The 72,089-nt window shown below is 43.7% G+C and overlaps 1 protein-coding gene across 2 annotated transcripts; it reads left to right on the top strand.

Annotated features, from left to right (window-relative positions):
- The first annotated feature begins 21,085 nt into the window (after positions 1–21,085).
- On the top strand, positions 21,086–70,433 carry LOC147452393 (protein SAWADEE HOMEODOMAIN HOMOLOG 2-like). Of its 2 annotated transcripts, XM_086518108.1 has the most exons (10): positions 21,091–21,246; positions 22,928–23,013; positions 23,129–23,174; positions 23,348–23,471; positions 23,546–23,584; positions 23,673–23,730; positions 24,723–24,771; positions 67,935–68,078; positions 68,174–68,293; positions 69,953–70,433. In XM_086518108.1, exons 1-10 carry the CDS (start codon positions 21,193–21,195, stop codon positions 70,058–70,060), a joined length of 828 nt encoding a protein of 275 aa, XP_086374234.1. In that variant the 5' UTR covers positions 21,091–21,192; the 3' UTR covers positions 70,061–70,433. The 2 variants fall into 2 exon arrangements, with proteins under 2 accessions (XP_086374235.1, XP_086374234.1); XM_086518109.1 differs by lacking the exon at positions 68,174–68,293 and having other exon boundaries at positions 21,086–21,246.
- The last annotated feature ends 1,656 nt before the right edge of the window (positions 70,434–72,089 follow it).

The raw sequence follows: 72,089 nt of genomic DNA, 5'->3' as shown, positions 1-72,089 counted from the left end.
CCTTACCTTTGGCTTCGCAATCAATTTTGCAATCTCCATTTGATAGCACATGTATATCTCCCTCCTTCTTAACTCTTTCTCTAATTGCATCTTCACAATCTCTTTCATCTCCCAAGACTTTGTAGCTTCCACATCTCGCATTGTATTTCAAATGTCCTTCATGCCATCCCCAAATGTTGTAGACAAACACATTTAATTTCTTTCACCTTTTGGCCCTCACACTTGGCTTTGAACAACCTCATCATGGGGTTCACTAGTACTACCATCCTCCTCCATAGTATTTGAAATTTTTGTGATGCCAAGTGTTGGCAAAACATTGCCCACTCCACCCAGTATCCCCACACAATGAGGTGTGGATGAACATAAGGCATCCAACACCTCAAAGTACTCACATGATGATTTAACTCCACCCATTTTATTTCCTCTTGATTGTATTTATTATGGTACTTGATCATTAGTATAGCTCCCATTAGCCTCCTTAAAAAGTTGATCTCTACGTTCATCCCAATCCTTGGTTCTAAAATTTCCCTTGTTTAAATGAGACCACTACTATTCAAAATGTTTTACAAGAGCATAAGTGGAAAATTCATTCCACGAGTCCTTCAAGACATTGAACGCTCTTCTCGCACCCTTTTCATTACTAGAGTTGAGTGATGAATTATGAGATTTATTAGGGTAGTAACGGCCAAGTGGTCGGTCAGACAACCACTAACCCATCTATTGACTCTATTCTTCCTTATCTATAGAACAAGGAGTCAATGAGACATTGCTTGCCATTGGACTTCACCCACATCCTATGTCTCCCTCGTCTCATCTCCTTTTTTGTGCATGCTCTCACACCATGCACTCACAATTAGTATCAAAGTTTAGTTCAATGCGAGGAGCTCATTGTAGAGAGCTCTCACTTTGTGGCATGTGAGAATTGGTGCACCGGCAAGTAGATGAACATTCTGGAGCTCACCATTGGAGCTTGGTATAGGTGAGATCACTTAGATCTAGAATAGATTGGAGTAAAAAACCATTAGATGGGCTTCATTTCAGCACAATGTGTATAGGAGTAGGTGTGACCTTGCATTGGGAGCACAAAATTATTTAGGAGTGCTTGTATGGATAGATTTGCAAGAAAAATTTATGGCTTGGTATGCATATTTGTTTTTCCCTTTATGTGTAGCTCATCTCGAGTCAATTCCCACAATTCTTGATCGTTGTTTTCTGCTCTACAACTTTGTACTTGAATGTTTTTTCAAATTCTTGACTAATTTTGAGATAGAATGTTCAGATTGCCTACAGGCCATAGGTTAACAACATCCAAACTTTGCAGCCTGATTTTAGTTTCCTCAAATTATATTTTAAAGGACATGTTCCACAAAAAAATATATATATATTTCTTGAGATTTACAACTTTGTAGAAGAATTACTTTGCAAATTCCTCATGGTTTGAAAGATATGATGATCTAGTTATAGGTTGGTTTAGTTTCACTACATATACGCGACCATTGTCATCCGGTTTGGCATCAACAGTGACACATTTTTTTCCCAAAGGATTGCACCCTGCAAAGGTGGAGAAGACTCGACACACATGCACAAGTGTACATATACAATCACTCAAGTAGGAGCATACTTCTTGCACACTCACAGAGCGGTTTTTAGCCATATGTGCTATACATGGGTTAGAGATTGATCCCTATAACTTGTATGCATAGTGCTAGAGCAATGGTAGCACCAAGGGGGCAAGGCTCTAGACTAGGCATGCAGTTCAAGGGACTTCTATAACCAAAGGGCTATATAAGTGTAGGTTGGGAGGAGAAGTACATGTCCTAGTTCCCTCGACCTTTCATTCATATCAAAGTAATCTATTTTTCTCTCTCACCTTGAGGAAGGAGGAAGGAGACGGAGGAGTGGCATGGGCAAGATGCATGAGGCATGCAAGGGAAAGGAGGTCATGGAGAGCCTTGCACAAGTGCTGCATGGCATGTATGCTCTCTTTCTTGATCTCATGAAGCTCTTCATGGAAGGTTTGATGAAAGGAAGACGTGCAGGAAACACCTCTTACACACCCACAAGCTCAAGGAGTGACCTGCCTCAAATCACACAGTGGTGGGCTTTTCCAGCGTGCAAGGCAGATGGTTGCAAAAAACGGTTCTTTGGTTTAATTCATGAAGGCCCACAAAGGGCACATGATCTCTCTTCCTCTCTTGCACATGTCAATGCTACCCATCATGCATAGGTGGCCTCGAGCTTGTGCTCAAGATGCCACCAAGCCCTCAATTTTGTGGCCTTTGGGGTGTCCAAGTGCTATTGGATCCGACATTTCTCCCGTCTACAACAAGAAAATTTATTTTTTGTGACATGCATGACTGAAACAAGGAGCAAGAATCTAGACGATGTTAATGATGAAAAGAGCCCCCTAGAGTTTATGAAGGGAGAACCTAGCAAAGAAGATCGAGAGTAGCTGGCAAACAAGGTACAAACATTTCTAGTTTTCTATTTATTCTCTGATTTTGTGAGCTTTGCAAAGAATTCCAAAGCAAAGATGATGATCTCAATGATGTTGGGCCAAACCATCATGTTCATGAGGGTATGTGTTCTGCAAAGAGACAAATCTAGCATCACCATTTACACTTCCAAAGCTCCCTCGAGGAGAGCATTTGGGCAATGAAGCATGGCTTTTATTACCATAATCTTTGAAAATCCAAGATGTTCAATAAGGGGCAATGCAATGAGGCATGCACCCTCAGGTAGGGCGAGACACACACAGCCTTTGAGCAAGTTCATTCGGCAATTGCCACAATAATGAAGGTCATGACAACAAGGATTGTATTCAATTATTTTACCTACTTCAAAATTCTATAAGTCAAGCTGACACAAGGGTGCATCTATGTAATGAAAATTTGAGTACGACAAGGCTTAGTTTCATGCACGATGAGTTTTATTTTTGAGATGTCGCTATCTAAAGCAAGGCTTCCTATTTTATACTCACATTGCTGGCAAGCACAATCAAGTGGGTCGATGCACTTTTACAATGGCCAAGGGTAAATGTGGTGTCTATAGCAACTCACAATTATCTATCTTTTTATGATAGATGAGTATGCTACTTACCGAGGCTTTAGGTACGTAATTATGGCCTTTGCATTAGGGAAGAAAAAAGAACCATTCACCTTGGAGGATGGTTATCTTCCAAATGGCAATAGGCTATGTGTTACTCACCTATACAATAAGAAAGTCATGTATGAATCCTATGCTTCTCATTATGCGGGGCAAAGAAGGATTCCATAATCTACTCTTTGAGGAGTAGAAATGTATTTATGTTGGCCTACCATGAAAAGTAAACATACCATGAAGATATTTCAAAATGCATGGTATGCCAAAAGTCAAAATTTGACCGAGGGAAGCAACTTGGATTGTTTCAATCGACATGTTTAGCAAGAAAACACACTCTATGCCTGTCAAAAAGACTATCAATGCACATCAAACGGCAACCCTCTTCAGATCTCAAATTTTCAAGTATCATGGCTTGCCATTATCCATAGTGTCAAACAAAGATCCTAGAATGACCAATAATTTCTAGAAGGGTCTCTTTGGAATTAGATTAAATTTCTCTTTTGGCCTATCATCCACAAACGGATGACCAAAGTGAAATAACTAATCTAATGATTTTTTATCTACTAAAAGCCTATGCCATGGAAGTAGATCAATGTTCTCCATGAGAGAAGTACCTACCTCTTATAGAGTATGCGTACAATGACATTGTACATACTAAAAGCCTATGCCATGGAAGTAGATCAATGTTCTCCATGAGAGAAGTACCTACCTCTTATAGAGTATGCGTACAATGACATTGTACATACTTCTATGGGGAAAGCACCTTTCGAGGTTAAAGAGGGAAGATCCAAAAGTCCCTTACTACTTACAGTACATGGGAAGATCTTTGCTACTGATGAATATAGCCGAGGCTCACAAGAATCTTTTCCAAAGATTAAAGAGGTTATATCCATCTCAAAGCAAAGGCAAAAAGGGTTGTTGTTAATAAGCACAAAAGAGCCTTAATCTTTAAAGGAAATTATTGGGTAAAGTTTCTCAAGGCTCATCTAAGGCATACTACGGGCAAGAATCCTACGGGGCCTCTAAGAGTATTATGCTAAACTAGCGAAAAGATACTATGGTCCTTTTTAAATTCTTAAGCCAATCAATGAGATGGCTTATCAATTAAATTTTCTCGACCATTGGCTCATGCACAATGTTTTCCATGAGAGCCTATGTACGTCTTACAAAGGAGCACCACTAAAAGAAGCAATAGTTGCAGACCCTCCAAAAATCGAAGATCAAGAAAAACCCGAGTCCACCTACGACATGAAGACAAGGTATTAAAAAACAGTAAGATTATCCAACGATATCTTATTAAGTTTAAGGATTATCCTTTTAAAGATGCTAGATGGATACAAGGAACCTAGCTTAAGGATAATATGAACCTTGTCAATGCATACAATGCTATAGTAGAGTAAGCAAATGAAAACGAATTTTAAATGAACAACTTATAAGACTCATTCTCTGTCTTTTATTGTGCACAAAATTTAAGAAGTATGCATTCTTAGGATCATGTTTGTGGTGATGACATCTCCCAAACACCAAATAGAAATTGTCACTCTACTTTGGAAGTATGAAATGGACTAAAGAGAAGACATGATTGCGGCAACTAAGTCTCCCGAGCACCAAATGGATTAGTCATCCATTCTAGAATGACGTTGTAGGGTAAAAAGGGATCCTCTACCCGCTAAGAAACGGACTAATGACTAGGCTTTATCTTCTCTACCTCATAGTCGAGGACGACTATGATTTCAAGAGAGAGGTAATGTCGTAAAATCTAATATCTAGCTAACCCAAATGATTTTCTCATATTAAACTGATCATTTAATGTGGGAGAATAAACGAGAACAAGGGTTAGAATAGAGACATGTGCTTTTAGACATATCTCAACAAGGGACCAAGGGATCATTTAATGTGGGAGAATAAACGAGAACAAGGGTTAGAATAGAGACATGTGCTTTTATACCTATCTCAACAAGGGACCAAAAGGAGAGATGGTTGCATCTCAATAGGGGTCCAAAAGGAGATGTTCTACCAAAGAGCAATGTGTAAATAGTGCTTCTATGCCTATCTCAGCAGGGGACCAAAAGGAGAGATGGTTGCATCTCAATAGAAGTCCAAAAGGAGATGGTCTACCAAAGAGCAATGTGTAATAAGTGCTTCTAGATTTATCTCATCAGGGGACCAAGAGGAGAGATGGTTACATCTCAATAGGGGTCCAAAAGGAGATAGTCTAATGGAGCTTAAAGACCTTAGGGTTAGCTTCATTAAAGACCTTCAAAGGTTAGTGTTAAAAGTCCTTAGACCTTAGGCAAGCTAGGGTTGTGCTTGAGGTGGGAACCCGGCCTAAGCTTGAGGTGCTTGTAATGCTTGGTGACTAAGGTGCTTGAGGTGCTTATCATGCTTGATGAGTAAGGTGCTTGTCGTGCTTGCTGACTAAGGTGCTTGAGGTGCTTGTCATGCTTGATGAGAAGGTGCTTGAAAAGCTTCCCATCCATGCATGGGAGGTAAGGTGCTTGAGTAAAAAAGAGACCCTACAAAGGAGGGGGAAAGCCCCAAAGTTAGGGGAGTCCTTGACTTAACCTCTCACTCACCCAAAGCGCACCACCTTTCTCAAGGAGCACATGGACACATGTTAGGCTCTCCCTATGCTTAGCCACATGGTGTGCTTGAATCCTATTGGTTGGGGGCTAAAGAGGGGTCCAATGAGCTTCTAGTTCAATTCAACAAATATCTAGATATTTTCAAGCTCTCTCTCTCAAAGAGGTAAGGAGGACACTTGTCATAATGCTACCCATGTTTCTTGAAATGCATTGTGCATGTGATTGGCTAGGCTTAGAAGGGTCCAACGAGCTTCAAGCTTGAGCTACAAGGAGGGGTCGCCCAAGGCAAGCAAGGGGTGTGCTTGTGGGTATACACCCTCTCACACACTCATTTTTCACAAATTCTCACTTGGTAAAAGTGGAAGAACTCCATCTCCTTCTCCAAGCTTGTTGAGAAGTTGAGAGCCTACACAAACACTCTTGGCTATGGAATGCAAATCGAACCAAGATCCATGCTTCAATGCTTAAGCTTGCCATCTTCTCCACCTTCATTACTATGCTATTATGTATGCTAGCAAGAAGAGTAATGATAAGTGAGGAACTATTTATTTCTCCTATGGAATGTTTCTTCTTCCTCTTCCGTACCCTCATTCCCCGCTAGCTCTCTCCACCTTCGAAGGTGTTTGAGGCCTTGGGACTGAGGCTTGGGATAGTTAATGCTTTCTACAAAGTTCATGTTATGCTCATGATGCATGAAGCTTTCCATATTCATTGCATCACCTAGGTCATAGGAACACAAAGATTGTATTGTACCAAGTCTCTCTTGATGGGCGAAACTATAATACAAGTGCCTAATGGAGGGGGGATCGGCTCCGCATGAATCCGGTCCTCAACTATTGTCATGTTCTCTAACTCTCTCTCTCTTGCAAAAGTATTGTTCATGCCAAGTTAACTAAGTACCATGTTTATGTTGCTACCATCAATAAAGTTCACCCACTATGCTCACAAAGTAATCTCACAAAAGTGCTTTATCTAATTTCCTAATTCCACTACTCTCAAAGTTCATAGGCCATTTACATTACATGAACTCACCCCCTCTGTCTGAGCAAATACATTTGACGTGCAAGTCCTTCTCCTTTTCAACCATCCTCTTCCAATTTTGAATGAAATTGAAAGCCTCTGACTTGAGCTTTAAGAACGAAGCCCAAGTGTACCTACTAAAATTATCCACAAGCACAAGGAAAATTTGTGAGCCGAAAAACGAAGGAGTGCTCATCAGGCCACATAGGTCAATGTGGACAAGTGAAAGTGGTGTTGAAGCTATGTTGGATTCCTGCTTCAGAAAGGCAGCCCTATGTTGCTTGCCCATCTGGCAAGCCTCGCATACACTTGATGAGGAGCGTATAGCTGGTAAACCATCCACCATAGAGGTCCTAGTAGCATGTTGAAGCTGCTGAAAACATAGATGTCCAAATCGTGCATACCATAGAGAAGAAGACTCCGTGGTTCGAGACAGAAGAGCAGTTATAGAGAACCATCGTGCTCACCGCGTGCAAGGATATTACGTTTTGTATAATTAGAAATGGTCATTGTGCCACTCTCAAAGTTTATGTCAACTCCCTGAGAGTCCAAACTTGACACCGAGAGAAGGTTGAAGGCCATGTCCAAAATGTAAAGCACCTCCACTAAATTAAACTTCGGGTTTGAGGTAGAACATGCTACAGACGGGAGCGTAGAGAGCCCTGCAAAATACTCAAAATAGCGCATAGCAAGACATAAACGAATAAATCTACGTACTTGTCGACTCGCACAAATCCATAATCGAGCATAGTACTAACAGAGAGAGACAGAGAGCGAAAGAACACGTGCAGACGCACCTCCTAGAGCAGAGTGCTACGCGAGCACGGTGAGAGAGAAAGGAGGAGAGAAGAGAAGAAAACACAAGAACTGGGTGCAATCTCCCCCCGTGCAAGAGTGACCATTTCCCTCTTGCACGTATTTGTTTTATAGATTTCTTGAATGGTCAAATGTGAGTACAAACTGGCCGGCCGGACATAAATGGCCGAAGCTCATAATGAGCACTTGAATAATAAAACGTACATGAAATATATTTTCGAATGCGTAGGCCTAGCTTGCCCAAGCCTTTTCCACCTGTCAGCTGCAATAAATCATAAAATATCAATTCTATAACATACCTCTCCGTTGAAAAGCAACTGTCCTCAGTTTGCGAAGATAAAAATCTGCAAACAATACTTGTCCAAAAACAGTGATTAGTATGTTGTGTCAAAAAAATCACATAATGTATGAAACCAAACAACATTAGCTTATGCCTGCCGTCATCCACATACTACCTATTCTAGTGTCCCATACCACTAGAATAAGCAGTATATGTCATACCTTGGTGAATGAGGATATCATTGGTCACACTCATCATCAATCTCATAATGTCAAGTCTCATCACATACACACTGTCGTGATAAAATAATCATCAGATACCAAATCCCAATCCAATATCAATTCCACAATATAAGTTCAAATCCAAATCACTTTCATTATGTACCCGGGTAACAAATCATACCAGTTGCACTGGTGGCCTGCCACTGCAGCATGATTTTGTGAATGGTGTTGCCTAAATTGGCGAATCTACACCAATAAGACGTGCTGCCTAAATCGGTGAATCTACACCAATAAGACGTGCTGCCTAAATCGGCGAATCTGCACTAATGCTGCCTAAACCGGCGAATCTGCATTTGATAGTGTTAAAAAAAAGCAGGAGTTTGCAATTTGTGGTTGTGTTGCCTAAATCGGCGGATCTGCACCAAGATGAGTATCTACACACTACCTAACTCGGCGAATCTGTGTGTTTGTGACCAATGGACTAGGCTAGGGATAAAATATAACGTTTATCACATGTGTGAGACCAATTTGGAGCATGTTTGAGTAGGAGGGTACTTACAAACTGTCGTTCACTGTTCCAAAGCACCTTAGCTCACATGAGTAGATGCATAGCTTATTGACAAACCATCTCAATAAAATTTCCTTTCAATACAATCAGAAGCCATGACCTTAGTAGTTTGAGAATTCAGCTTAGAACACAATGCAGAGAAATGAAATAAGGAAAGAGGAATGACGTATTTGATGGATATACCAGGAGGATATACTTTTGTTGTTTTTTGTTTTTTTTTTAAATGTATCTACCATTGTGTGTGGGGGAGGGACAGGCACAAGTAAGGAAAAACTGCAATTGTCAAACTTAACTAAAGTATAGTCAATAAATTCAAAATGTGTCAATTTTGTGTTAAGAATTGGCCATGAAATAAAAGAGGGTGCCATCCTAATTAAGGTTGGGTAATTAAACAGTGACTTAACATCTAAAGTGGTACAAATGTATATAGAAAACTCAAAACTATTACACACGGGAGAGTGTCTATATCAAAATTAGAAATGGTCATAGACACCTACAAACATATCTTTTTGAAGGTATGGATGAGTTGCAAATCACTAGAATGAAAATATGCATCTTGTTAATACAAAAAGCACATGATAATGGGAGTTATGAAAGTTAGTCATTACACAAAGTAATATTTCTCAATAGTAAGTGCTTATATTGTTATGCAAGTTCGTGCTTATAAGTGCGTCCATGAATGAATTCCTTGGATATCCATGCCCTTTAAATGTAGACACAATACACTAAAAGGGCGAATTTCAAACAACTGGTTTTATTTTCACAGCACCAAAATGATACGAAATTTGAAGTATTGCAAAAGAATTTATAAATAGATAGTGCCACCTCACTTAAAAACAAAAACAGGTGGTTTGTTTATGTATTGTCCACGACAGTACTACAACTACTCAATGAAAAGAATCAATGGCAATATGTTATCAGTCGATGTGCATTGGTTATGTCGAAATTAAACAACAACTAAGAGAAAAAAATAAGTAAAATAATCCCTACGAATAGAAACTTAAATTTCCTACAACCGAGAATTAATGAGGTAGAAGATGGCCCTAAGCTAAGATTGGTAGTGCGTGTTCTGGTTATCCGGTTGTGGATAGTGTAGTTTGGGCACGTTTGCCATGCTTCTTTAGTATGAAAGTTCAGCTGGAATAAATAGACAATTCCTATGCACCCATTAGTTGTGCAAGGGATGCACTAATGTGCATGAGGTATTTGATATGATTCTAACTCTCAATATTACTGACGAAATAGTGAATTTCTAATCGTATGCATGGTAATATGGATGTCCATTACCAGAGTTTAGCTTGCAATACTACTTATGCATGACACATGGAGAGTTTGTGGTTTGTGGAGGATTACCAAAAAATAACGAAACCTTGAATATGGTGAAGTTTATAAGGATCAATCACATATGTATGAAAACTTAAGGGTAATAATAAGATGCAGATGTAGGAGAACTCAATAAATTAATATCGACGAAAAAAAATAATGCAAGAGATCTATAAGATCAATAATTATTATATATATATATATATATATATTTGTGATCAAGCATTCCGTAGTGTTCCAAGCAGCAATCGCATCTAGCCTTGTGAGCCCATAGGAAACGACACAAGTGGACAAAGCATCGATAGCAGCATAAGACACTGCTAGGACTGGAAATTACAAGTATTATTGACCATTGAGACCAGACTGACACAATCCTTGATGATCTAGTCTAATGCCTAGGTATTAAAATAAAATGAAGGAAGGTGAAAGATTGAAATTAAAAGACTAAGAATGTCAGATGACAATCATCGTTGTCATCAATTCCCGTGGATGCCCGGCATCTGAGAAAGTATTGCGGTGGTTGACGAAGAGAGTCCTCAATGTCCACCGCTGTAAGAAGTCATAGGGGGAGGGCGAAGAGAGAGAGAGAAATGAAATGAAATGTTATATTACCCATCTTCCAAAGGGCTATGGGACCAAATTGATACAATCTTTGTGAATCTTATACAATGTCTGGGTGTAAAATTAAAACGAAGTATAGTGAAGCACTAAACAAAAAACAAAAAAAACTAAAACTAAAAAGGTAGAACTGTCAGAGTAAAATAATCATCATCATTGTCGTGCCGAGGATGCCCGGTAGTAGGCGTTGTAGGAGACAGTATTGCACACGTTGCTGAGGATCTTCATCAATGTCCGTTGTTGCAAGTAGTCGAGGGTCGATCATTGTTGTGTGGGAGTCAGATTGTGTTGTGAGCACTCATGGAAAGTGTCGCTATGTGTGGATCCTCTCATCCCCTCTCAGGCAACACACGCTTGGAGATTGTGGATTTGGGAGGGCAGGCTGATCTTGCAGCTTTACTGGGATCCAGGAGAGGGGAAGTGGCCCCATCATGAGCTTGGAGGTGCACCAATTACCTTCTTTGAGTACTATGTCAAATTTGGACGATGGCAGACACACCAACTGGTTACATATTGCAGTACGCTCATCATATGCTTGCCATATTGGATTTGCAGATTGCATGTAGGTTTTGTTCTTCCTGTGGCAGGTCCATTTGATCTAAAGTGTAGCTCTTTTAGTGAGAAACGCTCCTTATCGAGCACTCAACCACCAACCTCATTAGTGAGCAGGGACGTTATCTGCAGGTCAACCAACTTTATCCCTTGCTGCCTCCCACGTTCTACAAGGCTCGAATGCACTTGCTGGCCGTTGAGAGCCTACTGCTGCTTTCGAATGCTGTTGCATGCACTTGTGTCATTGCAGATGCTTGGTGGCGTCCAAAACTGCCACCTCAGAGCCATCACGTGATCGGACAGAACCTGCACATGGCGGACTGTTTGTGATGGTTGCGGCCAACTGAGTGAGAGCACAAGGTTGGAGATCTCTGGTTAATGTGTGCGAGAGACTGAGTAGGAGGTAACATGATGGCTGGTGGGCATCAACCATGAGAGGCCGCTAACGATGACAGGCGTAAATTCTGAAGGTCGAAAACTGCGTGAGAAAGAAGGGACGATAGAGAAACAAAGAGAGACAAAGGTGGGTGAGAACACAAGGGAACTGCAGTTTTTGTACGACATGACTAGGTGGAGGGGGTGGTTGCCAGTCGCTCAGTGCTATGGGTAGTAAAAGAGTGCGCCTCATGCATGGCAAGGCAAGGAAAGACACAGGATCTCTTGGCGCTGCCATGCAAGAGGGAGAGGTAGAGAGTGAGATGACGGCTACAATAGTAAGTGAGGTTTTGAGGGAACTAGAGGCTAAAAATCGTCTGTGCGTGCATGCAGTCGTTTGGCCAAAGAAAGAGAATAGTGGTTGGCATGATATATATATATATATATATATATATATATATATATATATATATATATATATATATATATATATATATATATATATATATATATATATATATATATATATATAGAGAGAGAGAGAGAGAGAGATAGCAAAAGTTGGTTGGCAGGGTGTGGTTGCGTAGAGAGATAGAGGCAAAAAAAAAAACAAAACAAAACAGTTGGTTGCATGCCGGCTTTGTTGGCGTAAGCTGGTGTGCGTCATGAATTATTACCACTTTCTTTGCTGCTAATATATCTGCCGCCGCTGCTTTGTTAAAGTGGTGATGAGGCTAATTTGACCTCCATGAAGTAGTTGGCAGTGCAGCCCCATGGTTGTCAATAGTGCATCCCGGCAAGCCATGGAGGTTTGGAGCTTGAGGACGGTGTTGTCATCGCTATAGATGATCTATTGCTTGCTGTCGTGTTTGCTCAAAGACCCTCACAATAGCTTGCTGTTGTGTTTGCTAACGAGGACTGGCGCATGCGTGTCCCTCTGAGGCAGTAACACGGCACGCTTCTGATGTTGGTTTCGACATATCTACTTGGCCGATTGTCGGTAGGTGACAACTTTGTCATCGTGCGCTTGAGTTCATTCTCAGATGGTGTAGCAAGCCATCATTATTATCCTTTTTGTTTAATAACAAAAAAAATGAGGGTTGGTTCTCGCTAGGCCTCATGAATAAAGACAGCTTTTCAGCTCAAGATTGGGTGGGTTAGGCCTTTTGAGTTCTTAGGGGAGTCTTTCTAAATATTTCAAATCTCCTCTTACACTATAGGCGCTCTCTTCGGTGTTTCTTCCCACTATCAGAGAAAGGCAAAGAAGGATCCTAATTAAATTGTCCTTCATAAGACTTCATTAATCCGTAGATTAAGATAATCTTGGTGAACTAAACTACATAATGATCGAACTAAGTAGAATGAAACGAACAGTGCATTTGACCAACACAAAGTAATCGTTAACAGAATTACAAAATTAAAAAAAAAACTTAGCTCTGGGATACAATCGCCATTATGATTCTCTTTGTCAATGTGAAGTCCATATTGCCAAGAGCGTTTTCTATGCTCTGATACCACTGCTATAGACGGGAGCGTAGAGAGCCCTGCAAATTACTCAAAATAGCTCATAGCAAGACATAAACGAATAAATCTACGTACTTGTCGACTCGCACAAATCCATAATCGAGCACAGTACGAACAGAGAGCAAAAGAACACGTGCAGGCGCACCTCCTAGAGCGGAGTGCTACACGAGCACGGTGAGAGAGAAAGGAGGAGAGAAGAGAAGAAGACACAAGCACTGGGTGCAATCTCCCCCCGTGCAAGAGTGACCATTTCCCTCTTGCACGTATTTGTTTTATAGATTTCTTGAATGGTCAAGTGTGAGTACAAACTGGCCGGCCGGACATAAATGGCCGAAGCTCATAATGAGCACTTGAATAATAAAATGTACATGAAATATATTTTCGAATGCGTAGGCCTAGCTTGCCCAAGCCTTTTCCACCTGTCAGCTGCAATAAATCATAAAATATCAATTCTATAATAGAACAAAAGAGGGTAATCTAGCATGTGCCAGACACTGGAATCTCATGGTTGTCACCATAGTGACGGTCTACCCGTGAGTCTCCCTAAGAGAGCTAAACCAAGACTGTTGGGGAGTCGTGTGAGTGGTGGCTCCACTGTCAACAACCCAAGTACCTGAGTGCAATGTAGCAAGAGAGTGGTCCATCGTTGCAACAAGATCGGTCCTTGCCGTATAAGACCTAGGAGACTGAGATGTCGGATCCACTGCCCTACCTCCCTATATATAGGCCGGCTCCTAGCCCTAGCCATAGTTTGGATCCCTAATCCACACTGATCCAGTTCGAGCCCCTGGCTTAGGTCCCTGACCCCCTAATCGAGCCTTGCTCCTTAGGATCCTTGTCTCGACATTACTCCCCCCTTGAAGAAGCGTTTTCGTTCTCATAAATAAGAGTGGTGATACATTTAATGTGTTCCGCAGTGGCATCCTTCATGGATCCAGCTGCTCATTTGATTGGAACATGGTTCAGCGCGAAATTCAAAGAAATCATGAATAACATCCTGATTTTCCACGTTGTTGTCCCGTTGCAACTATTTTGGTGTAACTGGCTCATATACAACATAGCATATATACTCCATTTAGAACTCACTTGAGTATGCTAAACAAGTTATCACAACTAAGATGTACCCAAAACAGTACCTCTTTTCACTTTCCATGAAAGTAAATTGTTGACGTAACTCATTAGTCGAGTTTAAGTCCTTGACTTGTTATCTTGTATTAGTAAACAACCCCACCATAACTAGTGTTCTAGGTTGAGAACCTGAATTATGCATGAAGAGACTAAACCTAGCCCAAACTTGCTTTAACTTATGGCAAGCAAACTCCAACTAGAGCAATAGATGCTAACTAATTGGATTGCTTGGTGCCAATGTATGCACTTCGCATATCCTTTAGTGCAAGATTACACTTTGTAATCTGCCTATCTCCTTGGATATTGACAGTAGTAAGATTTTGTAATCTACTTATCCCCTTGGATACTGATAGTAGTGAGGCGTGTGTGATTCCCCACGGTTTACAAACACTCTTCCCAAATGCGTGGTAAACGGGGATCACAATGTCGTACAACATTGATGAGGAATCAACAATGTCTTGAATAACCATCTTGGTTAACTTGAAAGATCCACAAGCACCCAAACCAAGCCATGACCTCTATTGATGATTGGTAGATCCAAAAGTAATCTCATAGAGATATTGCAGATAGAGTGCAAAATGCTTCATAAGAGACTAATGTGATGAATATGCATGTTGCTCCAAATTAGCCTTTGCAAAACACTATGGCCCATAACACCTAGTGTGCATGCGTTTAGCAAAAACAGATTCGAACCTTCATATCCATTATCATAATTGCCAATACTTATGTGGCGAATGTGATGCTCCTAGCACACATGAAAGAGGAGTGTAAATAGTTGTGAAAAGAAACTAAATACTTTCTATTGCAATCATTTGCAAGCCATGGTGAAACTTTTGAACCATAATAGACGGTGAAACATTAATCACATCTAGATACAGACAATGAAACCTTTTCATTAACAACTCATAGCCTTGCTATATGCATAACAACCATCCATTAATGTTGTTTAGCCACACTTGTACCTTAAAAAGTTGTTTTGAGTATCTGACAATTTCTGGCCACTGAAATGTTCTTGATACGCTATGCTGAAAAAGGTCTTGAAAACAGATTTGACCAGCACCTACGGACTTTGTTGCGACACATAATTGAAATAGTGGGTGCCAGTGTTAGTCCCAAAGATTCATATTCTCTACATGTGGAATATGTCTCATGTAAGGATGCCCAAAAAAAGAACATCCTTCAAGTACGAGATGTACTTGTTTGTGGAGGTAACTACAAACACTCCGCAATGTGAGTGAGAGGGACCCTCATTAACCTTACTCCACATTGGCTAAACCGAACTCCTTGAGTTCTTAGACCATGTTGTATCCCATGTGACAACATGTGCCAAATCAAACCCTACAAGCGGGTCCATAACTGCGTAATGCATAAATTTATTTTGGACAGTACAACCCAAATTTCTTGGTTCTTACATGACCTTGTCATCTCTCGTAAGAGCAAAAATGGATGAAAACAAAGAAGTTTATACATCTTACATGGAAAATCAAAAATATATTAAAAAAAGAAACAAAACCAAATCAAGTGTGTACCTGGAGGTTGAACACAGTGTTCACTAACCTGTAGGCAAATGCACTTACCCAAATTTCTCGCCTGCAAAAGCCTAGAAACACTAATTGGAAATCAGTGAAATTCAAGTAGTATGGCACATATACCCTCGATGTTGCCTTTGCAATCCAAACCCCTAAGTTAAAATGGACATTGTCAAACCCCTTGGTTAAACTTTGTAGGGAAAACTGCTCAACTAATAGCCGGCCCTTGGCTTGTGTCCGTGATCTCCTTGAGTTTGCACTTATTACTTTGGAAGCTTAAAATTTTCCACTACCCCTTGGCAGTTGGTGGACTTATTTCCTTGAAAGCACAAGTGTGATGGCTCCAAGAATTGACCATCAACACTTAATAAGTGATTTAGTAATCACGAGTTGGGTCTTATCCCAAAAATGTACGTATATAGATACTCTTAGTGCTATAGATAAAATAGGAGATCCACTGAAGTTGGAATTGTATTCACAACTAGATATTTTTCAGACCCAAAAATCCATAATCTTGGGTTTTTGTGAACAGTAGTGCTGTCTAAAATGCTGGCTTCATTTATACACCTTGGTAGATATAAGCCCTTATAAGTTTAAGACGTTCAAAAACTCAACTTGATCTTCACACTTAAAAGTGTGTAGTGTTAAAATAATGCCCAAAAAATTGCTAATGACAAGACTCTTACTTGTCCATTAGAATCGATGGGTACTCAAATGAATAGAATTGTTCGATCTTGAAAGCAATCACTGATGGATTACAAACAAATGGCTCTTAGCCATTCCAAAGTAGGTGGCAATAGATGGCTCTTAGCCCTTCATGTTATCGTATTGACATAGAAAGATTTCAATAAAATCATGCCTAGTTTCACCTTTCCCGCATAGAAGTTGGAGAGAGAGAGAGAGAGAGAGAGAGAGAGAGAGAGAGAGAGAGAGAGAATGTTGGGTTGAGGAAAATCCCTTATTCTAATGTGTTGTATGCCCCTTTCATATGCTCCAATGCAGACCATGTCTGTGTCATAGCTTATCCTATAAGCATACAACAGTGTACTTGTACCACGCTTTCGTAGAGAGAGGTACCATAAGTCACATCTTGACCCATTTATCTTGTATATGATGCCGACTATATCATGGTGCATATGTATGGCACTTTACTTGTAAATAAACATAAACACAAAATATTTTAAAACGTCAATAACTGAGCTCGTCCTTGACATAGTAGCTAGTGCTATAGCGGAAGTGTATACAATGATGGAGTGTCATACGTCCATCGTACTAGCACGCCATGCATACATATCAAAAAATAGAATAAAATCCCTTGGCTTCAATGAAAGTCTGAACCATGTGAGCCCCTGGTATATGTGCCTTGCACGATTACACTTGCCGGGATAGAATGTAGCAGAACTACTAGCGCTAGGCTTTGGAGGTGAGATCGATGAAGATGCTTCACAACTTGGCGACTGATACCATGTGAGAGTGAGTAGTAGAGAGGGTGTGAGCCACGCGTGCCAAAAACATTGGAGAGAGAGAGAGAGAGAGAGAGAGAGAGAGAGAGAGAGAGAGAGAGAGAGAGAGAGAGAGAGAGAAAGAGAACACAAGTGCTCTGCAAATGATGCTCTCAATACACAATGTATGACTACAAGACCCTAGCCATTCTATTTATAGAATGTTAGGTTGAGGTAGGGCAAAATGTGTAATTGGTGCAAAAAACATAAAAGACCAAAAATGGCTAAAAATGTGTGTACCCATCCAGGCACAAAAAATGACCAGCCAGACACGTGCTAAAAGTGTCTGCCCATGCAATCGACATGATGTATGATGGGTGGCCGACCCAGGACAATCACAAAATGGCGAAGCAATTGTGGTGTAACTCTAACATATAGAGGGGTTCCTAGCCACATGGATGGTGAATGAAGGGCTCACAGAAAGCATGATGATTGCAGGGATAAATACAAGGGATATGTTAGCAGTGACAAAGATGATGAGCACAGAGGCCGGAGCAAGAGGGATCAAGATGATAGAAACTCTAGCTCTTCAAGAGGGCGATGGTGTTGCAATATTTGTGTTGTGAGGTCTAGTTGTTGGCAAGTCAAGGTCGAGTTCATAATTGAATGCCTCTTGATGACTCTCTCATGTGGAAGAATTAGATGAGGATTGTTGTTTGCTACTTGCCAAGATCTCAACTTTCATGAAACTTTTCTTATTTTCAGTAATTGTGGCAACGTTGGACTCAAACTTATTTCTCCATTGTTGTAATACATTCGTCAAACTCAGACTCATTGCATGTGAAAGGGAGAAAGAGCAAGGGTTTTACGATTATGTTTCCCAAGAGCACAAAACTCACAAATTCCCATCTGGGGATGAGCCTTAAGATCCATGCCATGAACAAGATCACGATGTTGAAGATCAAGGAGTTTTGAGAAATCAACATGAACAAAACCATGATGCCATACCTTGCAATCATGATCACCTGGAGCAGTGACAACATTTACTACAACATTATTGAGAGAGAGTTCAAAAAAATAGGAACTTGAGTTGTTTAATGTTTAACGAGGTAGGGTTTCACATGTCATGGATCATGGCTCCTTTGTGGAGCTTATGGGCTTTCGTGATTGAAAGAAATGAATTATATTTCCGTCACAAATTTCCACACGTATAATCAAGACATATGGGTTAAGGTCTTTTCCATGTTTGGGAAAGCCTTTCCACGAAGGAGGTGGACCAAAAGACATTGCAATATCATCTAGTCTCTCTTATATGAATCAACCTTCAATAGGTCGCGGCTTTTGGGATTATTATCATAGACGCTCTCAAGTACCTGCACATAGGTTTGACTAACACAATTAGCATCATTAAATTTGAAAATGGACCTAGTCAACAAAGATTGAAAAGGTTGGCCAAATGCAGTCTCATATGGAGTACAACCAATTGCACTAGAGAACAAATTTAGGACAGCCTGAACTAACGGCAAATGTTGTTCCCACTTCGATTGTTGATCATAAACATATGATTTGAAAACATAAAATGTCAAATGGTTGTAATTTTCACTTTGCCCATCAGATTGCAGATGAAACGCATACAAAAAGTTTAACCTGGTGCCAAATTTTCAAACAAATCACACCAAAGGAGGATGAAAATGGCTTATATAGGTGACCATCGAAGAGGACGAGTTTACTGAAAGATGGGAAATAGAAAAAACAACATAGATTACACAATATTTAGCATAAGCAGGGTATAAACAACGCTCATGATCATACATGGGTGGGTGCAACAAGAAGAAATGGCTCCAAGACCTTAGGGAGAACATCAACATCAAATGAATGATTTTTGTGGATGACCTTTCCTCCAATTCAGTGCCAGGTCAAGGTACATGGTCCATGGCTTATACTTTCTCTATATTAAGGACGAGCTTTGTAAATAAAAAATTGGGAGCATCTACAAAATCATGCGTTAACACATCATAAAGGTTCGTAATCTGCATCCAAAACTTCATGTTTATGCATTTTCTTGGATCACAAAACTAAACTACAGGACATCACACGATTTTTGTTCCTTATTATCTATGGGGAAACACGATGCCGACTCTCTACATATTTCTGTATGACACTTTTGTATGATGTGCACTATATATCGTCTATTGTTTGTGTTATTTTCTCATTGCAAGACGAAAAGTTTAACTACTCGCATGGTTTTTTTGTAGCTTCACGAAACAACGTTCTCTACCTTGCACGATTAGACGAGACACCTATTCAATTACCAAGTCAGTAGTCCATGTTTATTTTTTCATTCCTCTACACTACAATTTACTATATGTAGACAAACTGATTAAACTCGCAACACCACGTCAACACTAATCTGCATCAACACATCAATACTAAAACGTATCAACAAATTGCTTTGGCAAAGCACAAGTAGGTCTTACACATTTTGAAAAAGAAATAGTTGAAGAATCTTGGGAGATCCTTGTAAGGAGATATGGAGAAGGGTCCTCACGATAATCATGAACGAATGCATATGTGGAAGAAGAGAAGTAGTTGGAGGAGGTCGGCAATGCAAACTATCTGAATATGAGAGAGAGAGAGAGAGAGAGAGAGAGAGAGAGAGAGAGAGAGAGAGAGAGAGAGAGAGAGAGAGAGAGAGAGAGATTTCATTCGCCTCTACCCTGTGAAGCATCTCTGCCTCTACGTCACCTCTTGCAATGGTGTGGCCCCACTTGAGCCAATTATTAACAAACTCTTGTTGTTCTTTGAGAAGCAAGGGAAGCCCTATGTAATGAGTAAACTGCTAGATTCAGCCTTTCTTGAGCCTCCTCTTAACTTAGAGCTACAACACTAGAATAGGACTGTTCAAGCTACTGGAAAGGAAAGCTTCTGTTTGATGCAAAGGCTGCTGTGAAAAAAAGAGACAAGCTGGCTTCGAGCCACATGCAAACACTTACACATTTCTTCTTGGTGGCTATATTCTTACAAAACCAATGAAATATTGCTGCTTTGGGCTGAAATTAAATGTTGTTGCAGTGTCTTCTATGGCCTTGTTAGGTGACTCATCAACATGTATACCTTTGCCCTTCTCAATTGTGCTTACTTATTACAAGATTTCAAAATAAGTATGCATAGAAGGTGCTCCTTTGCATATGCTCTGCCAAGCATGACAAAGTCGTTATCCATCAACACCCGCAGTCCTTAGGCAACACTCTCAATCAAAAGGCAAAACACCTTGACAATGGAAAACTGCGTCAGGAACAAGCTTTGCACTTGCACCCTAGCAATCTATTATGTAGTTGAGGGAACTTGATGAGAGCCCCAGGAGGCCTTGCCAACATTCCAACGCAACAACCAATTTTACATATGCTCTGTCAATTATCATCTTGTGCCATTAGAATGCATACATACATGCTCTAGTGGGATTTACCCGAGTTTCAATGTTGAAATCATTACCCACTCTCAAACCCTTACGCTAGCCCTCATGGCCACTCACAGAGAGAGAGAGAGAGAGAGAGAGAGAGAGAGAGAGAGAGAGAGAGAGAGAGAGAGAGAGGAACCTGTAGGGTTCAAGAACGACCACCATGAAGGGTGGGGGTTAAGGTTGTCGAGAGTAGAGAGGCTAAGCGGACACTGCACCAAAGGAGGGACGACAAAGAAAACAATGAATTGAACCGTTTTATGTTTGTGTATATAATTTGTATATAGAATTTCGAGGCAAAAGAGGTGCTTCGGGGCATGAATCATTGTGTACAATTGATTTGTAAATTGATTTGTAGCTAGCCACTGTTCTTTTGAGAGAGAGAGACATACTATAACATAATATGGCCGAAGGGGGAGCCCTTTACACTTGTCGAAATCTGTGACATGAAAGCTAAACTCCAAAATTGAAAGAAGCCCGTGCACTGGATAAAGAGGCAGAGAGAAAGAGAGAGAGGCCGCCAAAGGCGGTATAAATTGGCTTTAGAACTAAAACTATCTCCCTCTCTCAAGAAACAGGGTCCAATGACTAGATGACTGTACGCACGACCGATCTTCGTCTTCCTCGACGGCAGAGAGCTTGAACGGAGAGCATGGGGCGACCGCCGTCAGGAGAAATGCGCGTTTTTCGATTTCTGCCTAACGAGGTGAGAGAGAGAGAGAGAGTTGTCGCAGACAGAAAACTTGCCATTTCGGAAGTTTTAGTCTCTCAAATTTGGGCGAGACCCAACAGGTTATTCACAGAATTTTCAGGGTTACTTAAGAAAGAAAAGTCAGTGTTTGACTGTAGCACGCATACTGGCATTGTCAGCGTAAGCAAGTTGCATCATGGGTTGACCCGAACAGGGCCTTTTAAAGTGACTGAACTAAACAAGTGAAAGGCACGGTGCCATTGTAGCATGTGCAGGAGGGAATGGAAGTAATGTTACTAGCAGGAAATTTCCTTGCTCCCTTGCTACTGTTTGATAAAAATTATAGTAATATTACGAACTTGCAACTTCTCAGTTTTTCTTTGATATTAGAATCCTGGAAGCTCATTCATTGTAGGTGCGTGTAAGCAGCCTTGTCGTATGTGGGGAGTTTTTTGTGATATATTGAGATTAAGATTTGTCTGCTGATCTCTTTTGTGATGGAGTCTCAGCTTGGACTTTGGTGAGCTGACTAAGGCCTTACTGTTATCAGCCCTGAGATTATGGGTCCAAAGAATCATAATGTATGCTCCATGAAACAATATTTGGGTGCATGTTTCATACTCGAAGTACCTAGCCCCTCATTTTAAGTTCTCTGAATTGTGCATGAGAACACTGAAAAATAGATGGTCTGCGAACTTATTCCTGGGAGCATGAGGACCAGACAAAGGGTAAGGTGTTATCAAACTTTCAATTAGGCTTGGGGTCTTCTTACTCTGTATCTTGGCCCTGTTTGATGCTTGTATGCATACGTAATAGGTGCATGTTTTGCCATTTTTCTGGTGGTGATTGCTGGGTTTCTAGTCTTTCACATGGTTTATTTATGCTCAAGTACGCTGAACTGTGTATTGATGTATGCTCATGTGTGTGTGCACGTGGTGCGTGTTGTGTTTAGGAGCATATGTTAGTACCTAGTTCTACACCCACTATTGGGCACTAACGATGTTAGTGGGGATGTCGTGGTATTTAGTCAATACTATGCATGATGGAGCTGATGGTTATATTGTCTCGTGGGTGACTACCATGGGTCTATACCTTGCACTTTCCTTTATGGGTGAATTTGGGCTTATCCTGGATTCATCTAGGTATATATATTGTCTCATGGGTGACTACCATGGGTTTATAAGGGTGATTCTGGGCTTATCCTGGATTCATCTAGGTATATTTTCCTCAAGTGCTCTAGCTCAAGAGTGGATCATACTACACATTTCACTTTGAACAGAGACGTCTAATTGTGAAGTGCAGTGGGGTTTGGAATCATGTGGCTCATGGTCACCATGAAATGTGTTTCGACGGGTTCAAACAGACGAAACATTTTGAGCCTTGAAACGTTTCGCTGATCAAATGAAACACGTACTGTTTCCTAACCACAAGCTACCATATTTTGAGGTTTTGGGGCCTTTCAAATCCGTATATGCACATTGCAGTCCTCTGTTTCACTATGCTCTATCATCAGATTGAAATGTTTCATGGTAAAACATCGCGTTCTGAGGGTGGAATGTTTTGACCCCGAATATTTTGCGGTAACGCTGACAATGTGGCTTCATGCACTGTTGTGGATGTAGTATGCTATATACATGGATTTATCGCTGTCAGTGTCACAAATGAGATTGAAGTGAAGTTGATTTTCTTGTTTCAGGTGAACAAACTACTGAGCCTTTGGGAGGATTGCAAAATTAGTGGTCCACCTAATGAAGTTCTGCAAGATCTAGTTGAGAAGTTCAGGTATGTTTTTTCTTTTTTTGGCTTTCTGCTAGATGGTGTGTGAACTGGTAGCTGAGTGAGATTCGTTTTGGGCCAATGAGCTAGCTGATTTTTTGCTATCCCATAATATATACAGCAAAGCCAGAGAGCAAGATGGGAAAGGATGTGTGAATCGAAGGCAGGTTGGTTCGGTGACATTTTGTCAATGTTTTAAGAGCTTCATGACTTGCACGTAGCTTTCAGACATGAATCTTTGAACCTATGGTCTTCAAAAAAGAGGGTTCAGCTTCTCTAACTTAGAGAATAGTCCTAATACAAGTGAATTAATGTGGTCTAACCTGTTGAGATCTTGTAGGTGCTCCAGTGGTTTCAAAACAGACGGTGGTATGTACGTAAACAGGCAGAGAAACAATTGGGAAGGCTATCTGATAAAGAGTCCTTTTCGGAGAGGACGCAAACTACCATCACTCCTCTCTCAGGTGCCTGAGAGAAAAATCTGTGTGGGTCAGTTGATCAATTCTGTACATTGACTCAGTTTCCTGATACTTTGCAGATGATTTAGATGTAGCTACCCCCACCACTCCTCCCTCAGGTATGCTTTTAAATTTTTCTGCTGAGATGTATGCCACTTCAATTACATGATTGCTACTCATAAAGGCTGAAACTTTTTATCTGTGCAGATGAGATAGACATGAGTACAGTAGAGTTTGAAGCAAAGTCATCTAAAGATGGTGCTTGGTAGGATCCCTTTTTTTGGAGTTTTGAATGGGCCTAGTTTTTCCAAGTGATATTTGTTAAACTGCTTTTATGGTGACATTTCGAAGTGAGTTTCATGCATACATTGGTCATATTAGTTCTTTAGACTTCTCACAGGCTTTTTACCTTATGCTCTTTCTCTGTACATGCACACATTCATATGTCCGTTAGATATATTCAAACATAAGACAAGTTGATTAGTTAAGGAAGCTCTCTACGAGGTTACCTATTTCTCTAGTTGATTTTCTTCATGACATTGACTTGTAATCAATGAAAAAGAGAAACTTGATGGTTAATACTTTGCTAATCAACAAGTATGCTAATTGTCTAGGGTATGAGTGTGAGCCACTACACGGGGAGTGCAAGTCTTAAATTACTTTCATGGCGCCCTAAACTTTGAAAATAAAGAGTGTCTGATGTTTTTTGTATTAAGCAAATTAAATTCTTAATTTGCAGTGGTTCATGTACCTCAAATACACTCTGGTTCATGTACCTCATTGTGTAGTTCATGTACCTCAGTGTGTAGTATGGTGAGGGGTTTTCCCAGTTTTTATTTTCTTTTGTAATATAAACTGAACTTTCTTTGTTGAAAGTCCAACATAAGTAAAAGAAGAGTGAATGAAACTTGGATAGCATAGAGTTTCAGTATAGGGGATAGATTCCTCGGTGTTGAGTTGCTCCACATATTTACACACGGAAAATGAATCTACCGAAAATTCACTTGATTGCACCCCCTTTTTAGAGGGTGATAAGATAGTGGCCGTTTCATTGGTTTCTCGCAATCATGACCTAGAGGCAAATGAGGCTATGGTTGGAAGTTTCAGGCTTTACTGTCTTGCTTAAACAGCATACTATAGGAGATATAAGACACAAACTATATAGGGGCTTTTAGTAAAGCTGTAGTTTTAACTTTTAGATCGTTTTTGAAAATTGTTGCTTGGTGTAAAGCTTACAGTAGTTATAATTCCTTGCAGGTATGATGTGCGAACATTCTTAGAGCACAGAATGCTCGACTCTGGACCAGTACGTAACACCTTAACTCTTGAAACAATTACCTTTTTTGGGGTAGCATGGCACAATTATCTTGCCCTTATTGTGGGAAGAGTTTGACGTGATGTCTTTTGTTTCTCATGGGTTGATTTTAGAACACACAAGCTCTGATCATTTTTGTCGGCTTTTCCTTCTTTTTGTGTGCTTGTCTGTTATATACAATGATTTGGTATAAAAAGATTTTTTTAATAGAAAACCTGTTTGTTACTAGATTCTTCTGTTTGGTGATTTTGTTTTCGTGTTAAGTTCATTGTTGTATATGAAAGATAATGGTACAGTTGTGGCGAGAGTTACACTATCACAGGAAAAATTATGATGCTGGGCATCCCGCATGGGTTAATAGTGGGTATGTTTACAGATGTGGGAGGCAGTCAGTTCTGTTTGCAGCCTTTTATGTCATAGACCGAAGTTGCAATAGAGCATGTATTTGGGGTGATAATATCAGCCTTACTTCTATAGTGATGCCTGGTCTCTTCCTTCTCTTTTGATTTTGCATTGGTTGCCTTTGGTCAAATTTACGTCAGCTAGAGGGGATGCCTTTGTATTACCAAGCTCTCCTAGTGAAACTTGGTGAGAGGGCTAGGTGGTTTTCATCTCCACGGCAAAGTGCACTATTAATACTATTGTCGTCATTATGCATTCTGATGAGAGAGATGTCGGAGTGTGCAGTGTGGGGGGGGAGAACCGTCCTGTAGCCTTACTAAAGGACGGTAAACTTTGGCTTTCTCCCAATTTAAACGTTGTTTAACTTCACCTGTACTTTAGGACACAAAGTAACTTCACGAATAAACAAGTAAAACTGGAATTTACCACTTCAAAACAGTTTACAACTTGGAAGCTAGAGTGCTCCCAAGTAGATAGTGACACCTTGTCGGCCCCAAAGGTCGGTGCCCCTTTGAGTATTTCTTTATTTCAATTAAACTTGGAGAAAACCTGTAAACTTCCATGAGCTGTCCCACTTCTATTGGGCTGAAAATTGCCTTCGCTAGCCCAATTTTGGTAGCATAACGACAGTAGAAGGTTTTATAGACAATCCCCTGTAATAGGTGACTTTCCACGCGCATTAAAGCACTTTTGCAAACCTGTCGAGAAAATATAGCACATTGAATTCCTTGGATTTAGCCTCTAAAATGCACCTAAACACTTGTTTGACAATTCCCTAGCTTCCTTGAAGTTCCTTGGACCTATGAAAAGCAGTTTACATGAAAAGCCTTCGAACTCAAAAGCAATGTCAAAAAGCTGCCAGCGTAAATCACGGAATTCCGCACAACTGCCACGTCAGCCTTGTCAGTGCATTTTGCGGAAGTCTGCCACGTCAGCATTGTCAGCGCAAAATCCGGAAATTGTCCGTACAACTGCCACATCATCAGTTTTTGGCGCAAGACTTTCTTTGTGGGTCCTGCTTTATTTTAATCCTTTATGTCACTTGGGGCCCCATCGGACGGGGTCCCCATAAGTTGGTAGGACTTCTTCTTCTGTTACTTGTTCTTCTTAGCGTTTAGGCCCCTCGGCCAGCATCTAGGGTCAAAACCCTAAACCTGTAAAAAATTTCAGCAAGCTGTAATTCTCTGTTTTGGGCTCTATTTTGCGTGCCGAACGCATTTGTAGGTAGCCCTTGAGTTCCCGCATCAATAGGGCTACTTGCCCTTTGATTTAGACGAGATTTCTCATGAGAAATCTCTCTAAATCAACCTGTACTTGCTTAGGATAGCAATTAGATAATCCGGTACCTGTGCAAGAGGCTTTTCCCTAAGCAATCCTGCATAAACCCATAGAATTGTACATACAGATGAATAGCCCTTGAGCTGGGCATCACGATTTTGTATTCAAAAGGGGAGAGAGGCATAAGAAGAGAAGGCAAGCTTTCTATTAAAGCTGTGATCTCGTGCACCAACTACTCACACACACAGTAGCTCACTCAATGATACAAATTCAGTCTCAAAACAGTCCCAAATCAATTTGGGGCCCCCTTCTTGCAAAGGTGTTTTGCAGATGGCTCTAGAGCTGACATATGTCCACTTTGCCCTTTTGGTTTAAATTCTTAGTACCCACCAACTTATAAATGGGGCCTAAATGACTTTAATTGAGCCTAGCCCCACCCTTTTACTAGTCAGATTTTAGTGCCGATTGGCCTAACCATCTCGTGGCTGCATGGCCTTCACTTCTGCGGGCGAAACTCTCAGCCATTGGCCGTTTCACGCTGGCCTTGCAATGTCTTGGCATTTGTGACTTCAGAAAGAGGGTCCCAAAAATTAAATAAAAATCAAGGGAAGGAAACCAACAAATAAAGTTAGTATTTGTCACAATTTCGTGACCCGGGGGTGGGGGGTGGGGAGAGAGAGAGAGAGAGAGAGAGAGAGAGAGAGTACGTCATGTCGAATCTGCTCTCCACGCTGAACCTGTTGCGACGAGCAGCCTATCTTGATTCTTCTCTTCCCGCGCATACTTGTGGGTCTTTGCACCCTCTACTGGCAGCTCCTCCACGGGCTGATCTTGCTATCCACGCTTCAGCCTGCACACGGTTGCGAACTAGCTGCCTGGTGGTTCTCCTTTCCCTTCTTCCACCTTAACCCTCACATCCTTTCCTATTGTTCTCTCGCCTGTGACGTTTTCTGTTTTTAGCTTTCTTTTTACACACAAGTTTTTCCTTTCGTTTGCTTTCTTACCTGCTTGTTGCCTGTTACGCATGCCTGTGATTTCTTTCTGTGTTTGTGATTGGTGTTTTGTCTGCATGCTTGCAAGTTTATGTGCATGTGTCTGCCTGTGTGCTTGTGGGTGGCGTGTGTGGATGATTGCATGCTATATGCTTTTGCCCGTTTTTTTGTTTGGTTCCCTTGTTTTGCTCAATAGGCTCAAGTGTGTAGTGTATGTGGTGGTCATGGAGGATTGGACGGTTGAACCTTTAGCCTCTTCTTCAACTAGTTCCATCCAATGTTATTGCTTATGCAGGTTGCACAAAGTCATAGCCCTATAGATTTTGCCAAGGATGGTTGCAATATTCTCTCTCTTGGAGTTTTGATGCAGTCTTTGGCGGTGGTGGTGCTTATTCTACTCGGATGCGTCGTTGTTTACGGCCTTGGAGAATAGGAATTGGCTATTGGAGTTTCTTTGGTTGAAGTTTACGGCCTCCTTGTCGAAGTCTGGGTGGCTTGCTTTTGCGTCAACTCTCTTGCTTCCTTCTGCCTTTACTCCCCTGCTCCTAGCTTTTGTTGTATCACCCATCTTTTTTAACTTTGTATCGTTGGTAGTTTTTCCCCTATGGTTTGTGGATGTTGAACATTATAGGGTTTTTTTAACCATCAGATCCATACTATCCTATGTGCCTACAGGCGGCTTGTAACTTTGATTACATAATACAAAAGGGTATCAAGCCCCACTTCTTGAGAGAGAGAGAGAGAGAGAGAGAGAGAGAGAGAGAGAGAGAGAGAGAGAGAGAGAGAGAGAGAGAGAGAGAGAGAGAGAGAGAGAGAAATGAAATGAAATGATATATTAACGTCTACAAAAGGCCAAAATGACCTATGAGACCAACTGATTACAATGATGAGTCTAGTACCAAGTCTGGTACAAACAAAGAAAACTACAAACAACGAACTTAGATAGGAGTGCTACTGACTCCTATGGGTCGCTGGTAGGCTGAGCAATGGTATCATGCCACAAAGGTACAAAGTGGGGATAAGAGAGAGAGAGAGAGAGAGAGAGAGAGAGAGAGAGAGAGAGAGAGAGAGAGAGAGAGAGAGAGAGAGAGAGAGAGAGAGAGAGAGAGAGAGAGAGAGAGAGAGAGAGAGAGAGAGAGAGAGAGAGAGAGAGAGAGAGAGAGAGAGAGAGAGAGAGAGAGAGAGAGAGAGAGAGAGAGAGAGAGAGAGAGAGAGAGAAATGAAATGAAATGTTATATTAACGTCTTCAAAAGGCCAGAGTGACCTATGAGACCAAACTGATACAAAAGTGGTGAGTCTGTTACAATGTCTGAAAAGTGTGAAAATGTGAAAATAAATGCGAAAAAACTAAATACAAAGTATTAGATAAACTTCTTAGGAGCATTCTGGGTGTCTGGCTAGAATGCTTCTAATCCTTTGTTGTACTCTCCTCCGGTGAAGTGTGCTTTTGCATCTCGATCGCGGTCGTCTCGATTTCCTAAGCTCAATCGCCCTGTCAATGAGGGTGCCTTTGGCATGAATGTGGGTACTCCTTTGTGCTCGCTGCTGGCCTCTCGCTTCTCCTTCCATTCCTGCTTCTCTCGATCCGAAGAAATCTGTGATCTGCCTCTGAGGCTGTAGTGCTCTTTGTCTTCTCATTAGATTATCCCTGTGCTGATGTAGTTCCAGTAGGTACAGGCCTAAGCACCTTTGATCTTGGTATTGCATGACTCTATCTAGAGGTCCGAAGCCTTCTTTAAACAGGCAATGGAAACGCCCACGTATCTCATAGTATACGGTGCAGTGGCATATGTAGTGTAATTCTGTCTCCGGCTCCATTTCGCATAACTTGCAAATTCTGCTCTCAGGTGGGATTCCCCTAAATCTGCCAAATTCAATTTCCAACTGGTGTGAGGATGTACGAATCTGACCAATAGCACATCTCAAACCATGAGACAGGTGGGTATCCATGTAGCTCGGGCGAATCACAAAGCCATCTTCAGATAGCTGTAGGAAGTTTTCTTTGTAGTCGGCCATCTTCGTGCCCAATTCTTGTGTAGAGTCTACCCATGTCCTCTTAGTGTCCAACTGTATAAGATCCTGGCGGATGATTTTATTAATCTCCGTTCGTGTGATTGCCAGTGATGGAGCCTCAAGAGAGTATTGGAAGGGGGGTAATCTTTCCATACTGAACCCGTGTCTGTGAAACCACGAGGACAGTTGCGCATACCAGCATGATGTATCTCCTTTCATTGCTAATTGTCGAGAGGATTTGAGGGCCAATCTAGTATATCGGCAATTATTTGTATCCCATAAACCATGTATAAAGGACACTGATCTGGTAAGAGCTTCAATTTCTATTGGAGGGGCAGCTAGTTCCGCTCGGCTAATCGCGTGTGGTACGGAGGCCTTGGCTCTAATCATTCGGGAAATCATAGATACCAAAGGTCTCTCCATTGACTTCCAATTATCCTGATCCACAGATGGTCCCCAAATCTGGACCCCATACAGCATAGCCGAAGCCACCACAGTATCAAAGAGCCAAAGTTTTGTTCGTGGTTCCTGAAACTGCACTTGTGAACACATCCTCTCCAACCCTCCCAAGGCCGCAGAGGCTCTGGACAATCTAGCATCCGCTGCTTTCTTAAGAGTAAACTTTGGTCCTGTAAATACCACACCAAGGTATGTGTATGCATCTGTGTACTCTACTGTATCCTGGCCATATGCAAATGTAGGTGCCGATCTCCTAACCCACTGTGGTGTGGTGTTAAACACCATAACTTTGGTTTTACCCAAATTTACCGACAGTCCGCTGTCCTCCGCGAATTTATGTAATGCATCTAACTGCCTTTGCATTCCATCTGGTGATTCTGCTATCAATACAATATCATCTACATACAACAACAAAGGGATCCATGACCCTGCAAGTTGAGCACCTCTGTCACCCTCTCTATCAATGTAATCTGATACCTCATCTATATACATACCAAATAAAGTAGGGGACAGTGGGCATCCCTGCTTTACTCCCAACGGTGGAATGAACAATGTCGGAATCCCCTTCTGAAGTATGTACATAACCAGTTACCGACCCGTATAAGGCCATGATCCCCCAGATGATCTCTTTGGGGACCCCTAACTCTTGCATTCTGCGCAGCAATCTGGCCCTTGGTACTGTATCAAAAGCTTTCCAAAAATCCACAAAGCAACAATACATCCTTCTCCCGCTTGCTCTTCCTTCCTCAATAATGGCTTTGAGCGTAAGAATGTGATCTAAAGTGGAATAACCCCTCCTGAATCCAGCTTGTCCTGTTGCCCTTATGCCCTCATTCTCTGCCCATCTACTCAATTTTTGTTCCAGAATGGATGCGTACAGTCGGGTCAATGTGTGACCCACCATAATGGATCGGTAGTTCCCGGGTATCATAGGATCCCCTGACTTGAAAATAGGTACGATAGTAGATAATTTCCAAGATTCAGGTAATCCTTCACACATGACCCGATTAAACAGACGAGCAAGGACTTCTGAAAGTAGATCCCTTACATGGATCAGATGTTCTGCTACTAAACCCTCATGATCATATGCTCTTCTTGTCTTCATCTTATGAATGGCTTTTTCCACCATTTCGGCAGTAAAGAAAGTACTAGTAGCAGGGCGTGGCTCTAGCGGATCTGGTAATGGAGGCTGTCCAGATACCGTATATAATGATGTTACATATTGACCCCAAATCTCAGGAGAAGTAATTGTCGAAGGTGATGAGTGCTCGTGAAATAAACGCCAGGCCTCATGTGAGTCCTGACTCAAGAAGAGCTGATATAAATCCTTCTCCATTTTGGCTAAAAATGCCCTTTTCTTGCGACGTACTATACGTCGAAGAGCAATCCGAGACTGCTTATATGTGATGATCCCAAGTGTAAGCTCTTTCTGGACCTGGGTTCTCGTCTCTCTGCATTCCTCGTCGTACCAACTGTTTTGAGGCATGTTCCCAGATCCTCTCTTCTGATTAGGCTGAGTATGTGGGTATGCCTCTTGTGCTGCTCCATGTAGTATCTCTGTTAGCTGAGAGGTAATCTCCTCTACAATATATACTGGCTCGGCTGCCCACATCCTATTATAGATCTGTTCCACATAGACTGAATCAGTCTCTGGCGTGAAAGTATATCTTGTGTGTGTCTTCTTCCTTTGGACTTGAGAGGCATTGTATTGGAAGGAGATTGATAAGGTCAAGAGAGCATGATCCACTGCAATCCCAACCGGTCTGGGTCCCACCTTAAAGTCCTCGATACTAGAAATAAAGCTTGGTGAAGTCATGACATAATCCACTGTACTGGCCCCATGCTTGTGCGGGAAGCATGTGAATCCCCCAGATAAAGGGAAATTCTCTAGACCATTAAGTATGGCCAAACCATGTGTAGTTGCCATCTCCATGAGATGTCTCCCATATTCAGTGTGTTCTTTATCCTGTGAATTTCTAGTAAGCCCCTCCTGTGATAAATCCACTTCTCTGAGCATTTCCTCAGAAGTATCATAGAATACTGCTTGAGAGTTGGCCGTTCTAGCATTAAAGTCTCCTAAGAGAACGATGTCTCCATCTCTAGAGAACTCCCATATGTCATTATTCAATATGGAGAAAGGGGACTGTCCTTTAGGTGAGGAGTAGACTGATGTACTTGGAGGGAAGTAGCATATAGCGATATATAGAAATCTACCTGTCTCGGCTCTCATTCTCACCCACATATACCTTGCTTGTTCATCTTTCCTGATAATCTGTAGTAGTGGTCTCAGCTCCTCTTTAAATAAGACTGCTACTCCTCCTGAACCCAGGCTACCTCGTAGAGATCTCTTGTCTGGTCGACCAGCTGTTTCCCATAAATACCCCTTCACGTGTGGCATAAGTTGTCCCGGTATCTGGTGTGTCTCTGAGTAGAAAACTATGTCTCTGTCCCTAAAGCTTTCTTCAAAGGCACCTAGATCTAGCCTATATGATCCATTACAATTCCACGCCGCTATCCGGAGCGTCGCCCCATAGGTCTCGCACCGTCATGATGAGCGCTTTTCCAGAACCACTACTTTCCCTCCTCTATAAAAGGCGATTTTCCCCTTTTCTCTTGCTGCCCTGATCTTTGGCATTAACTCTTGCATGTGTGCCACTTGTGCCAATGTAAGGTCATCTCCCAGGAAAATACCGGTTTTCTTAAGAGTTGGCCTCTTCTTTAGAAATTCTTTCCTTATTTCTATATTAGGGAAGCGGAGAATAAGTGCCCTATCCTTTACGTTTCCCTTCTCGTCGATTCCTTTCTTGCCCACTCTCCATGCACTTGTGTGAGTAGGCTCTGTGATGCCCATGCGTTGTAGCAGTTCCCTCACTTCTTCATCTACATTCTCTTTGTCTTTGACTCCTGTGACCCGCACATGCAGAGCCCAATTCTTCCTTTTCTGCTCTTCCTCAATGGTCATATTAATAATGGTGGAGGTAGGTGTCGTCTCAGGCATCTGGGCCTTCCCTTTCTTCGCACCTCAATCCATTTCTCTGCTTCATCAACCTTTTCTTGTGTCTTAACAAGACGTTCCGCCCATGAAGATGCCGTTTTCGATTTCTGTTCATCTCCTTCTCGTAGAGCTTTCATTTGATCCTTCATGTTCTCGAGCTCCTTCAGCACCGAAGGTTGGTCGTCTCCCTTCTCCTTAGTTGCAGATTTGCAAGCCGCAAGTTCTCCTTTTAGCTCCTCGATTATTGCATCTTTTTCCCCCATGTGCTTTTCCATATTTGTTTTCCATGCTTCAAAACTTGCTACTGCCTCATCGAGTTTCTTTTGCATAACGCATTCTGTTACATTTACTTCGGCCTTGATTAGGTTTCGTAATTCCGTTTTCACGGTCTGAATTTCCTCATTCTGTATCCCCCGGATCTCTCTCCTTAGTTCTCTCATCATGTCTCCATACATGGAGTTCCTGTAGCTCTCAGTGTTCGCGTGCATTTCCTTCCTGATGTCATCCCTCATATAGTTTAGCTCTGATTTGAGCATCACTTGGACCTTCTCCATCAGTAGCTCATCATGTATCCTGGAGGTTTTCCCGACTCGTAAGGATCCTGGTGATAGTACAGTATCTCTGTTTCTTCGTTTGAAAGTAGCCGTCGTTTTTTTTGGGGTGGTGTAGCTATCTACACCCGGGCCTTCCCCTTCGGTAGGCGGATCCATCGAACCCGAGCCACAAATGTGGGGTAGGGCACTAGGGAAAGCTTAAAAACTTTTAAACTTTAAAAGTTTATTTCAAAGCTTAAAGGCCTTTAAACTTTAAGGCTTAAAATCTCTTCTAACTTAAAATTTCCTTAAGGCTTAAAATGAAATAGCGTAGGAGACATTGATTTCCTACGCGTAGAACAACTGGGGCGTGACTTCCTACGCGTAGAACAACTGGGCGTGCGTAGGTTTGCCGGACGTGCTACGCGTAGAACATGCGGGACTCTCTCGCGTAGACCTCAACAGAAGTACGCAGGGCAGTGCGTGCAGGTCTCAGGGCAGCGTCGAGAGAGGCCCTGTCGTGCTTTGCTCTGCAGCCTCCGCCTCGTCGCTAATGCCCTCAGCCCTGCAATCGTTCCTCTGCGCGCTACTGGTTTTCAGTAGTGAGCAGCCCTGCGCATAAGCCTCTGCAGCCTGCGCATTCTCATGCAGTGCTCGGGTGCTCCTGTGTATGCTTCCTTTCGCCCTCAAATGTCTCTGCTGCCTCCTGCGTACCCCGACCTGCTTTCCCTGCGTTTCAGCTGTGCGCTCACCAGCCCGCTGTGATCTCCTGTAGCCCTGTGCGCTCAGCAGCCCTCCATGGTCTCCTGAAGCCTGCTCGTGTGCTGTGGTGCTGAAGCTGAAGCCTTCACGCTCAGCAGGCCTCCATGGTCTCCTCATGAGAGAGAGAGAGAGAGAGAGAGAGAGAGAGAGAGAGAGAGAGAGAGAGATGAAATGAAATGTTATATTAACGTCTTCAAAAGGCCAAAGTGACCTATGAGACCAGAAAGTTACAATGTGGTGGATCTGATACAAAGTCAGAGTCAGAGTCAGAGTAACAAGATGACAACAATGACAAAAATGAAATGACAAATGTCACAATAAAATACTATGGAATCCTAAACCACTAGGTGTGAAAAACAGCTAGCTGGGATAGCTAGATCACAAGAGATCAAGCATTGGTCGTTGGCGGATCTCATCAATCTCCTCCATGGTCAGTAGTCTGACCGGGCGTTGTGCATGTCGAGCCAAAGTAATCCGAATCCTCTGATGCAGCCTCCGTCGATGCTGTGTAGTCCTCCGCAGTCGTGGGCGTCTGGATCTTCCCAGCTCAGTTGCTCGGTCGATCAGTGTGCCTCTGGTGTGAGACGACGAGCTCTGCTGTGGTAGTAACTCCTCCGGGTGTGGCAGCTCTAAAGAAATCTGTGATCTGTCTCTGGGACTGGCTAGCCTCTCCTCTCATCAGGCTCTCTCTGTGTCTGCGTAGCTCGAGCAAAAACAAACCCAAGCATCTCTGATCCTCGTACAACATGACTCTGGAGAATGGTCCAAAGCCCTCTCTGAACAAGCAATGGAAGCGGCCTCGTATCTCGTAGTAGACGGGGCAGTGGCATGTGTAGTGCAACTCTGTCTCAGGCTGGATGTCACACAGGGGGCATGTCCTGGCCTCTGCTGGTACTCCGCTGTATCTCCCAGTCTGGATCCGCAGCTGGTGTGAAGATGTACGTATCTGGCTGATAGCACATCGTATCCCATGAGACAAGTGGGTGTCCATGTATCTGGGCCTTGTCACAAAGCCATCAACCGTAAGCTGGAGGAGATGCTCTCTGTAGAAAGCCATCTTCGTGCCTAGCTCTTGTGCTCGCTGTATCCATGTCCTCTTGGTGTCTAGCTGAGTCAAGTCCTGGCGGATGAGCCTGGTGATCTCGGACTGTGTAAGAGTTAGAGAGGGTGCATCCATTGAGTACTGGAAGGGAGGCAATTTGTCTATGGTGAACCCATGCGCCTGAAACCATGATGTCATCTCCCCATACCAGCATGCTGTATCTCCCTGCATGGCTAACTGTCGAGAGGACTCAAGTGCAAGGCGGGCATATCTGTCTCTGGGAAGTTCCCACATGCGGTGTATGAAGGAGACCGATCTGGTGAGCGCCTCAACCACTAGTGGGGGGGCAGCTAGCTTTGCTCGAATTACAGCACGTGGTACTGAGGCCTTGGCTCTAATGAGCCGCAAGATCATAGAGACCAGAGGCTTCTCCATGTCCCCCCATCCATCACTGCGGCCTGTCCTCCCGTGATGATCTAATGAAGGTCCCCAGATCTCAGCTCCATAAAGCAATGCAGAAGCCACCAGAGTGTCAAAGAGCCAGAGCTTCGTCCTAGGCTCCTGAAACTGAACCTGTGAACACATCCTTTCCAATCTACCCAATGCTGCATGGGCTCTGGTCAGTCTAGTCTCTGCTGCCCTCAATGAAAATGCTGGCCCACTAAAAACCACTCCGAGGTAAGTGTACGCATTTGTATACTCCACAGTCTCCTGGCCGTATGTGAATGCTGGCGCTGACCTCCTGATCCACTGTGGGGTGGTATTAAATACCATGACCTTGGTTTTACCAAGGTTGACGAACAAACCACTTTGCTGAGCAAACCTATTCAAAGCATCCAAGTGGCGTTGCATCCCCTCCGGAGAGTCGGAGATCAACACAATATCATCAGCATATAACAATAATGGAATCCATGTCCCTGCCAGCTGTGCACCTCTATCACCATCTCTCTCAATGTAGTCAGAAACCTCATCCACATACATACCAAATAGAGTAGGAGAGAGCGGGCAGCCCTGCTTCACCCCAATAGTGGAGTGAATCGTGTGGATAGACCCTCTGAGGTGCGTACCTGCCCCACTATTGACCTGTATAATGCCATGACCCCCCAAATGAGCTCTGTGGGTACTCCCATCTGCTGTAATCTGCGCATCAATCTAGCTCTAGGCATTGTGTCAAATGCTTTGCGGAAATCCACAAAGCTACAATAGATCCGTCTCCCACGCGATCTACCCTCCGCAATGATGGCTCTAAGTGTCAAGATATGGTCAAGAGTAGAAAAACCCCTCCTGAACCTTGCCTGCCCGGCTGCGCGTATCCCCTCCCTCTCTGCCCATCTACTCAGCTGCTGCTCAAGAATAGATGCGTACAACCATGCCAATGTGTGTCCAATCATGATAGTGCGATAATTCCCTCCCGACTTGAAGATAGGTACAATAGTAGATAGGCTCCAAGTATCAGGCAAGCCCTCACACATGGCACGGTTAAACATCACTGCTAGAAGCTCTGCTAGTAGATCTTTGGCATGTGTGAAATGCTCAGCCACTAAACCATCATGATCGTATACTCTCCCAGTCCTCATCCTGTCAATGGCCTTTCTCACCATCTCCGCGGTGAAAAAAGCACATGTGTGTGGGCATGGATCGGGAAGGGGGGGCTGCTCAGGAACTGTGTACAGAGATGATGCGTATTGGCCCCAGTCCTCTGTAGAAGTGATGGCAGGGGGGGGGGGGGGAGAGTGCTCCTGAAAGAGCCGCCATGTCTCATGTGAGTCCCGACTCAAGAACAGCTGATATAGATCATGCTCTAACCGAGCCAAAAATGCCCTCTTCTTCCGCCGCACTAGGCGTCGGAAGTCAATCTGTGACTGTCTGTGAGTGATGTCCCCCAAAAGCACCTCCCTCTGAAGTCTAGCTCTAGTGTCCCGGCATTCCTCATCATACCAACTGTTCTGGGGCATGCTCCCCGAACGGCGTCTCTGCTCAGGCTGGGTTTGTGGGTATGCCTTTGTTGCTGCATCATGTAGTGTCTGTGTCAATATAGTAGTAAGCTCCTCCAGAGGTCGCCCTGGCTCCTCTGTGCATAGGCGTTTGTAGATCCCATCTATGTATACAAAGTCTGTCTCCCGCGTGAAGGTGTAGCGAGTAGGGGCTGCTGTCTGTAGCCTGTGTGCTACACTAAACTGAAAAGAGATGGTCATTGACACAAGAGCATGATCCACTGCCACACCAACAGGTCCAGGTCCAACCGTGAGATCTTGGATACTAGAGATGAGGCTCAGCTGTGCCATGACATAGTCCACTGTGCTGGCTCCATGTCTGTGTGGAAAGCATGTAAAACCCCCTGAGGCGGGAAATCTCTGTAGGCCATTCAAGATGGCCAATCCATGTGCAGTCCCCATGTCTATCAAGTGTCGTCCATACTCAGTGTGTTCTCCATCTTGTGATAGTCTGGATAGGCCTGTCTCTGCAGCATCCAGCTCTCTCAGCATCTCCTCTGAAGTATCATAAAATACTGTCTGATGATGGGCAGTCCTAGCATTGAAATCCCCTAGAATGATGATGTCACCATCTCTAGAGAACTCCCATATGTCATCATCCAAAATAGAGAAAGGGGACTGTCCTCTGGGTGGTGCATACACTGACGTGCTCGGGGGAAAGTAGCAAATAGCAATGTAAAGATATCTATCTGTCTCTGCTTTCAGTCTCACCCACATGTACCTAGCTTGCTCATCTTTGCGGGCTATATGTATCAATGGCTGCAACTCCTCCCTGAATAACATTGCCACTCCTCCTGATCCCCGCCCTCTGCGCTCTGATCGTGTCTCCTGTCTATAGGCAGTCTCCCATCTATATCCTAGACTGCCCATGGGCCTGATGTGTCTCAGAGTAGAAGACGATGTCTCTTCCCCTGAAACTATCCTCAAAGGCGCCCACATCAAGTCCCATAGATCCATTACAATTCCACGTGGCAACTCTGAGGGTGGTCCCACGGGTCTCGCACCGTCATGTGGAGCACTGCTCTACAATCACAACCCGGCCATCTCTGTAGAAGGCCGTCTTTCCCTTCTCCCTTGCCGCTTGAATCTCTGGCATTACCTCTCTCATATGCACAAACTGTGTGAGAGTGAGGTCATCTCCAAGGAATATGCCCGTTTTCTTTAGTGTAAGACGCTTCTTCAAGAAGTCCTTCTTTGCCTCCATGGATGGGAAACGGATGATTAGAGCTCTCCCTTTTGAAGTCTCCCCATTGCCTTGTGTCTTCTTCCCCACCCTCCATGCCTTTGTATGAGTAGCCTCACTAACCATCATGTGGAGAAGTTCTTCAACTTCCTCTTCCACATCATTTCGGTCTTTTAGACCGGTTACTCTTATATGCAAAGCTCTAGTTTTCCTTCGTTGTTTTTCTTCTAGAGTCATGTTGATGATTGTAGGAGTGGGGACAGATGTGGTTTCTTTCCCTTTGCCTTTCTTAGCGACTTATATCCACTTCTCGGTCTCATCCGTCTTCTTTTGTGTCTTTGTGATCACATCCATCCACGAAGACGTCTTTACCATCTTTTGTTTCTCCTCCTCTTTGATCATCCGTACCTGCTCTTTGATGACCTTGATTTCCTCTACTACCAAAGGCTGGAATTCCCCCTCCTCTAGTCCACTGCTTGCTCTATCGGCAAGTTCTCGCTTGAGAGCTGAGACCTCTTTTTAAGTGCTTTGGAGTCCGCCTTAAGTGCTTGTAGCTCTGCGTGCAGGTCCTCTTTCTCTTTCTTCCACTACGCGCCTTCGTTGAGAAACATTTGAAGAAGGTTGGCCTTCTCTTTCCACCATCCCTCCATATCTGCTTTCCAGTCTTTTATCTCCCTCTCCATTTGTGTAATCCGCTTGTTTGTAAGCACAAAAGTTGCCTTCGGATGGGGCTTACATACCGGCGAAGCAGTCATGACCTCCATCAAAAATACAATCTGCACTTTTGCCAGGTCAACCCACGAGAGAGAGAGAGAGAGAGAGAGAGAGAGAGAGAGAGAGAGAGAGAGAGATTAATGTCTTGTCGAGGCCAAAATTGACCTATAGGACAGATCAAAAAACATCTTTGGTTACAATCCCCTCTATAGACCGCCCACTTGCCTTGCTTCCTTGCTTTTTCTGACCTTTGCCAGTTCCCCGGCTCTGTTCTTTAATTGTAGTGGTGTCAACTCATCAGAAATCCATACAGATGTGCCTTGTAGTGATTTAGTCTGCTTCATTACCTTGATCTTATCATCCATGTCATAATATCGAACTCTGGCCTATTTCCCCTTAATTTGGATGTTAGTGGGATCACCAAGGTCGATAAAAGGTACCACTTTCTCAAGTCTTTCCTTAATAATGTCTACATCCAAGATGTATTCCTCAAGCTGCTCGTCTGTGTTGGTACCTACTGACCAACCTTCTGGCAGACCCCCAATTCGAACATAATTTTCCAGGCTTTTTGCCCTTTCATTTTCTTTCAGAACCGATAATACTTCGCTGACAAAATTCTCAGATTTTACCCGAGTTTTCGTTCTTTCTTGTTATGTTTCCTGTAATTTCTGAGTTGCGTCTTGGGCCGCTTCTCGAATCTCCTGCTTGTTCTTGATGTCCTGCAATTGAGCTTCAAGGCCCGCAATCCTTGTTTCTTGACTAGCAATCTTTGTTTCCTTGTGTGTCAATTCCGTCCTAAGGGTTGAGACCTCCTGCTGCAATTTCTTCAATTCTCCCATGATGAAAATCTCCCATGGGTTTTGGGGCTTAATTAGGGGTGGAACGGGGGTTGGGTTTGAGACCATTGCTGCAAATGTTTTTGGTTTTGGGGCCATATTTCTGAGCAAGGGGGGGTGCTGTATCAAACCCTAAAAAATTAGGGTCCCCCCCTCCCCCCTTGGGGGGTACACTAAAGAGAAAGGTAAGTCTCCCCGGCTGCTAGAAAATTGACGAACTGGGCTGCTGCCGAAAGGGGGCTGCTGGCTGACTGTGGTCGACGACGAGGGACTGCTGGCTGACTGGGCGACGGGCTGAGCCTGCTGACGGGCCTGAAGCTGAGGTGGCGGGCTCAGAGAGAGAGAGAGAGAGAGAGAGAGAGAGAGAGAGAGAGAGAGAGACTTTGTAGCGTACGAATGATGTTGCAGCCTTGTGAATTCTAACCCTATAGCCTGCGCCTGCCCCTTGCCCATTACCCTCCTGCTCGAGTTCTGCGCTCGCTGCTTCCTCATCCTGTAACTGTTTTTCAGGCACTCAAAAACTCCCCTTCCTGTTCTACTCACAGTGGCTGCAGAACCTGAAGCACGCCGGTCACCACTTCCCTTTCCTCAGCATAACCTCCCTACCTGTAGCAGCCAGTTACCTGTTTTCCCCGCCCCAAACTAAAATCCTCACGCCCTTTCCCTTTACCCTTAGCCACAGTTTGCAGAGTGGAGCATTGGATGCTGCCAGTGGAGCTCATTCTAACTGTGCCATTTCTGTCAATTTCATCGATTGGAAAAGTTCGGTTCACAAAGGTTGTATAGGTCAATTTCTTGCTTTACATAATTGAAGAAAAAGGAGCAGTCTGCACCAATTTTTTCAATTTGTACAGACAATACGTGTATTTTGGTATCGTGGTGGAATTGTTCATTAGGTCTTTGTCAGAGCGTTTGGATGCTGGCAGTGAGCCTTTAGGCTCCAGACTTTGGTAAGCCACTGATCCTATCAGTGGTGAATTCCATTGGGTTACTCATACCAAATATTTCAGGTGGATTTGGTATTGATTTTCGGAGGTGAGCAGTTCATTATCATGGATTCCAATGGAGTATCTGAAGGGATTAGACTTTCAGCAGATACACGTAGTTCTATTTACAACTCAGTGGCTACATTTGAGGCATGTTGTCTGATTTGCAAAGTGGTCGGAGAGAGGCTGGTAGCAATTCAGCTCTTAGACTTCCTTAGAGCTGCCTTATTCACGCCACCTATTCCCAAGATTGTGATGGTCTCCCTTTTGGGAAAAGGATGCTACAGGTGTTCGCTTTGAGACATCAGACTGTGCTTTTGTAGCTTTGGTTAGTGTTAGCAGAGCTTGTTGCTACTTGTATAGGTCGAAGGAGGGATAGCTTAGCTTCCTTGTTGAGGGTCTTGCAATTATAGTGAGATTTTCAAGGCTATTGCCAGGGCTTCATCTACATTTGTCAAAGATTGGCAGCAGCCTTGGTGTAGTGTTAGGTGAGGGTGGAGCACCATCCAATGGTGTATATACTATACACCCTCACTTTTAAACTTATTTTTCACCCCTCTTGTGAAGAATCTTCTCGATTCATCTCTCGCTCAACTATCCATGGAGGTGACATAAAGCAAAGAGACTTTTTCATTGGTCTACCGGGATTGTTTTGTTTTTGGCAGAGTTGGACATATGTATTATGGCATGTCACAAAATGATGACGTGGCAATACTGCCGGACACACACACACACACTAACACAAACTGCTGACGTGTCAAAGCCCTGAAGAAGGGAGTCAACTTGCAGATGTCGGCCGAGGGGTCTAAACCCTAAGAAGAACAAGTAACAGAAGAAAAAGTCCTACCAACTTATGGGGACCCCGTCCGATGGGGCCCGAGTGACATAAAGGATTAAAATAAAGCAAGACCCACACACACAGTAAAGGAAATTGCGTGGAACTGATGATGTGGCAGGTTTTTCCGAAAATTACGTTGATTGATGACGTGGCAGGTTGTACGGATTTTCACGTTTTGTGTTGGTTGATGACGTGGCAAGCTGTACGGATTTTCGTGATTTATGCTGACAGCTTTTTGGCTTTGCTTTTGGACCATATGCTTTTGACTTTGAAGGCTTTTTACTGTAAACTGCTTTTGGGGCCTAGGGCCTTTAAATATGAGGTTATGGCTCTTTCTCTGGCATGCTTCCTGGCGAAGGTGCAAGGTCTGGAGTACCGGCTTGTACTGTGTTGATGCAATGTAAAGAAATACCGAAAGGGACGCCAAGGTTTGGGGCTAATACTCTCTAGGGTGGAATTCTGCCACTCCGTGTCGCGTGTCGTCTCTTTCTCTCTCTCTCTCTCTCTCAATTTAGTTGTTATTGAAGTGCTAAAAGTCTGTTCAGTCTGTTCTTTTCTATTGGCACGTTGTGCCCGTCTTGTGACAGTGGTATCAAAGCATGAGGCGTGTGGTTTTCTGAAAGCATACCGGTCCCACAAAAGAGCAGACAGAGCAAACCAGATGTCACAAAGTGATGACGTGGCTACGGACAGCAGAAACCCTAATTTCTGCAAGAAACCCTAAAATTCTTGCAAACCCTAATTTTTGCCAAAAACCCTTATTTCCAGAAATCGCGGAGGCTATTTATTTATTTATTTTTATTTATTTTTTTGAAAATGATGAGCGACGCAAATTTTGCTTTTTCTCTACAATATGAGAAAGAGAGAGAGAATGCTTTTGCTTTCAAGTTTTGACTCTCTGTGGGAGAGAGAGAGCAATTGCTTTTGATTTGAAGGTTTTGGGGCTCTGATTTTGGGCATCCCTTGTAACCTTTAAATTAGTGGTGAGGGCCTCACTTTTCAGAGCATCTGGACGCAGAGTCTGAGAGTGAAACCCTAGCCACTCTCTTGTACTTTGATTTGATTAATATAAAAAGAAATACCGAAAGGGGCGCTAGTCTTTGGGGCTAATATCTCTAGGCACGGAACTCCGCCGGGCCAGTGTACATCTATTGTGATCTGTGACTTGTTTTGAAGTGGTTATTTGGTGCTGTCGCGGTTGATTCTTGACTTGGAGTGTCCAAGTCTGTTACAGTGGTATCAGAGCACGGCCGATTTCTCTTCTACGGGAAATCCGATCCCCGAATTTTTTTTCACGGCACCTATGGCTTCAGGCAATGATCAGTCGACTCCCTCTGCATCTTGAGATGCGGGCAGGGATCACAACGAAGATTCCAACAGAGAGTATGGCCCGCCTTGGCCTACTTAGGCGGAGCGGCGAGAGATGGAGCGTTGCCAGTTGATCGGCGATGCAACAAAGATGATGCTCAATTTTGCCAAGGACCCGAAGATGGCAAAATATATGAACCAGACCTCTTTGGAAGAGGTACAGATGGAGAGGCAGAGAACCACAACACCACTCCCGAAACCCGCTCTCAAGAAACCTTTTGCCTCCAAGAAAATATACGGAGAAGGATCTGGAGAGCGTGGTTGATGCACGTATTGCTCAGCTTTTTGACGCGCAAAAGAAAGCCAAAAAGCACGGCAAAAAGCAGAAGAAAAGCATTGACTTTCCAGGTTATTTGGGTCGTCAGTCGACTTTTGAGAAGGCAAAGAAACAGAAGAAGCGTGTTCGATTTAAAGGAGTATCCAGTTCTTCTTCTTCTTCTTCTTATAGTTCTTCTAGCTCCTCGGATTCGAGCGAAGAAGACAGAAAAGGTAAAAAGCGAAGCAAGAAACAAAGCTTCGGAAAGGGCAAGAAAAAGGCAAAGAAGGCTACATCTCGCCCAGAGACTGACAGTTCTACTGAGGACTCGTCTACAGACAGCTCAGATTCCGATGACGGAAACTTTTATGCGAACAAGAAGAATTTTTTTTACAAAGCTAACCAGTATGACTACTCGAAGATAAAAGCAAGAAAGTCCGAGAGTTTAAGGAAGGTGGCCACTCGATCAAGTTTGATACTTTTTCAGGATACTCAGATGCTTCGAAGGCTTTGTCTTTTATACAGCAGTTTGACATCGCTTTTGCGGGAGGACGCTATTCAGAGCACTCCAAGATTCGGAGAGCTACCTCTTACCTTAAGGAGAATGCTCGTACTTGGTGGTCCACGCTTCTTTTAACAAGAGTGCGCGAGTTAAATGGTTGAAATTTAAGAAGCTTTTTATTTCTTCTTGGTTGACTCAAGAGTTTGAGCGAGATATACGAGCTGCTTGGAACCATCTCCGGATGACCAAGAGCGATCCAGTGAATTCTTATTGTGAAAGATTTTGGAACTCTTTTCTACCCGCCTCTTCATTCAAGAAGATCTCGTTCAGAGAATAGATTGAGCGGTTTACCTTGGGTCTACCTACAGAGATCGGAGACCACTGCTTGGAACAGAAGTCAGCTTCTATTCAGGAGTTGATGAGTCATGCGAAGCGGGGTTTTGCCATTCACTATGGCAGTCTGACCTACCCCACAGATGAGGCCATGACACAACGAGCCTAACAAACTTCTGGGAATGAAAGTAGAAAGAAAAAGAGCAACCCAGAGAAAAAAAGGATGCACGACCCAAGCTTACTCCTGGGGAGAGAGAGCTCGCTTCATCAGAGAGGGGAAGTGCTTTGGATGCGAGGAACAGGGACATATCTCCGCGAAGTGCCCTAATAAGGCACAGAAAGAACAAAATGATAAAGACGACGACAGGCCTCAAAGTTCGAGAGCAGCTGAGGAATGTGGCAGAAAAGGCAGATAGAAAAGCAGAACTGGTACCACATGGTGTGGGACCTGCACCGAATCCAATGAATGAAAGTACAAACTTTGCCGCTTTTCGAGCAAAGTGAAGAATCAGGAAGCTCTTTTGAAGGAGCCAAGGGCAACTTCTTTTCACTTGGAATTGGCGGCTCGATTTGGAATTACGCCCGACAGACTGACGCCACAGGCAGAGGTAGTTCGATTGGCACCCGGATGGGATGTTGCCATTACACAGAGCATTGGCAAACTTTGTTTGCAATGACAGGGGTGTTCAGGGCACGCGAGTGACGTTCTAGTCAGGATCCCTTGGTACCACAAGAACTACGCCGTGGTTGACTACTGGGTTGAGAAAGCGACTTTGATAAATGAAGGGCTTAGAGATTGTACTTGATGAACTTCAGTTTCTTACTCATTCTTTTGGGAGAGAACTGAACGCTAGATAGAGGTTGAATATGTTTTGACCTGATCAAAAGAACGCCAAGATTTTTCTCCACACTCATGCCGATTGCTTTTCAGAGGGCCTGAAGATCAAACCATTGATCTGATACCTGGAAGCACGCCACCGAATCGGCCACCTTATCGTGTGAGCCGAGTACAGAATGAAAAGATTATGAACCAAGTGAAAGACCTCTTGGAAAAGGGTCTTGTCCAGCCTAGTACTTCACCGTATTGCTCTCCAGTGTTGTTGGTTTTGAAGAAAGAAGGATCTTGGAGAATGTGCATCGATTATAGAGCTCTCAACAAATCACCATCAAGAACAGATTTTCGATTCCTAGGATCGATGATATACTCGACAGGTTACAGGGATCCTCGTGCTTTAGCAGGATTGACTTGAAGAGTGGATATCATTAGATCAGGATAGCGCCAGGAGACGTCTACAAGACAGCTTTTCGGACGACTTTTGGGCTATTTGAGTTTTTGGTGATGCCTTTTGGCTTAACCAATGCTCCTGCGACATTTAACCGGATGAGTTGGTTTTGAAGAAAGACGGATCTTGGAGAATGTGCATCGATTATAGAGCTCTCAACAAATCACCATCAAGAACAGATTTCCGATTCCTAGGATCGATGATATACTCGACAGGTTACAGGGATCCTCGTGCTTTAGCAGGATTGACTTGAAGAGTGGATATCATCAGATCAGGATAGCGCCAGGAGACGTCTACAAGACAGCTTTTCAGACGACTTTTGGGCTATTTGAGTTTTTGGTGATGCCTTTTGGCTTAACCAATGCTCCTGCGACATTTAACCGGATGATGGACAGGATTTTTCGAGAGTACATGCTATTTGTTGGCACTTTCTTTGACGACATCATTGTTTTCTCCAAGAATGAGACAGAACACAGAGATCATCTGCTTCAAGTCTTTCAGGCATTACGAGATCACACGTTAGTGATTAATGCAAAGAAAAGTGAATTTTTCCTACCAGAGATACACTTTTTGGGACACATTGTGTCAGCAGCAGGAGTGCAAATGGACCCGGCCAAGATAGAGACTATCCGTGATTGGCCCGATTTGAGGAATGTCCATGAAGTTAGAAGCTTCTTGGGACTGTGTTCGTACTACAGGCAGTTCATACGAAAGTTTGCAAAGGTTGCTTCCCCTTTGCATACCTTGACACAAAAAGGAGTACCTTTTTCGTGGGGACCCACAAAGGCGACTGCCTTTCGGACATTGAAAGAGAAATTGACTACGGGACCTATTTTGACTTTGCCAGACTTGCAGAAGTCATTTGAAGTATATTGTGATGCTTGTGGTCGTAGTCTGGATGCGGTCTTGATGCAAGAAGGCCATGTCATAGCTTACGAGAGCCGTTTGTTCTCTAGGCCGGAGATGACAGCACAGATCTATGAGAAAGAGCTTTTGGCGGTTATCCATGCTCTTACTCAGTGGCGGCATTACCTACTCGGAGCGGATTTTACTGTCTTTACAGACCATCAGAGTTTGCGCTACTTCTTGTCACAGAAGCAGCTTTCGAAAAAGCAGATGCGGTGAGCGAACATCTTGTCACAGTTCCACTTCCAGATTGTCCATGTGCAGGGACATAAGAATGTGGTGGCAGATGCTTTGTCTCGGAAACCGTTGGTTCTGGCTATTTCCGCGATACATCATAGGAGCTTCGAGGATATGGTCGATCGGTATGCCACAGATACAGATTTTGGAGATATTTTTCAGACGGATACGGGATGGGGAGACAGTAGCTGGATACTCCCTTCGGGAAGGCTACTTGATGAAAAAGACTATGTTGTGCGTTACAGAGCCGTTGAGGGAAAAGGTTATGACTGAATGCCATTGTCCACCTTTTACGGGTCACCGCGGCATTGCTACCACCATGGAAGGGGTAGAGAGATACTTCTTTTGGCCGTGACTCAAAAAGGATGTGGAAGAGTTGTGCGTAGTATGCCAGAAGGTCAATTTTGACAGGCATAAGGCACAGGGATTGTTAATGCCTTTACCCATACCACCCGCCCCTGGAAAAGTATTGAAATGGATTTCATTTTTGATCTCCCGAGAACACAGAATGATCACGATGATTTTCCGATACATGGCACGTCTGAGATGATTGTCTTCGACAGAGACCCCAGATTTATTATTTTGTTTTGGAAGGCAATTTGGGAGAACATTGGCACGCAATTGCAGTTCTGGTCATCGTTCCACTTGCAGACTGACGGGCAATTTGAGATTGCCAATTCAGTGATTTTAGATTTATTGAAGTCTTGTATCTCGGATCAGAAGACTCAATGGGAAAAGGACTTACCTTTGGTGGAATTTGCCTACAATAACACGATACACTCTTCGACGGGGAAGACGCCATGTGAGATTGTTGAAAGTGGTGCGAAGGTTCCATCCTTCTTGAGCACGAAAGATTAGATATTTGAAGCGGATGAATATTCGCGAGATTTGGATACGGCTTTTGCCAAGGTTCGCGAGACTTTGCAGGAGTCTCAAGAACTACAGAAAAAGGCAGCAGATCGCCATCGTCGCGACTTGAAATTGAAGGAGGATGATTGGGTGCTCTTACTTTCGAGAAGGCACGCCTACGAAAGAAAAAGGGAAAGGAGAGGCTTTTTCTAAAGCTTAGTATGCGATACTACGGACCTTTCCAGATCACTGACAAGATAAATGATGTCTCCTTCCGATTGAAACTGCCAGATACTTGGAGGATTCACAATGCATTTCATGTGAGTCTCTTGAAACCTGTTAAGGGTGATGTGCCTGATGATGGGGAGCCTGATGAGCAACCCAAAGTGGAAGAAAACGAGGAGATCCTTGTTCCTGAACAGATTTTGGCACATAATGATACGAAGAAAGGTAAAGTCCGAAGGCGGTTCTTGGTTAAGTTCAAGAACTTTCCTGCATTTGATGCGAAGTGGATAGAGGAGGAGGACCTAGCAGATACTCCTCGGATTGTGAAACTTTACCTCGATGTTTTGGTTTAGCATAGTCTACTCCAAACGGAACCCAGAATTCAGCTTGGTCGGAGATCTGGTGCAGTGGGATGCACAAGAGGGGAGTCACTCTGCTCCTTTGTCAACAGATGCCTCGATTTTGATACTAAAGTCACTGATGTCTCTTTGAGCTTCAAGGATGAGAGCTGACAATATTTTGCTGGATGACTTTATGAAATGGAATTCTTGATAATGATACTAATTTGTTCTTGACTTCTTGTGAGTGCAGGAACTGATAGCCGAAATGACTGCAACATTTTGGTCTGATTGATCTCGAATAGACATGGTTGCAATAGGGGTTAGTCAATCGGACATCGATGAGGTCTCGATTGGACCTAGATGCGATTGCTAGCTACATTGCCGATAAATCACGGTCTAAGATCTGAATGAATGTTGAATGTCATGTGATGTCCTGTGATGTTTGGTGATGTCCTGTGATGTGACTGTCGATTTGGTACATGTGCTAGATGTGTGTTCCTAGTACGTAGGTACTAACAGTCAGTGTCTGCTAAGACGGTTTATGGCTTTTGTCGGTTTTGCAGGCGTAATCGCGGTCGATTACAATGCTTTCAAGAGGGGGGTATGTCACAAAGTGATGACGTGGCTACGGATAGCAGAAACCCTAAAATTCTTGCAAACACTAATTTTTGCCAAAAACCCTAATTTTCGGAAATCGCGGAGGCTATTAAAAAAAAAAAAATAATTTTTTTTTTTGAAAATGATGAGCGACGTAAATTTTGTTTGTTCTCTACAATATGAGAAAGAGAGAGAGAATGCTTTTGCTTTCAAGTTTTGACTCTCTGTGGGAGAGAGAGAGAGAGCAATTGCTTTTGATTTGAAGCTTTTGGGGCTCTGCTTTTGGGCATCCCTTGTAACCTTTAAATTAGTGGTGAGGGCCTCACTTCTCAGAGCATCTGGACGCAGAGTCTGAGAGTGAAACCCTAGCCACTCTCTTGTACTTTGATTTGATTAATATAAAAAGAAATACCGTAGGGGCGCCAGTCTTTGGGGCCAATATCTCTAGGCACGGAACTCCGCCGGGCCAGTGTACATCTATTTTGATCTGTGACTTGTTTTGAAGTGGTTATTTGGTGCTGTCGCGGTTGATTCTTGACTTGGAGTGTCCAAGTCTGTTACACCAGAGACTTTTGAATTTATTCAAGGTATCTTCGCCCTCTAGCCCGGGCTCGAATTTATTCGAGGTATCTTCGCCCTCCAGCTCGGACTGGAATTTATTCGAGGTATCTTCGCCCTCGAGCCCGGACTTATTAGCCACTCCACCCTTATTTCATCGCGCATCGGGCACGCTCCCGTCTTCATCGCTCATGTCTTACAGGGCATAAGCCATTAAGATCACTTGCAAGAGAAGGATCCAAGATTTGTTTGGAGCTGCTGTTTTTTCTCAGAGACAGTACCATGCAGATGTCTATAGCTACCAAGCCGCACACTTCCAAGGTGTCACAAGACGGGCACCACGTGTCAATAGAAAAGAACAGACTGAAAAGACTTTTAGCTCTTCAATAACAACTAAATTGAGAGAGAGACGACACGCGACACGGAGTGGCAGAATTCCACCCCAGAGAGTATTTGCTCCAAACCTTGGCGCCCTTTTCGGTATTTCTTTATATTGCATCAACACAGTACAAGCTGGTACTCTAGACTCTGCACCTTCTCCAGGAAGCATGCAAGAGAATGAGCCCTTAGCACATATTTAAAGGCCCTAGGTCCCAAAAGCAGTTTACAGTGAAAAGCCTTCAAACTCAAAGCATCTGGTCCAAAAGCTATGCCAAAAAGCTTCCATCGTAATTTACGAACATCCGTACAACTTGCCACATCATCAGCCAATGCAAAACGCGGAAATCCGTACAGCTTGCCACATCGTCAGCCAGTGTAATTTACGAAAATCTGCCACATCATCAGCAGCTATGCAATTTTCTTTTGTGTGTGTGTGTGAGTCTTGCTTTATTTCCTTTATGTCACTTGGGGGCCCCATCGGACGAGGTCCCCATAAGTTGGTAGGACTTCTTCTTCTGTTACTTGTTCTTCTTAGGGTTTAGGCCCCTCGTGCGGCATCTGTCAGTTGGCTCCATTCTTTAGGCTTTGACACGTCAGCAGTTTGTGACATTTCCCCTTCTTGAAAGAGAGTAATCGTTTGTAATTATAGCATATCTGCAAAACAACTTAAGTTAGCTCAAAAATTTCCGAGGGTCATTCCGAGGGACATTCAATTTGCTCTTTTTGTTAAGGAGTTAGCTTCTCCTTTCGGCTCTTTTGATCAAGGAGTTAGCTTCTCCTTTTGTCCAGATCGGAACTCTTGATATTCCGGAGTAGTAAAATTAGCCATCACACCCGGACCGTACTGATCTTCCACGGGTGTCTTGATGCACTAAAATTACAAACCCAGGCAATCTCATCCAATTGGGAATATTCAGTAGTTGGCACATCACAATGCAACACAAATGCTTACATATGCATGTTACAAGACATAGAAATATAAAGTCGTCGATGAACACTCCCCCTGCAAATAATCGGGCCATGAGCTATTCAACGACTCCCTCATCACTGCTTCCGCAAATAACCTAAAAAGGTCCGGGCCATGAGACATAGAGGCCTTTAACAACCAAACGCCCCCCAGACCGTAGCCTGCGTTGTTTGGAGGTGCTGAGAGTAACCAGTACTCAGACTTCTTAATACTCCCCCCGTAAATAACCACAAGGGTCCGGGCCATGAGTAACAAGCCTTTTCAATCATTCAATACTCCCCCCGCAAATAACCACAAGGGTCCGAGCCATGAGTATGAACAAGCATTCTCAAACATCATTTCTCACCCTCCACCCGGGAGTAAAATCACCAATCATTGAAACCAGTATTAAAACCAGAGTCAAACATTTCAAATCGTTACCAAGACAAGTTCAAATCAGATACCATCCATTTCAAACAAAGTTTTAAACAATACTTTCTCAAACAAAGTTCAAAAGTATGTAACTATAAAACAACTGGAGAGTTCATTCAGGGTTTTGTTCAGACAACCGAACTTAGAGGACGACTGGCTTGCCCTTCTGCATCACAGTGATGGTTCAATTCCGAACATGGAGAGTCGCATCATTCTTGTCATGCCAAGGCATGCCTAATAGAACGTCACAATTGCCCAACTTCATGATGTGGAAATCAGCTTTTCCATGATAATCTTGAATAGTCACTGGAAGAGAACCAATGAGCGGTACCACTTTCTGAGTTTGCCCCGTGGCTACCACCCTCTGCATCATAATCAAAGTTCATTTGCTTTAAGAATCCTGGATGGATGAAGTTCTCTGTAGCTCTGGGGTCAAAGAAAATAAGGGCTTTGAAGCCATTGACTTTACCATATGCTCGACACAATTCATTTGTACTTTCAAGGCGTATGCCATAGATGTCAGGTACTAATCCAATAGCCGGTTTAGCTCGTTTGGCTAGAGATGGTCCTTGGTTTCTGTCGACCTTCGACGCGGGAGTCGGCTCCGCAGGTCTGTGAGTGCGTTGGGGACAACCAAAATAGTTATGTCGTATTTGAAAGCATCCAAAACGTCGGTCTTCTTGTAGTAAGGTGTCTCGTTGTTGAGGTGTCGAACGAGGCCTTTGTGGTTGACTTTCACGAGACTCTTGAGAATTTATTTTTTGTTGGCGAGAGTTGTGGTTAGTGGCCGGAGATTCTTTTGTGGTAAACTCTAGCTTTCCCTTCATCAGTTTGTAGCTGATTGCGGCATGGTCCATAAGTTCTTGCATGGTGGAGACTTGCTTGGATAGACAAAATTCCTGCAATGGTGATGGTAGTCCAATGGTGTATCGCTCGCATTGGGCCTCCAAGGGAACATATCTAAAGGACACCGGAAGGTACACGTGGAGAAACCTTTGGTTATATTCGTCCATGGTTTCGGTGGCAAGCATTTTCAAGTTGCCCCACTCTGCCACTTGAAACATAGAAGTCATGTAACTACGTGCAAAAACTGTCTTGAAAGCTTGCCAGGTCCTTGAAGCATGCGGTTGTGTCGCGATTGAACTCCACCATTGCATAGCATTATCTTTAAGAAATCCCGCTGCTCCAGAAATCTTGGATTCTTCTGTATAGTTCCCCAAAGCATAGATGTTGTCGAATTGTTGTAGGAACTGCAATGCTTTCTTGCGATCTTTCACCCCGAAAAAAGTGAAAAAATTGAATGTTGTGCCGCCATCTTTGAAATCTTTGGGTTGGTTGGGCGCATATCCCGGGTATGGATAATAAGGGTATGCATATGGGTTCCAACCATTGTAGCCCGGTGGCGGTGGCGGTGGTGGTGGTGGTGGAGGTGGGGGCAATGGCAGTGGCAAAGGCGGTTGTACTGGATCAGGGTCAAATGGTTGCACCATATTCCTCAAAACTCCCCCGATTGGAACAGACGGCTGAGAAGGGTTCCGGTTGGAAGCTCTCGTACTTTCTGATGCCAGAGGAGGAGGTAACACCTGGGGCATCAGAGGGGGTAACATGTAGTTCAAAAATTGTTGAAAACTTTGCAGCATTAGAAGATTCTGTTGAGGATGTCGTGAAAGAATGTTGTGAAGTTCGTTGAGCAGAAACTGCAAATATTCTTCTGAATCCATGAATTCCAAGTCTTGGGTTCTTTATGGCTTATGCCCTGTAAGACACAACGATGAAGACGGGAGCGCGCCCGATGCGCGATGAAGTAAGGGTGGGAGTGGCTAATAGGTCCGGGATTGCGTTCCGAAGATACCTCAATAAAATTCCAATTGCTCTGTCTGCTCTTTTGTAGGACCGGTATGCTTTCAGACAAGCACACGCCTGATGCTCTGCTACCACCGTCACAAGACGGGCACCACGTGCCAATAGAAAAGAACAGACTGAACAGACACCTCAAATAAAATTCCAATTGCTTTGTCTGCTCTTTTGTAGGACCGGTATGGTTTCAGAAAAGCACACGCGTGATGCTCTGATACCACTGTCACAAGATGGGCATCATGTGCCAATAGAAAAGAACAGACTGAACAGACTTTTAGCACTTCAATAACAACTAAATTGAGAGAGAGACGACACGCGACATATTCCACCCCAGAGAGTATTGGCCCCAAACCTTGGTGCCCCTTTTGGTATTTCTTTATATTGCATCAACACAGTACAAGCCGGTACTCCGGACTCTACACCTTCTCCAGGAAGCATGCTAGAGAATGAGCCCTTAGCACATATTTAAAGGCCCTAGGTCCTGGAAGCAGTTTACAGTGAAAAGCCTTCAAACTCAAAAGCATCTGGTCCAAAAGCGATGCCAAAAAGTTGCTAGCGTAATTTACGGAAATCCGTACAACTTGCCACGTCGTCAGCCAACGCAAAACGCGGAAATCCGTACAGCTTGCCACGTCGTCAGCTAGCGTAATTTATGGAAATCTGCCACATCATCAACAATACGCAATTTTCTTATGTGTGTGTGTGTGTGGGTCCTGCTTTATTTCCTTTATGTCACTTGGGGCCCCATCGGGCGGGGTCCCCATAAGTTGGTAGGACTTCTTCTTCTGTTGCTTGTTCTTCTTAGGGTTTAGGTCCCTCGGCCGGCATTTGTCAGTTGGCTCCATTCTTTACGCTTTGATACGTCAGCAGTTTGTGACACAAGGACTTGGCAAGCTTTCAAGATTTTTTTTTGCTTGAAGTTGGATGGTTTCTGACATCTTCCTTTGGAGTGCAACTTCTGGCAAAGTGGGGTATCTTGAAGTGCTTGCCATGGAAACCCTAGCAGATTATAACTTCAAGTTTCTCGACATCTCCCAGTAGATGTCGCTTTACAATCAGATGACCTTGGAGGTCTGGTGTGACTAGTATGACTTAAGACTACCATCGCCGCCAGAGGAACCTTGTCTGTCCAAGAGCTGGTGGACCATGCTGTGCTTGGCTACGACCTTATGGAAGGAGCCTAACCCTAATTTTTGGTGCACGATCAGATGACCTTGGAGGTCCGGTGTGACTGGTAGGACTTAAGACTACCATCGCCGCCAGAGGAACATTGTCTGTCCAAGAGCTGATGGACCATGCTGTGCTTGGCTACGACCTTATGGAAGGAACCTAACCCTAATTTTTGGTGCAGGTTTCATGATGGAATTCAGTCGACTTTTCGAGCTCGGCTGATGTCGAGATTGCTTTTTAAATTTGAATTTTGTCTGAGAATCTGTTTGAGAACTTGTTTGGTGATCCTGTTTGGAATTTGTTTGAAATGGATGCTATCTGTTTTAAACCTGTCTTGGTGCCGATTTGAATTGTTTGACTCTGGTTTTACTATGGTTTCAATAATTGGTGATTTTACTCCCAAGTGGAGTATTGAGAAATGATGTTTGAGAATGCTTGTTCATACTCATGGCCCGGACCCTTGTGGTTATTTACGGGGGGAGTATTGTTGTTGTTACTCATGGCCCGGACCTGCATGGTTATTTACAGGGGGAGTATTAAGAATTCTGAGCAGTGGTTACTCTCAACACCTTTAAACGACGCATGCTGCGGTCTGGGGGGCGTTTGGTTGTAAAAGGCCTCTATATCTCATGGCCCGGACCTTTTTAGGTTATTTGCGGGAGGAGTGATGAAGGAGTCGTTGAACAGCGAATGGCTCGGACCTGGATGGTTATTTGCGGGGAGAGTGTTCATCAGCGACTTTATGTTTCTATGTCTTGGAACATGCATATGTGAGCATTTGTGTTGCATTGTGATGTGCCAACTACTGAATATTCCTAATTGGATGAGATTGCTTGGGTATGTAATTTTAGTGCATCAAGACACCCGTGGAAGATCAGTACGATCTGGGTGTGATGGCTAATTTTACTACACCGGAAAATCAAGAGTTCCGATCTGGACGAAAGGAGAAGCTAACTCCTTGATCAAAAGAGGTGAAAGGAGAAGCTAACTCCTTTGTCAAAAGAGCCGAAAGGAGAAGCTAACTCCTTAACAAAAAGAGCAAACTGATTGTCCCTCTAAATGTCCCTCGGAAATTTTTGAGCTAACTTGAGTTGTTTTGCACATATGCTGTAATCGCGGGCGATTACTCTCTTTCAAGAAGGGGAGATGTCACAAACTGCTAAGCCCTGAAGAAGGGAGTCAACTTGCAGATGTCGACCGAGGGGCCTAAACCCTAAGAAGAACAAGTAACAGAAGAAGAAGTCCTACCAACTTACGGGGACCTCGTCCGATGGGGCCCCAGTGACAAAGGATTAAAATAGAGCAGGACCCCCACACACACAGTAAAGGAAATTGTGGAATTGATGACGTGGCAGTTTTTTTCCAAAAATTACGCTGATTGATGATGTGGCAGGCTGTACGGATTTCTGCGTTTTGCGTTTGCTGATGACGTGGCAGGTTGTACGGATTTTCGTGATTTACGCTGACAGCTTTTTGGCTTTGCTTTTGGACCAAATGCTTTTGAGTTTGAAGGCTTTTTACTGTAAACTGCTTTTGGGGTCTAGGGTCTTTAAATATGAGGTTAGGACTCATTCTTTGGCATGCTTCTTGGCGAAGGTGCAGAGTCTGGAGTATCGGCTTGTACTGTGTTGATTCAATGTAAAGAAATACCGAAAGGGGCGCCAAGGTTTGGGGCCAATACTCTCTGGAATATGTCGCATGTCGTCTCTCTTTCTCACTTCAGTTGTTATTGAAGTGCTAAAAGTATGTTCTTTTCTATTGGCACGTTGTGCCCGTCCTGTGACAACACACACACACACACAGTACGACATAATGACGTGGCATGTCAATACGGACTGCCCGTGAAACACGCCGACACGTGGCAGTACGGACGGCTGTGACATGTGCTGACAGGTTGACTATACGAACGCCCGTAAAACGCGTTGATAGGGTGCTGACGTGGTAGATTGTACGGAATCCCGCAAATTGCGTTGATGCTTTTTGCGCCGATTTTGGAGCCAGTTGCTTTTTGGACCAATTGCTTTGGAGTTAGATTGCTTTTGGGACGCTTTGCTTTTGGCATCCCTTGTAAGAACAAAAGGACCCTTAGGAGCCTCACTCTTCAGAGCATTTGGACGCAGAGTCTCAGAGTAGAGGACCCATTCGGGATGTAGGAATTGCTAGGGTGGATACACATGTGAAACATTCATAATTGTGTGTGTGTGTGTAGATGAGAGAGAAACACTCTAGACAAAAGGAAAGCAACCTTATATTACTAGAGCAAAAAGACTTGTTACAACCATGAGAAGAGAGCCTCTTATGTAGGCTTCAAAGGTGAGTTTCTAGAGAATTCTAGGGATCACTCCCGCATGGCTAGGTAGGTAGAGAGCTAGTGTTTAACTCCCACAAATGCCCCCTTAAACACATGCGTCTACCAACTGAGGTTCACAAAGAAAATAGGATGTGGTACATAACCGTTCTCATATGGATTCAACGTTATGTCCAATATTACAAACATATGGGATTCATCACTTTATGAACATTGATGGTTCTCATAAGGATTCAACATCATGTCATAAGCGGTTCACACATAGAAGTACTACAAGTTAACAAGGATTCAACAAAGAGGTAAGGTAGCATATCCCCATCACAGAATGTCATCACCACTATTATAGTAGTACATATTTTTGCCTTTAGTTGGGCTGCCCTTAACATGGTTTTTATTAGAAAAGGAAGTGCTAGAAGCGGAAGAGGAAGCACAAGGAGAAGTGGTGAAATGTATCCCTTCATTGGTGTTGTCGTCGTCGTCATTGCCATTGTGATTTTCATCACTATCATCATCATCACTACGTGTGTAGTGAACGTGTCGTCCTTTGGAGAGAGAGCCGCCATTGTTGCTGCCATTAGAGCCGCCGTTGTCGCCTTTAGGGCAAAATTGGGGTGGATGCCCAACTTTACCACACTTAACAGACTTTTTGACTTTGAAACAATTTTGGGAAGAGTGGTTGGTTTTCCCACATTGTTTACATGCTTTCTTTGAATTAGAGACATATAATGCTTGAGATATGGGTGTCTCTTTAGTGTGAGGCATGAGTATGCTTGTTCTCTTCCTCTTGAAGAGAGTGAACAATGCTCTCAAGTGAAGGAATAGGTTCCTTTTCCTTGAGCACGGTGACAATATTCTCATATTGCATAGGCATGGCTTTAAGTAGAATAGCAATTTTATCATCCTCATCTATGTTGCATTGAATTAAGCTAATTGGGTGCAATTACTCTTAAGCCTATTGACAACACTCGATAGTGTTTCATTGTCATGCATAATGAGTGAATAGAGTTGCATTTTAAGGGAGATCTTAGAATGCTTACCCTTTGCCCCAAAAGTTCTTTCTAGTGTATCCCATGCAATTTTAGCGGAAGTGGTCTGATCTAAGTGATGCACTATCTCATCCGCTACACTAGTGAGTAGAATACCTAAGGCTTTCTCATCTTTTTGTGTAAATTCCCTTTGTTGTTGTGCCGTTAGGTTTCCCCTCCCTTCGGTAGTAATCATACTCCATAGCCCTTTCTTCATCAAGTAGCCCTTGAGCTTGACTCGCCATGTATGGAAGCCAACTCCATTGAAGATTGAGACATCATTGTTACCCATAATGTTAGATAATGTAAGCAAGGGAGTCGGTCCTATTTCGAGACTTTCGAAATGGTGTCTACCCTTTTACAAAAGCAATGTATGCGGTAATGAAGAATGAAGGCTCAAAACATGCACAAATAAGCTCCAAATGTTACCAATATGTGCCTTGAAGTATAGCAATGTGTCGAGATGATTTGTAGAAGCTCTCCCTTGATGAACAAAGCTGAAAATGAGTGAAAATTAGAGAATTAATTCTCTGTTTTGAAGTTGAGTGCTTGTTGAAGCAAAAACGGCCTTCGAAATGAGCTCTTTTCCTCCCGAAATCGATGTAGATGGTGCCCAAAATGAACGCCCTTGTAGCTCAAGCTTCGGAATAGCTTAAGGAAGCCTCGAACAATGATTTAGAGGGCTGAAAATGAGGTTTTAATTCTCTGTTTTGAAACAGAAAATTAAAAACATGTATAAATAGACTAGTTTGGTTGCATAAGCTAGCTAGTCTTGCCCTTTTGTTGTGTAGAGCTTGTAGAAGACTAATGACGAGATTAAGAGTGGATTAATGATGATCTAATGAGGTTTAATGGTTTGTTAAAACAGAAAATGAAAAGCCTCTTATTAGAGAGAGAAACTAGAGAGAGAAAATGAGCTAGTCTAGAGCTAGTTTGCACAAAAAATGATTAGAAATGGTAGGAATGGTTAGGGGTTGTTTAGGAGAGCTTAGAAGCTTTCCATGGAAGCTTGGGGGAGCTGAGGAAGAACACTTGCCTCCCTTTGTTGACTTTGGCCACGTATTGCAAAAACGTTTTTGACAAGTGGGGGATGAGAGAGAGAGAGAGAAGAGTGCCTACCACACTTAGCTAAGAGTGCACACACACTACCTAAAAGTGAGCTAGTGGCCCATGAGGGTCTTTAATGCTCTGATATCAGTTGTAGGAATTTCTAGGGTGGATACACATGTGAAGCATTCATAATTGTGTGTGTGTGTGTAGATGAGAGAGAAACACTCTAGACAAAAGGAAAGCAACCTTATATTACTAGAGCAAAAAGACTTGTTACAACCATGAGAAGAGAGCCTCTTATGTAGGCTTCAAAGGTGAGTTTCTAGAGAATTCTAGGGATCACTCCCGCATGGCTAGGTAGGTAGAGAGCTAGTGTTTAACTCCTACACGGGAGTTGTACTTTGCTCAAGCATTAATATAAAAGAAATATCGAAAGGGGCGCCAGTCTTTGAGGCCAATCTCTCTGGGCACAGAACTTCGTTGGGCCGTGTCGACCAAAATTGAACTGTGATTTTAAGTTGTGAAGTATTTTAAGTGATTTACTTGTGTGTCGTGCCGGATTCTCTGCTTGGGGTGTCGAAGCCCGTGACAGTGGAATCAAAGCACGACCAATTTCTCTTATATCGGGAAATTCGATCCTCTTACTGCGACACACTGGATTCAAACGACGAATCCGTAAGAATCAGACGAACCCTCGTGACACTTCTAAAACGGGAGGTGGTATGGAAAATTCAAATGGATTAGCAGATCACGAATACGGGCCACCTTGGCCTACGTAGTATCAGCTAATGGAGAACATTTTCAAGCCAAAATTTATCAATTTTGGCTATTTTTTGTGTATTTTTTCTACACAAATTTTGAGCCCGATGCACTCATAAGAGGAGTTCACACGAGATATGACCATGCTCTTGGGATATGAGATTTTGACATTCTCAGAGAAGACACCACCATCTTGGGTGGACAGACACTTACCACTTGACCTCTACATGTCAGATCACTTGCTTACATAGGAGCATCTACATGGACTTAGGGAGAGGATCTTGGATCTCTTCTTGGACAGGTTCATTGCTTGGATCTACAGACTGGAGAGGGACTTTAGTGCTTTAGACTCTCTTGGAGAGTTTACCTGCGAGATGTGGGAGATCAGGCATCCCGCGACTACATCCGGAGTCACCCGGAGCTTGGCTTGGATGGTAGTGCAGTTGCTCTGCTACAATCCTGATCATTTGGATTGTTGCCTTCAGAGTTGCTTATACTCACCCTTTGTAACCTTACAACAGACTTATTCCCTGACTTGGGCAGTAGGCCACTCCCAACTCATTCACATTGAGAGCCACACCGAGTTGCGGTTTGGTGGCGTTCTTGGAACGAATTCTAACATCGAGTTGCGGTTTGCTGCGTTATTGGCGCGAATTCTGTTTTGGTTGACAACAGAGGATTGGAGGCAGTGGTTTAGCCTTACCTCTTCTCAGAGGATGTTCACAGTGCAGACTGCTCGGTTTGACTTCCCTTCTTCACAGAGGATGATTACAGTGCAAACAGCTTGGTCTAACCACACCCCTTCTCAGAGGCCCTTCACAGGGCAGATTATTGAGTCTAGCTTTCCCCTCAATTTGGATTACCCTACCTACTGACAAGACACCATCCGGTGGTGGTCTGTGTGGTCTCCTCGTGACTGCTGCAGATTACGGTAGCTTCTACAGTGCAGACTGTTTAGTCTGGCTTTCCTTGATTCGGAGGAGTTTATGGCGCAGATTGCCACATCTGGCCTTCCTGGAGTTTTACACAACTTAGCCGCTTGGCCACACTGGGTTGCAGGTTCATGCATTGACTTGCTTCCGTGCATTCTCATGACGGTTCTTGGGCTTCTCCATTCTCCAGACGTTTTGACTACAGACACCACAGATCCTATCGGGTAGGACACTTGCAGATCTATTGGCACTTCTTTTACGACAGGGAGTTGTTTTCACACTCAGTTCGGGACCTTCAAGCAGTATCTTCACCCTGTATCGGCGGAGTATAGCAGTTTGCTACATTGCTTGTGACCGCATGTCACGGGGACGTGGCAATGTTAACTATGTCACGAGGACGTGGCAACTGCTAACTTTAGTTGTTGGTTTCTTTCCAAGGGGTTTTGTTTTATTTTTGAGACCCTCTTCTTGAAGTAGCAAATGGTCGGACATTGCATGGCCAATGTGAACGATAGTTTCACCCGTAGATGGGTAGTGGTCGGCACTGGAATTCGTATGGTAAGAGGATGTCTAGGCTCAGAGCAAGATCCTCCGAAATGTGCTCAAGGTTCCTTTTAGTTCTTATGGAAGGCAGAGCCTTCCTTTCTTAATGGAAAGTGCTATGATCACAAACAAAGTGAATGGACACTGTGCGTGCAAGTGTATGATACTGAGAGATAGAGAGAAGAGAGATACGACACTAGAGACGTTGTAAAACCCTCCTCCGAAGGCCCACTCTCGTCAGCGAGAGTGGTCTACTTATGATTGCACAAAGTGGTACAATGACGATGCATGGAAACTGATGCAACTTGGGACTATGCCGATGACGACGACGGTGATGACGAAGTCGACCTAAGGGCTGAAATCTGCAATCTTTCTACTGCTGTCCAAAAACGCTATGGGCTGAAATCTGCAAATCTTGTGTCTGCTGAATTCTGACTCTATGTCGATGACGACGCGCTGAAAACGAAGGTGCTGAAATCTGCGTTTTCCGGGCTGAAACTGTAAACCTTGCGGAAACTGACCGTGCGGCGAGGAACTGCTGCGGGAAGGTGAGATCTGCGAGGTTCGGGACTTGATCTGCGAAGTCAAATTGCTGAAAACTGAAAACGCTGATGGTTCTAGAGTTTCCGTCGCTATGATGGTGCAAAACGCCGGGGCTGATCTGCAACCAAAAACGCTAGGGCTGAATTCTGGTGTTTTGTCCGGGATCCTTCAGATGCAAAAACGCTAGGCTGATCTGCTGGGGTCTTGTCGCCGTGGCTCTGCAAATGCAAAACGTGATTTGCGGTGGTCTAATCCAAAAACGCTAGGCTGTTGCTTGGGAGCAAAAACGCTAGGTCACTTGGGGGGTTCTGCGGGGGTTCTGCTGAGAAGGTGCCTGTTGAGCATATACTCCTGCTGCCTCTTCTGCCATTTAGTGCTAACTTGGGTTTGCTTATATATTAACTTAGCAAAATTGCCCTACCTACTTTTGTTGGGAAGTCACTTAAAAATAATAAGTGAAAATACCAAAAATAGGGAAAATAGGCTAAATGCACTGGAAAATTCCCCTGACTGAATCTGATGGATTCTGAAGGGAATATTGATGATCATGCCGTGTGCAACCAGAGGATATGCATCTACTCTAAGTGATTGGGCATGCACGGTCTACGAATAGACTCACAAAAGTGCTAGATTACTTCTAAATGTAGACTGACTGGACTGACTGAACCTCGATCATGCTGTAGCTTGTCCACGGACACATAGGGTTGGATGTGTCACGTGACAACTGGGCGACTAGTCGGGAGATTTTTAAGCGGCGAACCCGAAACGGGAAAATGCTTGTAAATGCGCCAAGTGGCAAAAATTCATGAACTTGCCTCTTCCAGCAAAATGGGTGCTGAATTTTTAAGTTGGGAAGAGCCTCCTTTTGCATTTTGTCACAGGTTAAGAGCTATGGAGTGCTTCCTTTCCCCCTTATGTACAGTGCGGTGCCAGGAGTGATGCCCTGCACGCTATGCACTGCTCTCCCTCTCTCCCCTACGAGCAGTATGTTATGCCCCACTAGTGGGCTTTTCATTTGACCAATGTATAGTTATGTGGGTTCATGCGCGATTGCCGAGGCAAGAGCCTCTTGCACAGGTATTGGAGTAGCTAGCGGCTAATCCCCCACACAGGTACAGGTGAATTCGGAGAGGTTTCATGTCAGAAATCTCGTCCGATTCAAAGGGCAAGTAGCCCTATAGGTGCGGGAGCTCGAGGTCTTGCTACAGATGCGACCGGCACGCGAAACGGAGCCCGAAACAGGGAATTACAGCCTGCTGTGTATTTTTGCAGGTTTAGGGTTTCGGCCCTAAACGGACCCTAATACCCCCAGGAGGTTCGGGGACGCGAGGGGACCGTTGTATAGGTGAACTGGCGCATTTTTGTGGCAGAAAACAGAGAATTCAGTGTGCTACAGATTCTCGCCAGGTTTTGCAAAGTGTTCGTATGCGTCGGGAAAGTCACCTATTGCGTGGGGATACTGACTGTGAAGCGTCCTAGTATAGTTATGTTGCCGAAATCGAGCCAGAACAGGTGTTTCTTAGCCTAGATTGTGCGGGGCAGCTTGTAGGAAATCAAAGGTTTTATTCTCTCTGTTAAAGAATAAAGAAATACCGAAAGGGGCGCCGATTTTGGGACCTACAGGTTGTCGGCGTCTGCTCGGAGCATTCTAGCTTTCGAGCCGTGTGTGTACTTAGGTGTTAATCCCCGTTACAGGTTACCTTTGCAAAGTACTCTGTGTGTGTCTAAAGTAAAGAATTTCGGGTGAAAGCCAACGCCTACCGCCCTATGGGCCGGTTTCACGGCATCTTTCCATGGAGATTTCTCGGCGGTTCTGACACCCCAGACTGCTGCTACACTTGCAGAGTTCGCCGGAGTATTGTCCTTCAATGGACATCAAAGCAGACATCTTCATCATTTGCCGCACATCTTCGGCTTCACACAGTTTGCTCAACATCCGGTGCTGAGAGGGGGTGTTAGACTTTACACCACTCTGTTGCTTCACAAGTCTAGCGCATACTTGTACGGCTAGTATGTCTCCGGGCTAGCCACCCATAGTCTAGGTTGCTCTTGGTCCGGCCGCTCGAGTTTGGGGCCGGCCGCCCACTTTTGTTCGGGCGCCCCTCATATATTATCATATATCTTTTTTCAGTTGGGTCGTGGGGATTTTTATCAGGCCTTGCCCTGCCTCCCCTTGGGCACCTATTTATGGGGCCATGGGGGTACCCACTTCCACATCTCATAGAGATCACACATCTGATTGTACTAAGGGTCTTCTGCTCATGGTAGTCATGGGGGGTTGATCGCCCCCTCTTCACATCTATAGGGTTTGTGGTCTCTCTCTCTCTCTCTCTCTCTCTCTCTCTCTCTCTCTCTCCCGCACACGCGCACTCACATTTGACGCCTCCCCATTAGTGACTAGACCTATCACAAGGTCCGACTCGACATCTGTTGATTTTCCGGTCTCCCTGGCGTCATGGGAGTGGGCAAAATACATGTCCCCTTTGGAATAGGCAACAATGCCATGGATGGACCTCCTCCTAGTGTCGCTCCATCCATCCGCAATGAGGGTCACGCGATACTTCGTCCATTGCCTCTTCATGTTGAGGGTTGCCATCTCCACAACGGCCTTCTCTCTTTCGAGTATAGTACGGAGGGCCTCGGAAGAGGGTGGCACGTGGCGTCCCCCATACTCTCCAATCCTCGTGCACATGGTCTTGAAGTACTCCGACCTAGACATTGCACACAAGAGGTATTAGGATTTACTATTTACATGAGAATGAGAATCGTGATGATTGTTTATATGAAAGTGATAGTAAGTCTTACCGAGCCTTTATGAAGGGGATGTGATCATGATAGAAAAAGTAGGCAACACTTGCATCCACATGTAGGGTGCATTGGTGAGATTGGGGAGTGGAGACCGGAGTAGTATTAGACATTGAAAATGCTGATCGAAATGATGTCGCCGCCGTCTCCGTCGTTGCCGCATTACTATCACCACCAACCGATAAAGAAGGTGTAGAAGAAGGAAAAACCAAGTTGTTGGGGTCGATTGTGGGACGCTTAGGCCTTGCCGCTTCTTTGTCTTCTTTGTTGGCTTTGATGGCGGCATCCTTGGCTTCAAATACCTTCAACAACTGCTCGTTGACGGCCTTGCATATTGCTACTTGTTGTCCCTCTAGCTTAAGGAGGTGAGCACGGACTTTGGTTGTGCTGGATTGCCGTTTGAAGCCGCATAGTTTGCATTTCCATGCGCGTGCACCAGCGGACTTTCCCAACACTCGAGAATGCACTTCATCCCACCATGATGCTTCGTCCTTATTCTTCTTGGCACCCAAGGGGTCACATTCACTTGATGCGGAAGCTTGCGCCATAAGTGATGAGACTCGAGAGAGGAAGGGAGCTTGAGAGAGAGAGAGAGAGAGAGAGAGAGAGAGAGAGAGGGGGGGGGGGGGGGGGGGGGGGGGGGGAATGATGGAGCTCCCAGCGTGAGCCTTGAGGCTTGAGGCCCGAGGGAGAGGGAGATGGAGAGAGCGCCTTTAAACTTGAAAGTTGAGGGAAAGGGAGAGATGGAGTGGTGGAGAGTGAGGGAGAGGTGGAGTCTTGACTCTCAAGCTTGAGCCTTAAGGCCCATGGAAGAGGGAGAGAGGTGATGAATCATGACTCGAGAGAGATGGAGAGTGAGCCTTGAGGGAGAAGTGGAGTCTCAAGCTTGAGCCTTGAGGCCCAAGGTAGGGAGAGAGAGGCTAGTGCCTTGGCTTGATTAAGAGGTGGAGACTCGAGAGTGAGCCTTGAAGGCTTGAGGAAACTTCAAGCTCTTGCCTTGGCCCTTGAGGCTTGAGGGAATATGAAGATTCAAGATTGAAGAAATGCCTTGAGACACTTGGCTTATATAGGAGAGGAGAAACCCCCTCTCTTCCCCCCCCGCCCCCCCCCAAACCATTCAAAAGCGCCCAAATATCCCCAACAGTTGGATTTTTAAAATCTGTCAAACGGCCACTTTTTTTGAAATGTGCCGTTCTAGCCTGGTGTTCCGTGCGGGACACGAAGATTCTTCAATAACAATTGCCTAAGTGCACTGTATGCTCTTTGATAAGACCGGTATGCATTAAGAAAAGCACACGCTTGATGCTCTGATACCACTGTAATCGGTTTGGACACTCCAAGCGAGAAATGAATAGCGACACACGAACAGAAACTTCATAATCACTAAGTTCAATAAAGAGAGAGAGAGAGAGAGAGAGAGAGAGAGAGAGAGAGAGAGAGAGAGAGAGAGAGAGAGAGAGAGAGAGAGAGAGAGAGAGAGTTGACACGGCTAGACGTAGTTCCGTGCCCAGCGGTACGGGCCCCAAAGACTGACCCCTTTCGGTATTTCTTTTATATTAATGCGTCAAAGTTACAACTCCCGCGGGTCCTCAGCTCTCAGACTCTGCGTCCATATGCCCTGCAGGGTGTGGTCCTTGGGTTTCTTTTATTCTTACAAAAGTTTGCCAAAAGCAGACCCCCAAAAGCAGTTAAACTCAAAAGCAAATTGTCCCAAAAGCAACAATTCCTCAAAAAATGGCAAAAAGCAGCCATTGCAAATTACGGAATTCCGCACAGTTGCCACGTCAGCATTTCAGCGCGAATTGTGGGCGTCCGTATAGCTGCCACATCATCATCTAATCAACGCAATTTTCGGTGGGCCGTACAGTCTGCCACATCATCAATCCGCTGTACATTCTGCCACGTCATTTGATGCTGCTTTGTGTGTGTGTCTAGGCAGTACTGCCACGTCATCATTTTGTGACAGAACGCCGGCCACAGAGTCTAAAAATGCTTAGTCTAGTCTTTAAACAATTAACGATGAAAGCCCTTAATGCAATAGGTTTAGTTCCACGTAAGTGACTTTAGATGCAATCACCACATAGGGAGGACTGTTCATGGCACAGAGGATTCCGGATTTGACCAAGAGATTGGCATCGACCACCTATCTAGGGGAAGCGGGTCTGGGGCGGGCCAAACGAACACATTGATCCGATGCGTCTATGACCTTGGTGCAGAATAGAGATAGGTTGGCAAGCAGGGTATCTCTAGAGGACAAACTCTGCAAATGGTACAAGACAAAGGTCAGAGCGCCCCCTAGGCCGTATATATAGTGAGCCAGGGTAAGGTTGAGCAAATCTCTCTGACAAATAGGATGACTAAAAATAAAACCTTATCCTAAAATTAAAAAAATGGCCAAAATAGGCATGAGATGGGCAAAGTGCTGGGGCAAACCCTAAATGTGCCAATTATCTCTATGCAATTGGTGTAAGGGTGGCCTACCCACAACCAAGGCCAGTGCTTGCGTGACGAGAAGCTTGTAAGCAGGAGAAAAAGCACCTTGAAGGTGAACACAATGCTTTAACAAGATTGGTTGGGTTCTTAAATCTCTGTGCATCACTTCGTTGGGAGTCCATATAACAGAGCTCTAAGTAAACATTGGTAAGGATTATTCTGCGTACAAATTTTTCAACCATTAGAATCGGGTCAAAATTAGGCTCACCTCTCTTATTATGTTAATGTTAAATGGGAAGGTGTTGCATGCTACAGCTCCGGATGAGGACAAAGTAAAGAGCTGAAAACAAAATAAAACTAGGTTCTTTCCAATCTCCATAGTGAGTATGCACTGGCAGATCAAACCATGCCCACATACTGTGGCAAGATCATGAAACCGAGTGTCACATGGGGCATATATACTTTTGAATGTAACTCGCCTCATCATCAAGCTGCACCCAAAACAAAGGGCAGACCAGGGAGTGCTGTAGATACATTTCTTGTTCAAACATCTGCATGGGCATTCCTGTTGACATCACTCAGTTTACTTCTGGAAACTTGGAGACTGTGTTGATGAGACCAGGCCATGAGATATAGCTGTGTCGAGAGATATAGGCATGCATGTAAGGATTCTTCCGCAAGTGGATTCCCTTGCAGAAAGCGAGGGACACTGAAAAGCTTCACTTTTAACTGTTATGTGTGTTTCATCATGTGCTTCATCAACAAAAGTAGTGATGAACTTACAGGTGACAAGGATGACCATTCCAGATAACAAAATTGTCATAAACTTGAGATATCAATCTAAGTTATCAACCTGCACAAACATAACACACAAACGGACTTTTGTAGCTTTTAGGGCAGGAGAGTTTCCTCAAGGGCCCATAATCTCTGTGAAAATAACAAGGGTGTGTTTAGGCTAGATAAGGTCTTGTTTTGCAATGTGTTTAAAGAGCATCAGGACTGGCTCAATGTCCATATTTATCGGCTTCCACCCCTTGGGTCGCTTCCAAGCTGATTTTACCAGTTTTATTATTTATTTCGGAAGTTAAATATTTTGAGTGAAGAAACGCCACAGAATGTAAGGGCAGGCATGCGTGTGTGAATTTGTGCTTGTTTTGGATTCATATAGGTATGTGCACTATTGCGGATTTTCGATCTTTAATGTTCAGCGCTTAAGCTAGTGCTTAATTTCTTGCTCGACATGTCTGGAAAAATTGCACTGGAACTTGTACGCCCCCCCTCCCTCCCCCCCCCCCCCCCCCCCCCCCCCCCCCCCCCCCCCCCCCCCCCCCCCCCCCCCCCCCCCCCCCCCCCCCCCCCCCCCCCCCCCCTCCACAATGATGTGTGTGGTTATGTGATGCTAGCATCTCTTTATGCTAGATAACATTACTGTTCATTTGAATATGTTTCAATGCTATAATGATCTATTTTGTCCGTCTCACATGACAGGAAGTACGTGTGCGCTTTGCAGGCTATGGGCCAGAAGATGATGAATGGGTGGATGTCAGAAGCGCCGTTCGGCAGCGCTCCTTAGCCTGTGAAGAATCAGATTGTACCTCTATCTTTCGTGGAGACATGGTTCTTTGCTTTTTGGTACGTACACTTAACTCTCTATTTTCTTTCTTGCTTGCCCATTATAACAGCCTTTAAGTTTCAATTAACTGATTTTGGGTTTCTATGCATTCTAGGAAGGGACCAAGCAGGCGCTTTTCTATGATGCTTATGTGATAGATATAGAGAGGCGAAAACATGACATCAGAGGATGTCGGTGCAGGTTCCTGGTTCAATATGAGCATAATGGTTCCATGGTATGCCTCAAGCATTTTGTTGTGACTCGAGAAATTTCGATGCATGACAAGTGTATGAGGAGCATAGGGGTAGGGATATATCGCATGTTTGAGCTCTTCAGCTGGATGCATATAATTGTCAATTTTGTTTTTTTGCTCATTGCTTTTGAAGCAATGCTGTACCCCTGCTTTTGGGTTTGACCCTTTATAATCATGTTTGGAAGAGAGCCATAGTTATGAGGAAAACTAAAACAGTAGACACCAAGGCTACAGAAATCGGCAAGAAAAGACCATTATGGTCCATTAGTCATTTTACATTGGCTATCTGCTTTATAAAGCAGCTTTGAGGTTTGACTGTTGAGGAAGCTTCTGCACCAATGTTGACATCCACATTTCATGCTTGGCCAAACTAAACAAGACGAAATAATAGTATTCAGCGGTAAAGTCGGGTAGAAAGTGCCCTTAATCTTCTCTCTCTGTAGATTTTGGAGCTATCCTGCGCACCTGATCTCTCCATTTGTGGTAAAAGGGCTCCCTTTTATCACAAGCAAGACCTCATTTTTTAACCGACCTTTTTCTTCGGTTGAACAGACATAAAAAGTGTTTTCTGCTTTAATGCATAACTTATTATGGTCCTAAGTGACTCTGCACCTTCACTTTGGTCCGAGTTCCAAACACCTACCACCAAGGTGTGTGAGTCTTGAAGCATATTGGAACCAACAATCACATGCTTGCCACTGGTTAAAGACCTTAAAAATCTGTGTAGGACCCACAGCTGAAAGCAGGCGTTGTAGAGTTGCCTGCGCTGTTTTCATAAAAGCAAAGAGTAGCAGCTGATAATTTCTGCAGTTTGTGCCAATGGGGTCATCAAGAGCTTGTTAATTTCGCCTTCTCAATTATAAAAGACAAATGCACTACGTAGTAAAGTTAGGTCTGGATCACCTCATTGAAACTGCTCAGTTGTTCTTGCGAAGCGAACAACCACCCCAGGCTCTCACAGCTACGTTTCAGACCATACCTGCATTCCAGTCTTGCAACGTAATAGCTGCATTCCAGTCTTGCAACGTAATAGCAATGTGTAGATGGGTGGGCGTTGGAGATGCCAGGGGCTTATTAGGAAGGTTGATCTGGTGCAGCAGGAGATGGTAGCCATTTATTGAGCTTCTTGCACGTGGTCTGGGATCACTCAGTTGTAGTGGGGTTTCACACTTATGTTGAGCTTCTGGTGAAAGCAGTGCCACCTCTAGGCCCGCATGTTATGAAATAAAGACGGGGTCAAAGTGCTTTCTGTTAGGGCTATACAGCTCTTCATTTTCGACAGTTTATGTAGCTCGGTGTTGGACAGGGAGGGATTTTCGAGTCAGTAGGCAGCATTCAAACGTGCAGGTCTGGTGCATTTGAAAGGGGAGGGGGGCGCTGGCTTGTAGGTGGGTATGTGATAGCTACAAATAACCACTTTAATGAAGTCTGACTGCACCTTACCCTTCCGGAGGCCAAAATTTGATTGCTATGGATTGGGGGCATTGTCATTCATGAATGTATATACTCCTCAACATGCTTAACTTTCTTTGTGCACGGTTGTATAGCCTCATGTAAATCCTTTTAGCTGCAATGTTAAAGAGATTTTACTTTGCTTTTCTTTTTATTGATGTAATATTTCTGACCATGATACTCTTGCAGGGGATTCTTCCTTTAAGAAAGCTGTGCCGCAGACCAGAGCATGAATATGCAGACACCCAACCTGTAGACAACGCTTCCACCGCTATGGCAACAAATACAAGCAAATGAAAGCTGACATATGTAGGCTGAAGAGAGATGCCAGGAGGCATTTGTTGCAGGGACGACCCTCGAGTCAACACTTCTCTTACATATGAGGAGCTTTGTAATTTACAGCAATAGTAATGCCAGCCTTCTTCTTAGTCACAAGGGAGGCTTGCTCTTGGACATTGTTCTCGAAAAGGTCAATTCACCATCTAACCTTTCAGAAAAAGTCCTTGCTCAAACCAAGACTCGGAAATTGAGTGAAGGGGGCGATATTCTGATTCTTGTTCTCATAAGAACTCTGAAGCACATAGTTGGCATCACATAAGATTCTTTTTTTGAACATAACAAGTTTTGCTGTAACATTAAATTAAATTTCATGTCCTTTGCGACTATACAAGTAGTGATGAATATGGTGGCAACAAATGTATTTCTACAAAGAGAGGGTTTATGTGAGGAATCATCTTAGCAGGAATGCATGACGTGAGCATTCCACCAAAACCTGCGAACTCCTTTCTTACTGATGGAGCCCTGTGTACTTGGTGGAGCTATATGCCCTCAGACTGGCTGGTGGTGGAGCCTGAAGAAAACCTCTCTTTTCCATGCTTTTTGTCAAAATATCTTCTTACCACTGCACAGCTGCTGTGATACCAACAAACAATACAGGTAGAGTTCATCTATTGACCATTTTGTGTTTATTTGTGCTTGTTTGAAATATTCATCTGAAACAATCCTATCAGACTCGATGTTAATCCTGGCATGTATCATTTATTGATAACTGAGCCATGCAGGCATGAGCAGGGTAGCAGTGTGCCGCACTTTGTGCTCTACCCTCGTGCAATGCATCCCAGCAGTTTATGCTTATACAGGAGCATGCCCTCATGTAGGCTTTGTTTAGTTTGGCGCATTATACGTGAGGGCTCATGTAGTCTTTGTTTAGTTTGGTGTGTTATATGTGAGCTGACTTGCTATTTGATTTTTGGTTTCAAGAATTGCTAAGAAAAGAAAGAAGTCCGACGTTTGTGTGAAGCATGACTATGTCACAATCTAAATGAAATCAAAGACAAATATGAATACTTTTGCATGCTTCTAAGTTTTGCAAAAGTGGCAGACATCGGTGTCGAGCGTTGTGAAGTGAGGAGCTTCATGCAACAGGGACAAACTAGGTGCTTTGGAGTGTCTACTTTAGGGTTTTTTTTTTTGGGGGTAAAGCCTGGTTTTATCAATAAAGAGATAAGAAGGATGCAAAAAGCATGTTTGTATTTGAGAGAGAAGTATGAAGATAATCATTATTGGCAGCAGAGTGATGATGACTAGGTGATTGCTGATGATTGAGAAAAGGAGAGTACACATGGGTGTAAATCGAAGAAGACATCAAAATCCCATTAAAACCTCTAAGCCAACAAAAGGTATATCTTCAACCCCCGAGTCTCATGAAGCATGTGATCAATACAATGTGTGTGGTGGCACAAAAACACTCAATCTAAGCGGCGTGTTCTTGACCTTTTACCTTAGATTTTCAGACTACTTTGATCTCCAAAGTTTCTTCTTTTTGAAAAGTTTCCTCCATTTTGCAGTATAAGGAGGAGAAAGCAAGAAACTAATTGAAGCTAAGTTTGTTGATTGTGAAGTTGATTTTTATAAAAAATTGAAGACAAGTTTACCCTGCTTGATTAGTCAAAAGAGCAATCTAAATTGTCCAAAGTGGTTCAAACATTTTTAAAGCCTTTATGATGTTTAATAAGGTGATCCTATTGGATATGCCACAAATATCTTCATCATTTACAAGGGGATAGATAGTACGTGTATTCATGAACGTAAGACACTAGTTGTCGACCACATGTTTTAGTAAGATGACAAATTTTCATAGTTCAAATATGTCTTACATTGTTAAAACTACTAGTAAATAAAGTTGAGCGTTTGGAAGTAGTGTAGATCCCACATAAATTGGAGACATGATTGCATATGGGTTGATACACAAGTCTATTCCCATTAAGTCAACAGAAAAAACGTCAAAGCTATCACAATGATAACTAGAGAATGTTTACAAGTTTTA

This window comes from Adiantum capillus-veneris, chromosome 8 (assembly GCF_014529385.1).
Source record: "Adiantum capillus-veneris isolate H3 chromosome 8, ASM1452938v2, whole genome shotgun sequence".
NCBI classification, from domain to species: Eukaryota; Viridiplantae; Streptophyta; class Polypodiopsida; order Polypodiales; family Pteridaceae; genus Adiantum; species Adiantum capillus-veneris.
Note: the sequence above shows the minus strand (reverse complement) of the source record. Positions and strands in the feature narration are given on the sequence as shown.

Coding starts and splice junctions, on each gene's coding strand:
- LOC147452393 (XM_086518108.1), top strand. CDS start 21,193: ATGGGGCGACCGCCGTCAGGAGAAATGCGCGTTTTTCGATTTCTGCCT. Junction 23,175..23,347: donor GATGTGTGAATCGAAGGCAG/GTTGGTTCGGTG, acceptor GAGATCTTGTAG/GTGCTCCAGTGGTTTCAAAA. Junction 23,472..23,545: donor TACCATCACTCCTCTCTCAG/GTGCCTGAGAGA, acceptor GATACTTTGCAG/ATGATTTAGATGTAGCTACC.